Genomic DNA, 72,089 nt, shown 5'->3' on the forward strand with positions numbered 1-72,089 from the left:
AAAAATGTGCCAAAAGCGTGTATTAGCACAATATTAATATTTAAAAAAATTCAAAAAAAGACTGATAGAAGAGGAAATTTCCAATAAAAACTCCTAACTCCCGGAACTCTATCTCAATTATTTATAATTTTAATTTAACGCTGAAAATAGGTCTGCAGGTGACATTTTTAGGATGCGCGCGTGGCGTCAAAAGCGAGTACGGCACATTAATTAATTTATTTAAGGTATTGAATATTTTTTTTTAAATTTGAAAAAATTATGGTGTGTTCTGTTACTGTTACTTAAACAAAAACTAAAAAATCCAAGTAATGTTCCTCCTCTTTCAGAATCTTGCAAGAATATTGGCAACAAACGAAATGCCATTTTTTTTTCATCTTCAATTGGCTATAACTTTTGCAATTTTTTATGTGCTAATACACGCTTTTGGCACATTTTTCTAGACGTCATTCTGGATCCAATGAGCTATCGCACATAATTTTAAGAGCAGTATCTCTATTTTGTACCATTTTCAACTTGTCGACTAGACTAGTAGGTATTGTAACAATATTTTTTATAATATCGCCTATTGTTTTCAGTGGGGATAAAATGCCTTTACGTAGATCCGCCCCTGCTTGCACTAAAAACACTCTTAAAGTTCATTCTGTAGGGAATGACTGGGCCAATAAATAAAACTCTTTAGACTTCTTGTAATAAATTTATTGAAGTGAAACTTCTTTATCGGGATTGGAAAAAAATTTAGTGTAACATTTTTTCGTTACGCGTCACATGTTTCCGTTACGCGCCATCTTTTGAAGTGAAACTTCTTTATCGACGCATGGGAGAAATATTGTAGCAGGTTACGCGCCATGTTGCTTTTTGAAGTGAAACTTCTTTATCGACGTATGGGAGAAATGTTGTAGCAAATCGTCACGTTTTTCGGTTACGCGCCATGTTGCTTTTTGAAGTCAAACTTCTTTATCGACGTTGGAATGAAACTTCTTTATCGACGTATGGGAGAAATTTTGTAGCAAATCGTCACGTTTTTCGGTTACGCGCGATGTTGCTTTTTGAAGTCAAACTTCTTTATCGGCGTTGGAAAAAAAATTACCGTCATATTTTTCGGTTACGCGCCATCTTTTTCTTGTCCATACCACGGTTGATCCGAAGAGATTCGAAGCCATTAATAACAAAAATATATCTAATTTAATATTTATCTAATTTAACGAATTTCTGTAAAGTTGCATATAGTAGATCATTTTTCGAAAAATAAGATCGTAAAGAAGTTTCACTTCTTACGTGTGTATACCTAGTACACGCACAATTTTTTATTCCGTATAAAACCTTTCGCTGGTCAAGTACAATTAGGAGTTACGGCGCACTTTACAATAATAATTTAAAGCGCCTGGTATAAAACTTGCGCAATTACGCAACATATATAAATGTTACATTAGACTACTATTAGAGCATGCCTACAGCATTTGAGAACCTTATTTCATTAAGAGTATTAGTATGCTTGAAAGCGTTCAATTCTTTTTAATGTTTGTAAGGAGCTGCAACCATTACACCATGTTCCACGTGACATCTTAAGTAATCAATACTTAATTAATAAAACAAATTAAAAACAAAGATTTGTCCTCTATCAGCAGGAGGCATGGTGAAATAGGAGCACGCACTTACATTCTCGTGGGAAGAACACGCAAATACATAGTCTTAATATATGACATCACCGAAAACACGAATTCAAGTTCGACCAGTCACCACAAGTAGCACCCGTTCCCGAGTATGACGCATGGCCAGCCATCGGCCCCCTCGGAACCTAGGACCTTACATTACGAATATGTATGTATGAAGTAGGCGATTAAGAGGATATCTCATTGAAACCTATAAAATCCTAACTGGCTATTATAATGTTCCAGGAATTCAATAACTCTTTAACCGTGAGGACGCACATTTTAGGGGTAGTTCTTTAAAACTGAAGACTACTCTATCTAACTATCTCCCAAACCGAGTAGTGGTTGGCTTCTGGAAAGTGTAATTAGATAATAAGATTGGATAATTTCACCAAATATATATATAATTATATAGAAGTATAATGAACCGAGGCTTCGGTCATTAATCATATTGATCGGTCTGTCTCGCTCATCTCTTACAGGTTACAGGAGAGGTGTGAGTGAGAAATGTAGAGATTTGATTAATAGGAATAATTTTCCGCTATCCATACTAATATTATAAAGAGGACAGGTTTGATTTTTTGTTTGTTTGAAATGAATAGGCTCCGAAACTACTGGACTGATTTTAAAAATTCTTTCACCGTTGGCAAGCTACACTATTCCCGAGTGACATAGGTTATGTTTCATTTAAAAAAAAATAGGGATGCTTACTAAAACTTAAATAATCTAACCCAAGGTGTAAAAAAATATACCTTCAATCGTGTGCGCTGCGAAAACTATTAATGATAGAACAAAATGATGTATCACAATTTTTCAGGACACATCACTTTCTATAAAAAATGTCGCGACAGCATGTCTCTATCTTTTATAGTTACGTCACAATGAGCGTCCTTTTATTAATTTTTGAAGTGAAACTTCTTTAGAATCGTTGTGATTTCAAACCGGATGCAACGGAAAAAGCGACAGTAAAGAGAGACAGACACATAAATTAATAGGATTTGGCGTGGGAGAGAGTGAGAAAGCGACAGTAAAAAGAGACAGACACATAAATTAATAGAATTTGGCGTGGGAGAGAGTGAGAAAGCGACAGTAAAAAGAGACAGACACATAAATTAATAGGATTTGGCGTGGGGGAGAGTGAGATAGGAGGCATTATACAGTGTATAAACTTTAAATTAGTGTGTATTTGAATATTTTCTGAAATAAAAAAAAAACAGATTTGATGAAAATTAAATAAGTAAGTCAAGTAAGTGGTTTAATTATAAAATTGGATTATTTATCAATTTTATTTACAAATAATTAGTTATAGAAACTTTTTGAAGTGAAAACTTCGTACTACACTTAATTAAAAGTTTATACACTGTATAATGCTTCCTATCTCATTTTCTCCCACGTTGGATCTTGTGAATTTATTTCAAACTTTTATTACTTTAGTTTTTACCAAATTTAAGATTGAAAGAAAGTTATAAATAAAAACTTAACATTAAAATATATATTTTTTTAAAGAAAAGATCCTACATTTAGATAGAGAAAAAGTCTAATTTACATATTTTAATTATAAAAACTTTGTTTTTGAAGGTTTCACTTCTACCACGTGTGAATTGGACACATTATTTTTTTTTTATAAAAATACCACCGCTAGAAAAGGCTCTTTATTCGTACCTAGGTATTGATCCTTATCAAAATAACCAACGTTTCACATAAGCAACAATTTAATGGCATAACCAACAAAAAAGCATGGTGGATTGGTGTTCTCCTACCGTTTCCCTTGAATAGTTTACTACTATGAATATAACAAAAATCTTAGCCACAGCAACGCTTGGCCGAGTCTACTAGTAACTAATATATTTTTAAGCGAAGAACGTAATGTTAAGTTGCTCATAATTAAATTGATTAATGATCCATGGGAGCATCGCCGGTACGTTGGTGTAAAGCACGGGTACTTCGCTACCACATTCATAACCAGATGCAACCATTCCGCACACTGCGAAACGAGGTGGGTCGCCATCGCTCTGAAAAAAGTAAGCAAGTAATTTAATAAGATAAAAACTACTTCAAAATGACAGCAGAAATCTATGGCAGCAAAATTAAACCTAATCAAAATTTATTTACTGAAATTGGTTAACTACTAAAGGACGTCTGTCTATATTTAATACCGACGACTCATTGGTCTAGTGCTTAATACTGGACTGCGAATCCATGGGTCCCGGGTTCGATCCCCGGCTGAGACGAACATCGATGTGATTGAGCATTTGGTGTTGTGCTTAGGTCTTGGGTGTTTAAATATGTATTTATATGTCTATCTGTCTATATGTATGTATATCCGTTGCCTAGTACCCATAACACAAGCTTCACCAGCTTAGCATGGGACTAGGTCAATTGGTGTGAATTGGCTTTAAATAAAAAAAAAAAAGTGTGTGTACTAATGTACACGCGTTAAAAGTTATACTTCTTTGGCGTATGGAAAAAAATAACTAAAATGCAGTAATGATTAAAGATAAACATTAAAATTAATCCATAAAATTATTATTAGTAAATACTATCACCGTTTCGTATACGAAATTGATTTAATAAAAACACCAAAATAATATTTATTTATTCACACTGTTTAATTGTACTGTTACGAAACACGTGTTCTAAATATAAAAATAATAGAATATACAACTTGAACATAGTTCTTATCGTTTTTATGCCACCTAGAACTAACTTCATTCTGTTAATTTTGTGTCACGGTGCGCGCGCATCGTAAAATTTCACTCTCATCAATTTTTCATAACGCGCCAAAAGAAGTATAACTTCAAAAAACGAGGATCTACATTTAAAAGCAAGAAGAACTGGCAAGAAACTCTCTGCCAGTCTTTTAAACCGCCAATTTGTACAAGGAAAATGTAAGAAACTGCAACCATTACGCAATAAACTTGACATACTGATACAGCACTGATGTTGGCTATAGGGATAATAGGGATTAGGGATTCGGCTATAGGGATAATTAAAAGCTAAATTTAATTCATATAGGGAAGAAAATTTATACTGTGAACGTCAACAATTTTTTGTGTGCAGCCCTGCGATTCTGTAACTCACTTTTCGAACTCACACAGCGGTTTTTGCATCGGCGGTCGCTCTGCGGTGGTTCTAATAAACAATAAACTACAAGCTCCCACCTTTTCAGAATGCCAAATCATAAAATGACTGCTTCACGACTGATTTCAGAGCGACCGCCGATGCAAAAACCGCTGTGTGAGTTGGAAAAGTGAGTTACAGAATCGCAGGGCTGTACCGATACCCTATATGGTTATTTGTTTATTGGTCTTGATTTAATCTATTTGTTTAATAATTTTCTCAAATGCGAGAACAATACTGTAGTGGTGTAATTATTGTCTTTATAGAAATTTTTACATATTTTTGTGAGTCGCCCCGCCCTATTTTTATTTTCCCTTTTATTCTTTTGGATCACATTGAATCACGTCGGGCCGCCCGCGAATCACGTCGGGTCGCCCGCGAATCACGTCGGGGTCACCAGTTTAGTGTTTGAGGTACACCAAATGAAAACCGTAATAGAATTCACTAGCTTTATTGTCCTCTGACTTACATGGCGGTTATAGGGCGACTGATTGATCCACGTGCAAGTGGAATTACGAAATAATGATGCGTAGACAATATTACAAATACAATTGCGAAATTTCTATAAAGACAATAATTACACCACTACAATACAAATAAAAATGCAGAAAAATAATGCAATCAAACATTGTTAGTTCTTTTTTTTGTAATAGAAGGCCAAACGGGCAGGCCTCGAAAATGCGTCGCCGGCCTTTTAAATATTGGTACGTTCTTTTCTAGATGGACCGTAAGTCGAATTGAGTCGGAAACACTTCAGTCAGCCGGTTCCACATAGTGACCCTACATCTCTACGCAAATCCACGAAACTGAACGACGCCAAGTATTTCGATGCAGGCTGTGGCTTTAAGAAGAGTATTTGAAAAGAGGAGTAGCGATAAAGGGTGTTTTAGCGGAAAACGCGTAAACGAGTGTCTTTTTGGGACTAGATTTAGTGTAATCCAGTCCGAGACTCCACGTAGCAGAGTTTCTGCTTCGGATACACTTTCTTTCAGTTTATTCCGGTAGTCATCGACAACTGCCCAAGAAATACCTGCATGGCTGGTGTTAAGAGTATCCCCTGAGCTTTCATCCGCATAGCAATTAGTGCTGCTGCATATCATAGATATGCAGAAGAAACAGGATCAGGGATAGGACTCCAGCGTTCACAGGTTAAGGTCGGAACATGCTCCATTGATGAAGATCTTGATGCTCCAATCTGCCAGAAAGCTGGAGATTCAGTCGCATAATTTCTCGGGAATCCCATAGGCTTGAAGCTTAGGGATAAGCGATTTATGCTATACCAGCTTTTGCTATATCTAAATTAACCGCTAGGCGCTTCACCCTGACTTGTATAAGGATTGGGATGTATTATCCGTAAGACAAACTTTCATCCTCTACACTATTCTTACAAAGCATTCTGAGATAGAATACGATCAAAAACTTGTAGATGGAAGGCGTAGAAAGGATTCCGTATGCCGTCCTCAACTTTTCAAAACAGCTCTTTCCCATAGTTCGTATTGCTTTCTAGGTACCCATTTATACAATAAACTTAACAAAGACCTTGAAATTTATCATCTCACAAAATATAATTGTAAAAAAGTAGTAACTAAATATCTCAAATCGCTTGATTACCAAAGCACAGAAAATCTATTACGACCTCTAATTTAATTTAATAAATGGAACGTTTTTCTCGCGCACACTAGTCTCAATTTAGTACACTCACACACGCACACGCACTCACACTGACCCGTACACTAACACACACACACTCACAAATGCTTTTACTTTTTACTATTTTTTTATTTTTATTTATTTTTTTATATATATTTTTATAAATTATTTATTTTCGTTCGTTTTTAAAGACTTGTTAGCAATTAGCAATACTTTTTGCAACACTATGTTCAAGAGGGACTGGTGACTTGTAATGACAGGTTTTCCCAACCTTTTTCAAGCACCAGTCTCTCAGTATAATACATAGCTTTAAGCTTATTGTCAAGTTTATTATTATTAATTAAATTAAATTAAGTTAAAGTTAATTAAAGTAAGTTTAAGTAAGTTTATCATAAAGCAATGTATGTATAAGATAAATAAATTCTCATTCTCATTCTCATTCCCTTGGACTGCCCATCTAAGTGTATACAAGAACGACCACGACGAAAGCCGTACTGATAATTGTTAATCAGTTGGTGGCCCTCTTGACACCTTAGAAGCTGGCCATTAATTATAAATTCCTTTTTTTTGGAAAACAAGGAGGTTATAGCTTTTGGGCGATAGGTGGACGGATCAGATCGATAGCTTTTTTTAGGGATCGGATATATTGAAGCGGTCTAGAGGCAGCACAATTGGGGGGATGCCATCAGGCCCGCTCGACTTATCCAATGTCCAATAAAAATAGTGCTATGCGGACAGAACGTTGCCAGAATATCCAGCATCGAAAAATAACACCGCGAAATGGTCACCCAGGAAGCTGGACGTGAAGAGACCGCCCAAAAGGTCAGCCTTTTCGTGGTGTGTGCCAGCGAGTTATCCTCAATGTCCAGTGATGGAATGGAGGGCTGGGTTATTAGTTCTCCCACTAGGAAGGGGCTTGACTATTATTCCTGTCTTTGTGGACCCTGCGATGGTTATACTTACCGAAGTGCGACAAGCAAGTGACGAACCTCCATCACCAGAGCATGTGTTAAAGTTCTTCCTTCCTCCAGCACATATAAACGAGTTGTCCAAGCTGAACTTACTTCCAATCACACCTTGTAAGGCCAATTCACAAGTCCCTTGGTCAACTATCGGTGATGGAACCTATAATAAGGTAGAGGCCGGAACATGGTCTTTAATTGTTTTGCATATAGTTATAGAATTTTCTCATTATAAAACATATTACAACCTTATTATATATGTATATACGTAGATTGATCGCACATAATATTAATTATTATTCAGAGGGATGTGAAATGCATTATCGATTAATATTGCGACTTATTTTTGTAATCTCTGTTAACGTAGGTATTTAACAGATTAATTAAATAAAATATCTTTCAGTTATACAAATTATTTAAAAATAAATATTTTAAACGTACCTTCTTTAACGAGACGGCATAGATTTTGTCATTATTTAAGTCCTTACCCCACCCCATGCTAAAACAACTAGCATCCGTTTCAGGCTCATTGATACTCAAACAGGCAATCCCCACATGGGGATAGCTCAGATCGAATGGAGTCTATGTAATTACTAGGGCGATGTCGTATGCTAGCGTCGCTGAAAAATAAAATTGTGTATTTTTTATTATATAAACACTTCTAACCTCTTAAGTCCTAAGTCTTATGGCGATGTTCAGAGACTTAGTTTAGACGAAGTTAAAGAATCATCTGTTGCGGATGCAGATATTTATCTTTAAAGGCATGTAGATGATGTGCAAACTTGTGGGCGGTTAATGTTTATTTATAAATGTACTTACTCCAAGAGAACTGTTCATGAACAAGGACTTTACTGACATCTCTGTCTTGGTGGGGATAAATTTCGGTCGTATTCTGCCTATTCAATTCGCCAAGACGGCATTTTATCTGTAAATGTAATAATACAAACAACCCATTAAATATTGTTATTACATAATTATTAACAAGTGTTTGTTATTGATTGTAAACACAGTAAGTAAACGGGACAAACGATTACGGGTTGCTGTATCTTAGGCACTTAAGGTTTTCGCATTAAAACTATCAGTGTTGATGCGTTCAAACATCCCTGAAGCGCTGTACCGTCATGACAGTCCCAACAGCATTCTGAAGGAGATGATTTAAAGGAAATTCAAAGGTAAATCCACGCGTATATGTGATCCAAAAGATACTCATGTAGGAAGGTCAACAGAAGAGATTGAAGAGAATGTTCTTCACTTAAAGTATTACTATTATAATATGCGTCAAAGGTGAATACTGAATATTTTCCGTATAGTGTAGCACGCTAACTCAAACTCAAAATGACTTTGTTCATATAGGTAAACAAGCACACTTATGAACGTCAGAAAAGAAGTTAAATTAATTCCAAATTTACATTTACTATCAGTTCGCAAGTCAAGGGCGTAGAGCGGGCAAGAAGAACTGGCAAGAAACTCTCCGCCACTCTTTTTAATCGACAAGTTTTTAGTCATACAAATTGTTTGAACTGGAGCAAATCAATAATTTAAATAATCATCAAACTTATAAAACGCTTTGTTGATTAATTTACGTTTAACGAAAGTTTTCAATTTATTTAGTGATAATTCTCTAATTTCGGCTGAGAGTTTATTGTTAAAACAAATACAATTTCCATATAAGGAGTGGTTTATCTTCTGGAACCTGGTTGGTCGTACGCTTAGATTTGTTCTGTTTCGAGTATTATACTTGTTAAAGTCACCATATGTTTTAAAATTGTTTATATTTTTTTTTACATACAACAAGGCTTCAAGAATATATTGACCAGATAGTGACATAATAAGATAGGGTCTGTGTTGAAACAGAACCGCTGTGTGGTTTGAAGTCGCTGCAGTACCTACTAAATTACCTTTTTTGTTATGTTGACAACGCTGTTACTTTATTATAATTCGACAGTAATATTTGTACTTAATATATGTGAAGTCAGACAGTGATACATCTCATTATAGAATGTCCTGTGTTCGGAGCCTCCAGGTACGATCTCGAGCAACAAATCGATATAAAGGTAACAACCGAGCATTAACCGGATATATTAACGAACTTCAGATCGCAACTGGAAGATTTCTGCAGTAAGGTAGTGTGTCACTCGCTGCAACAAGAGCGTAGCAGAGGTGAGACGGGCCCCCACTATAGTAGTAATATATGTATAAAATAAGGTCCCGCACCACAAGAGTCGGGGATATTGGGAAATTTATAAAATAAAATAAAATATATATATATATTTGTGAATACACGAAATAGCTGGATTTTAATTATTGAAACAGTTAATTATTATCTGCACATTTACGACTCTAACAATGTCTTCCAACGACAAACCGTTGGTTTTTAAATCCGCACTGATGTTGCAAATTACATGGAAATCGCAATTAAAGTAACACGATAAGCTTGTAGCCTAATTGAATAGTCTAATTGACAGTATGATAAATAAAGTGTTATTGAGAGATCAGCCCTGCGATTCTGTAACTCACTTTTCCGCTGAGTGAGTTCGAAAAGTGAGTTACAGAATCGCAGGGCTGTATAAGATATGGCGTAAAGCGTTATGGAGTAAAATAGCTTGCAAATAAAAATTGTTATGTAATCGTATTTTATCAATAGTATAGCATATATTTAGATTATTTGAGAAAAAAGTCATGGCTGTGTAACGTTAGGGAATGGACCGGTGTTCCGACTGCAGAAGAGTTGCATTAGATACGTTTCATAAGACGGCCAACTTTCAGAACTGGAGAAGCACCGTCAGATGATGCTGAAAAGTAAAAAAAAGAGCAGAGCGTTTCTCTTGCACTTAGCACAATGTTATGGAAACTCGTTCTTACCAAAGATGGGTGGTTATTGACAGCATAGAGGTTATGGGCGGCCGTCATGACCACGGAATGATGGATCAGACTTCCACCTCCCAGGGAATCCTTTGGATCCCAAGCCTGGTTCTGACTGGCTTTCCTAGAGTAGGTATATTTTCTGTGTTAATTGTCTATGGTTATCGAGTACTATAGATTAAATACTTTTCTAATATAAACGCGAATTTATCACAGTGTCAACGCCGGTCTGACTTATGCTCTATTACCTGAGCCATAAGTGTAATCGAAATGAGTATTGAGTAGAGTGTTCAGCTTGGTGTTTTTTAAACATCGTGAGGAGACCAGACCTCAAAGTTGGTAAAAATGAATACCTCATCAAAGCAACCATCCAAGGAAACTCTCCGAGCTTGGCGTACGTCTGTGAAGAGTCGCGGGATGAGTAGCCGCCGGGGTTGCTCCATCCACAACCTGCCCTCTTTGGCGGCAGTGAAGTTGGATTCATCAATCGACTGGTTGGACAGCATGTCTTCATGTAGCTGCCACAGCTTAAATATCTGGAAATTAAATAAAAGCTGTCAAAGAGGTTCTAATATTTTTTTATTGAATGATTATACCAATTAAAAGCTGGGAAGAACCGGAAGAACCATCTACTACTGAGAGATACTGATTTTTTAATTATTTATTGAATCATTTATATCATAGAGTTGTTGGAGTTTGAATGTGTAAGTAATGGCAGGCATCACTTGTCACATGTGAAGGAATGTTTATTCAAATGTTATAACAGATGATTGTCTTCTGTAGTGAAAACTTACTTACAGTGAAATATCCTAGAGTTTTATAAGCATAAATTATTGTAAATGTCTAATAGTGTAGTGTTTTTAATATTAATGACCATGATGTCAGTCAATATACGCTTTTAAAGCACATCAAACTAAAAAGTGAAAAATAATTCCTAACTTAGGTTGCTCGATAGACGAAAAATATGGCACAGAGCGCCCCACGCTTTTTCACAACAATACAAGTATTTTTTGTTCATTACCATTTTCAGCCTAAATTAGGAATTATTTTTCACTTTTTAGTTTGATGTGCTTTAAAAGCGTGTTTTATAGTTTTTTTTTAAACTATATTTATTTTCCACTTTTTAGTCCTAGCAGCCTGTGGACTTAAAAAAAATTTCATTGTTTTGTCGAGATAAACCTATGAAGTTATTATATTGTCGCTGATTCTTTATAAGTGTACAAAGTTTGAATTAAATCTGTCCCTTTAAAGTGGGTCAAAATCGAGTCCGAAGGAGTCGGTTATATACATACATACATACATACATACATACATACATACATACATACATACATACAGGTGAAGCTAATATAAATCGTGTAAAGTAGCCCCTCACCTCCAAAGCCCAGTCCCCTCAAATTGGAACCGACCAACAGCTTGCTGCTTCAAAATATTTTGTAAATCAGATGATTTGATTTGTGACTAGAGAAGCGGACAGAGTCCAGTTCCTCTCGTCCGTTATAATATTGCCTTGACTTAGTTGGGATGTAAACTGACGTTGACGTTGCTAATTTACGAGCTCTGTGATATATAATGACAATGGCACCAGCGCCATTGCTCCGACATATATTATAGGCGTTTGAAGTCGGGTCAAATTTTCTAAATTACTTATTTAAAATACTGTATCTAAAGGCCTGTTGAATAGGCCCTAAACTTACCTATAAATAGGTTTCCTTTGCAAGTCGATTTTGTTGCTGTCCATACATTCCGACAATTTAACACATTGTCCAACTTCCTTATTGTCAGTGAAACAATACGTGGGGCTTTCAGCTGAAACGTAAATATTTCGAATGAATTGAACAACGATCATAATGAACTAGGATTTATATGCTTTTTACAAGATAAAGCGGCAAATACGCCATCAAAGGCTACCGGCTACAGGCCACAGACGACCATACGAGGGTACCCTGTTTTTTAAATACTTGGAGGTCATATCTCCTTGGGAATACCGAGCTGAGGAACTAGCTAGGATTTCACATCTCGATAGATCGCAAAAGCAAAAGGAAATGCCTCGTGAATCTTGGATGCTCTCCAGTCATCGAGATGTGGAAATTTTATAACTAAATTTATATTACTTAGATTTTTTCTTTGTTTTAATTGTTTTTAATTTTAACCATCTGCAATCAGACCTTTGGCTTCAGATCAGATTAATATTATATGATTTTGAGGCAATCAGAGAATGCAAATCCAGTAATTCGTTTCCTTCCGTAACTCGCAAACTATCAAACTGCGGCAAGCCTTGCCCAAATTGCTTTGATTTGTAGCCGCAGATACAATAACAACACAAATTATAAAAATACAAAGATATTATTATTAAGACTAACTTGTCGGAGTTAAAAGGGTTCCAATCCATTGATTTGGGCTATGGATATTGTTATTCTGTCCTTTACATCCCCACACCAGCAAACACACCGCTACAATTGACCTGCGAAACATGCAATTTTTTTGGAATTATATTATGAAAGAATTCTGGAGTATTCAGAGCGTCATCAGTACGTCCACAGTATTGCATTTGAAATACGAAAATCTGTCTCTCTCTCTCACTATTATGTCACTTTTAATAAGAGTTATGCCCAAATGTCAAATGTGATAAAAAAAATAACTAAAAAATAAAAAATAAATAATAGTTTAAAAAAAATAGAACACACGCTTTTAAAGCACATCAAACTAAAAAGTGAAAAATAATTCCTAATTTAGGCTGAAAATGGTAATGAACAAAAAATACTGGTATTATTGTGAAAAAGCGTGGGGCGCTCTGTGCCATATTTTTCTTCTATCGAGCAACCAGCGTGTGTTCTAGTTTTTTTAAACTATTATTTTTCGGATATATTTAGGTATTAACACTTCGTTGCAGAAACATAATACAATTGACATAATTAACTGAAAAGGAGGGCAACTGGCGACCTAAGCGTTCGAGCAATCTATCTAAAAAAAATAGATAAGTTAAGCAAAAAGTGTAAAAAATACATAATACATGTAGTAAACTAAAACAGGAACAAAAAACTAAACTAAAAAGGGACACATGAAAATTTTATGATGGGGGACTTCCCCGTAGTAGCCCAGAACCCTACAAATTCACGATCCACCCATGGGCGTAGCAGTTATGCGTACAAATACACAAAAACTAACATTTAAATTTTCTCATATCAAGTATCAAGGTGATTAGGTACTATCGACTAGACCCATATAATTGTTCATATAGTTGCAGACTACACATTAACTATGACTCTGACTATATCTATATTAAATTAAATAGGCTGCTTAATATCTACCCACTCAACGTCCACAATCTAAAATAAATAATACAGTCAAAACCGGTTATAACGACATTGAAGGGACCGTATAGTTGCCGACGTTATATCCGATAGTCGTTATAAGCAATGTCATATACACAAGTACAGTACATATGTATGTACATAGTTATATTATCGTAGTTATCGATCTAGAATAGGTAGGTATGGATTATAATATGGTATGTTAATATTATAATATGTAAACGAGTCAAAAAAGAAACAAAAATATTTATTACGAAATAATTAGGTACAAAGGTCATTTTGGTCTGTTTTTTTTAGCCCAGTCTCAAATATTTTTTGCATTTTACGTTTCATACTCCTCAAGGTATGAGTATCACCAGTATCAAACTGTTACACATTATACTCACTCATGCACTCAGGCGTGTTGTAAATTGTTTTAAAATAATTGAAAAAAAAAAGTTACAGAACTTAGTTAACTATTAAGTTTGTTATGGAAGAGCTGAGACACAGGTATTGTTTACTTAAAAGGGTTCCCAAATCTTACATATTATACTTAATTGTTTTTAATTAATAAACACATTTTTATTTATTTTACTAGCAATGCCCCGCAGTTTCACTCGCGTGGATACCGAACTTTTATTTTACTTAGTTTTTAATTACTTTCTTTCAGATTTATACATACAGATTTTACTTTATAATGAATATATGTATATCTAAAACATTTTTAAATTCGTCCCACATTAGTATATTTAAAAATACTCTACAGATGTTAAAGAATTCTTGATGTAATAAGTAATGAAAGATTTTTTTTAATTAGTCCACGAATTTGTATTAAATTGTTAAAAATAAAAACTAAAATTCAGAATGCAAAACTTTCTTCTATAATATTAGAGTAGAGATTTATTTGTAGAACTTCATTGTCTTAGTACTTCCCTATACACAATATTAGCCCTAGTTTCGTTTTGGCAGCAAAATAATTTCATGTGTTGGAGTTCCGACTCGGGATAGGTCAACATACAATTGCCCATGGGTAAAACATTATTTTTGTTCTATCATCAACACGATTACAAGTTTTTTTATGGATAATTTTTTCACACCTTGGGTAATTGCATTTTTTTTCGGGAAACCTATTTTTTTCAAAATGAAAAATATATTTATAAGTCAGTAAAGATGCAGCTGCCTAATGGTGAAAGAATTTTAAATCAGTCCAGTATTATTTGTGTGAAATCATGACAAACCTCTTTATAATATTAGTATAGATTAAGCTATGTTAAATTAATCTAAAAGCTTGCAACAGTACCTACTCACTTGTCATGACATAAGTTTAATATTCGAAATTGTCCCTTTTTCGTTTATTATTATAATTTAGCATTATTTATGGCGTAAAAATATATTGGTTAGCTTGGTAAGAAATTATATCAAATAGCAAGCAATATTAGCAGCCAGCTCCATAACAAATATACCAGTACTTAAATCAATTTATTAATTTCAGTGCCAAAAAATTTTAGACATCATCCAAACAGAACATGTCAAAATAAAATTAGTCTATACTTATTAAAAAGACAATTTTTCTTTTCGAACAAAATCCAAATATTACAGGGGCAATTTCAATAATTTCTCCACTCATTAGAATGCTACATAACTCTAAAAATAATTTAAAATATTGACTCAACTGAACTTATTTCAGAAGAACAGTTTGAACAACATACAATAATTGTAAAAGGTAATAGAAGTTCAAAGAAATTAAAAAATATTATGAATATTTACTTACCTCATTTTACACACTACGGCACTGTCAAGAAGTCTATTATAAACTAATTCACTATACAACATTATACAATAATGAAATATCGTTATCAGTCGATAAAAAAATTTAGCAAACAATATTTTGACCCGTTATCGTGAGCAGTGTTGGCCTAGTAGTTAAAGCTACCCTGAAGTCGTGTGTTCGAATCACAGTTAGAATCCAAAGGATTGTTTATTCTGGGTAATTTATTGCCTGGTGAAAATTCAACATCAATTATTCATATAGGTAACAAAATGAACACTTATGAACGTCAAAAAATAAATATATATGAAATGCTTCTAATTTTACATTAACTGCCAGTTCTCAAATCAAGGGCGTAGAACGGAAGAGAAGAACTGGCAATAAACTCTACGCCACTCTTTTTATCGCCAAGTTTTTGTTTTACACAAAGTTTGTAAGTAGCTGCAACCATTACACCATGTTCCACATGACATCTTAAGTAATTAATAATAATAAAATAAATAAAAAACAAAGATTTGTCCTCTTGTCATGGTAAAATAGGAGCCCGCACTTAAATTCTCGTGGGATCAACACGCATAACATCGACACTTGCAAGTATTAAGCCTCAACATGTTACGTGTACCTATAAAATATAATAATTAAGACCTATGCGACCAGCCAAGACTTTATATAAAGACTTGTATCACCACTGGATTATTCCATTAAAACATCGTTTGCACGTATTCTAAGGGTGGGTTTCAGACGCAAGACTGTCCTTTGAGACGAAATCCATTTCCTTAACTGTACTAAGAGAAGGGAGTGTAAAAAGTGATGATTCGTTTATTTATAGAAGAAGGACTATATCCTACTAAGCTACTATCAGGAAGTCAATCCTTGTACTTCCGAGTGGTCATCAATGGAAGCGTAAAACCGTTTTATTCATGCAGGTGGGCGGCAGTAAACTGGTCGTTGCTTCCTGTCCCATAAAAAACCGAATATGATCAATACTAGCCCAGAGAGAATAATACTAGACAAATAAAACCTAACGTACATTTTTTATGTTCTATCTTACTAAGGATGGCCTTGGAAAACAACAACTTTATCTTTTTGGTAAAAGCCCCAGAATTTGGATTTCTTATCTTAATATATATAAATTACGCGTCACGTTGTTTGTCCGCTATGGACTTCTAAACTACTTAACCGCTTTAAAAAACTTAAAAGATAGCATACTAGCTTACATCTTAATTTATATCCATAACATTATTTTACTGCAAATTATTTGTCTAAGTATTACAATTAAATAATATTTGACAGTCACAAGTCTAACAGATGGCGCTGTGTTGAAAGTACCAACGTTTCACATAAGCTACAATTTAATGGCATACCCACCAAAGAAGCATGGTGGTCCCCATGACTGGGGTTCTCGTACCCTTGAATAGTTTAAAAATAAAAATAAATTAAAAAATATTGTTTTATTTTTATTTTGTAGAAATTTTATTTTGTTTTTATTTTTTTATGATACAGCATACAAAAATACACACAACCCCTAATTTTCACCCCTCTACGATCAATATTTTTTAGTATAGTAGAAAGTTTTTTCTATTATATTATTATATTTAAAAAATGTTTCCTAGAAATAATATTCATGGCAAAACAAACATTTGCCGGGTCAGTCGGGTCTATGTCGCAGTAAGTAGTTAAATCAGAAAGTTAATTGAATCTCTAGACAGTTAATTAAATATCGATATCCAATGAAGTCGCTAAAGTTCCGTCCGACAACAAACGTGCAACAAGACGTATTTCATTTTTGGTAGGGTGACCAAGATATTTTATGGGAAAAAAAATCGGTTGTTTGTAAAGTCGGTTTACTGACGATAGTTGAACGTGACAACGTCATAAGAAAATATTGATGGGATGAAAAAAAAAGAAGGTGCATTTAAAAAAAAAAAAATTAAATTTTATTTGTTTGATAGGTATTTTGTATGGATATAGAGAAGGAGGTAAATGAAAATCACAATTGAATTGATCAAGTTACATTTATTTGTACGCATAAATACAATTATGTCAATTTTGAATGGAACGCCTTAGAGCGAGGTAACGCCGCATGAGTCATGTTTTTTCGTGCGTGCAGCCGGCTCCATCGAATTATAAGACGTTGTTACGTCAAAAAAATATATATTTATATATTTTTCTATATATATTGTATGTATATTGTCGTATATATTTTGCTAAATAATATTTCATTACTTATGAAAATGAATAGTCAATAAAAATACTTTTTTTGTTTTGTTTTATGTTTCGTTAATTAGAAAAAATTAAACCTGCTCTGCTGCAGATATTTAGTATTTTTTTTGGTTTGTTTTACCTTTATTAATGGCATTTTAAGCATTATTACTAACCTAACCTAACCATTTACAATAAAACAAAACACGGAATTTCCAAGCTCTCAGTTCTTCACGATCACACTGAAATAACAATAACCAATGAAATAATCATGACGCAGTCGAAAACATGTTTACAATTTCACCAAAGACCACAATTTGAAACAAAAAACCACTCACACAACATACCAACGTTGCACAACGTTTGCCAAAAGAAAGACTCTAAAAGTAATCAGCTATTGTCGAGACCACCATCTTGTTTCACATTATTAATCAAAACGCTGGCTTTCGGTCAGACAGCTAGTTAAACGTTTTCGACGCTGCTTTATTTAAATTAAAATGCTAGCGACCTGATTTAATATCGATCTTTAATAAACTGTCTAGAGATTCAATTAACTCAAATTTTAAGACCTTTAATATGGCTTGAAATTTGAAAAGATTTTCAAAACCACGTCAGATTATTAATTATTCACTGTAGATCTTATACAAACTGTTATTTTTAATTATGTTTAAAATTAAATATATAATGTAATGCTTGCAACTCCTTACAACCATTTTGTAAAAAAAATTAAAGAAAAGTTAGTCAGTTAAAGTAAAATTAGATGTTAAAAAAAGTCTAATTACATATTAAAATATGCCCTCTCATCTAGGGGTTGAACATTAAGTCAAGTCACTGGATACGGTTTTTATTATTAATTAAACTGTCGTGAATACTGGATCTCTGATATAAAAGCTTATGATAGAAGAAGGAAACGCCTTCCAACATGATCCCGTATAACGTACACGCCCCTTTTTGAATTAATTTATTAAATTTGTAATAATAAATACGATTAGAAATGAAATGAAATCTCAAGAAATATGTTTTCTAGCTTTTCATTGGTATGCCGATAAGTCAATAGTTTTTGCTTCATAAATATAAACATCTTTATCATTTGGAATGTCCAAACGTAATATTGCTACGTTTGGTTTTAAAAGGTCTGCAGAAAACTCCGCGATGGTAAATTATGTTTATCTCTCATGGATATCCCACAATAATTTTTTTTTTGTCATTTACTTTTTACGATAAATAATGGCTAATTTTCGAAGCGATTTTCACCAATACAGCATTAATCCTTATCTAATTAAATACATTGTTTATTTAATATAGATCTATATGGCCCTTTACAGCATATTATTTAAATGAATATTTTCGAAGATATTACAAATTTAAAAATTGCGGGACGTAGGGCGTCGGAGGCCGTGGTTCTCCCTATACTCTATAGCACTTTGAATTTAGTATCAGCATTGCATCCGTGAGAAGCCGGGGCCGGTCGCTAGTAATTAATAATACTTTATTCGCAAATATAATTCCTTTAAAAAATTTAAACAACTCCAAAATACTATATTTTTATTTAAACACGACATAATATAATAGGTTCTAATAATAAGTGGACAAAAATGATTACAGAATGGCAAACACACGCAAAAGGAAGACAGAGCAAGAGATGGGCAAACGGTAAACGATAAAGAGAATAGGAGGAACAACTTGGTCAAGAAGAGCAAACATCGGAAAAGAATGGAAGCGGCTGAAAGAGGCCTATGTGTTACAGGACACGCTGATTACCAAAAACGGGTCATATGTTGTATTAGATTAAGTTAGGTTATGTAACTTAGATAAGTATTAATATATTATACTGGGTCTCAGCGATATAATAGTAGTAGCTTACGCTACGTCACCAATCACGCCAGACCGATGTGAGACGCAGTATGCGTTCTGTCCCGCTCTAACGCGTATTTGCCGCACCTATATTACGTCATCGCGCGTTAGGTTTTTATTTTCGTTACGGAATTTCCTGATTCGGTGGCCGCGCTCAAAGCCCGCAATAAAATCTATGCAGTAGCTTAATAAAATATTATATGACTAATTCAATGGAACATCATAATACTTGCGCTTGGACTTAAAACACAAAACATAAAAAATATCCATAGCATAGTAAAAACCTCTTGTGAACTCGGCTACGGTACAACCAAATAGGTCCACCTCCATAGTATGGACATTAGATATAATGAATCTCTGCATAGGAAGATTCTATTTCCAAGTTTAAGATATTGTGATCATTTCAACACCGTCTTAGGATGAGAATCAGAAGCAAGACAACACTTACGACTGTCTTTTGTTAAAATCCTATACGTTTTAGTTTTAGACTCGAGTTAAGTTCGGCGGCGGTTTTTGCATGGGGATGTTTCAATAAAACTCTTTGATTGAAGCTGGGTAAAAACTAAGTTTAATGGTTTATAACATAAGCTTATAACTAACACAAAAAGAAGGGGTTAACAAAAACGAATTTGGCTTATCTAAGGATTCATAAATCTAAATGACACTTATGTTATTGGACATTATCGGAAACGAGAATGTTAAAATACAATTTATGAGTGTTTTAAAAACTAAAGGGCTCATATCAAGTGTGATTATTGTTTACATTATGTTTACGCTTTCAATTAGTTACTAAAATATTTATATGTAACTTAACTAATGTTGGGTTACATAAGTCTCGCTTCGTTCTATCCAAGTTAGTATTAATGGCGCACACGGCCTGTAACTCGGGAATTCTACTTTCATAAGTATTTTTTTCGGTATATTTTAACTTTGACATTTAATAAGCGCAGATTGTTTCTTATAATTAATGTCTCTTATCGCTTACTGATTCTAGGGATATTTCTTAGTTCTTCAAAAATCCTCATCAGTCGAAGTCAGAGAGCTAAAGAAGGGAAGTATCGATAACGGGTTGCATTGCGTGCGCATTCATAATGTAAGTGACATTTATTGGCCGACGACCTAGTTTAAAATGCATGGACTATAGTGTGTTTATCTACATAATAATAATAGCGCATAGACCGTGGCTCATTGAAAATATTTAACTTATACATTTTTAAGCGAAGAACGTAAGGTCAAGTTTCTCGTCATAAAATTTATCAGTGATCCATGGAAGCATCACCGGTACGTTGACGTATAGGGCGGGTAGTTCTAAACAACAGTCGACGCCTTTTCGCTGCCACACAATTGCAGACATACCGTACACTGTGTAACGAGGTGGGGCGCCATCGCTCTGAAAAAATAAAATCGGTTGTCTGTAAAGTCGGTTTACTGACGATAGTTGAACGTGACAACGTCACGAATCGCTCACTCAAGAGAAGAGCGCGGAGTCCGATTGTGCCTCTCTGTCGCTTCGCGCTCTCGCTTGCACTTCAAGCCTCAAATGGAACGCCTCAGAGCGAGGTAACGCCGCATGAGTCATGTTTTTTCGTGCGTGCAGCCGGCTCCATCGATTTATAAGACGTTGTCACGTCAAAAGTAATCAAATTATTGAATAAGTTAAAAACAGCTTCAATATGACAGCAAAATTCTATGGCAGCAAAATCAAACCTAATAAAATTTATTTACTCATATCGGTTGATATGTACACTTATGGACGTCTATATTTAATAAAAAACGAAGAACTACATTTACAAGCGAGAAGAACTGGCAAGAAACTCTCCGCCACTCTTTTAAACTGCCAATTTGTACAAAGAAAGTGTAAGGAACTGCATGCATAACATTTTTTTGAGTCTAGTGGCGCTACTCTATATGGTTATTTGAGTATTTGCCTTGATTTAATCTGTTTGTTTAACGGTCAGGAGGCCATCATTTGATGTTAAGTGATACCGGCAATAATAATGTAAACTCACAATGTCGAGAAGGCTGGCAAGTGTGTTGCCGGCCTTTTAAATATTGTTATGCTCTTTCCTTGGACCCTTATACACTTACTAGTGGTGGCCTGGAGTGAAGTACCGTCTTGCCTTGATGAGCATACCAAGCTCAATGGGCTCTCCCACTAGGAAGGGGCTTGACTATTATTCCTGTCTTTACGGACCCTGCATTCTACTTACCGAAGTGCGACAAGCAAGTGATGAGCCTTCATCACCAGTGCGTGTGGCAAAGTTATTCCTTCCTCCAGCACATATAAATGAGGTTTTTAACCAGAACATATCAACCACACCTCGTAAAACCCATGAACAAGTACATTGGTCAACTATTGGTAATGGTACCTATAATAAAATAGAGGCCGAATCATGGTCTTAAATTGTTTTGTATATAATTATAGAATTTTCTCGTTATAAAACATAAAAACCTTTGTTCCTTATTATATAGATTGATCGCACATAATATTAAATATGATTTAATATTATGTGCCATGTGAAATGCATTATCGATTAATATTCCTAGTTATTTTTGTAATCTCTGTTAACGTAGTTATGTAACAGATTAATTAAATATTATATGTTTTAGTTATACAAATTATTTAAAAATGAATATTTTAAACGTACCTTCTTTAACGAGATGGCATATTTATTGCCATGATTTAAGTCCTTACCCCACCCCATGCTAAAACAACTAGCGTCCGGTTCAGGCTCATTGAGACCTAAACAGGCAATCCCCACATGGGGATAGCTCAGATCGAATGGAGACGATGTAAAAACTAGGGCAAGGTCGTATGTTAGCGGGTCTGAAAATTGAAATTGTGTATTTTTACTATATATAAGCGCTTCTAACCTTTCTTCTGGTGATGTTCAGAGACTTAGTTTAGATGAAGTTTAAGAATCTTACACGGATTGCATCTGTTGCGGATGCGGATATTTATCTTTAAAGGCATGTAGATGTTGTGTAAACTTGTGGGCGGTTAATGTTTATTTATATATAAACGTACTTACATAAAGAGAACTGTTCATGAACAAGGACTTTCCTGACATCTCTGTCCTGGTGGGGATAAATTTCGTTCGTATTCAGCCTATTCAATTCGCCAAGACGGCATTTTATCTGTAATTGTAACAATACAAACAACCCATTAAATATTGTTATTACATAATTATTAACAAGTGTTTGTTATTGATTGTTAACAAAGTAAGTAAACGGAACAAACGACAGCACCTTTATCCTAGTGTTGCTATATCTTAGGCGCTTAAGGTTTTTGAATTAAAACTATCAGTGTTGGTGCGTTCAAACGTCCCTGAAGCGCTGCACCGTCATGACAGTCCCAACAGCATTCTCAAGGAGACTATTTAGAGGACATTCAAGGATAAATCCGCGCGTGATCCAAAAGATACCTATGTAGGGAGGTCGACAGAAGAGTTTGAAGAGAATGATCTTCACTTAAATCACGACGAATCTTATATCACAATTATAATATGCGTGAAAGGTCAAAATAACTTTGTTCATATAGGTAAACAAGTACACTTATGAAGTCAGAAAAGAAGTTAAATTGATTCCAAATTTACATTTACTAACAGTTCGCAAGTCAAGAGCGTAGAACGGGCAAGAAACTTTACGCTCTTTAAACTTTACTGTGGGGTGCTGCTGCAGAGGTTCAATCCATATTTGTGCTGCAGAAGCGGGCTGTTCGGGGTATTTGTTGTGTTTCTCCGAGGGAGTCAGTACGGAATAAGTTTAAGGAATTAAATATTATGACACTATCTGGTCAATATATTCTTGAAGCCCTGTTGTATGTCCAAAAAAATAAATAGCTCTCTGGTGCTAGTCGGAAACAGACGTGTTACGTGCTGTGATTAAAAAGTTCGAAATTTTAACTAAATTTCTACACTCAAAAGTGAACCTTACCAATCAGTCTTAAAGTCGTATCAGTTAAAAAGTGATTAATCAGTTAAAGACCTTGTGTAGCTGTGAGACTTACGTGCCTGCGAGTGCGCAGCACCGCGCACCCCCGCGAGTAAAAAGAACCGCTGCTATTTTTCGTCGCACTCTCGCATCGAAACACACCTCGCTACGGCGACACAATGAACCGGCAGAAAACGTCGCCTCGTACCATGCTGATAAGCGGTAGCGAGAGCGCTGGCGGATCAGTACCAAACTTATCCACTTTGGGTGATAATGAATTTCAAGAAAACATCACTCAGAGAAAACGCAAGGAGCGACCTGAAGTAACCGATTACAAAGAGGATTTCTCAAGCTTCCGTAACGAGATGATGACGTTCTTGCAAGAATTCGGCAAAACCCAAAATGAAAATATAAACCATATACGAGAAGAAATGTCAGAGATTAAAAAAGAAATAAAAACCATAAAATCAGCCACAGAAAACTTTTCGAAACAATTTGAACAAATGAAAAATGAAATTGAAAACATTAAATCCAACAACAACAAAACTCAAGATAAAATTAATATAATAGAAAAGGAAATATCTCATATTAATGGTCAAAGGTCAAAGGTCAAATGGTTAAACGGTAAAACACAGATGAAAGTTCAACAACTAAATCGCCACTCTTATGTAATGAGAACCTTATACTTGAGCTCAAAGACCGATGTGACCGTGAGAAAAATGTAATTATCGTGGGTATATCGGAAACAAACGACAAAAACCCCGACACAAGACGGAGCTACGATAAAGAAGAAGTTATGAAATTGATGAGGTCATTGTATGACGACTGTCCAACACCAATTAAAACTATTAGACTAGGAAAATATGTACCTAACAAGAACCGGCCGATAAAATGTTACTTTAATACTACAAATACCGCAAGACACCTTTTACGGAATAAGAAAAAAATGCCTGAGAATATGCATATTTACGCAGATCAGACCCCAACACAAATTATGTATTTACAACAAGTAAAGGAAGAGTTAAATCCACGATTAGAAAAAGGCGAAAAATATCTTGTTATCAAATATATAAAAGGATTGCCCACAATCATTGCAAACAAAACAAACCAAAAAAACCTATAAACGTCTCGATACAAAAGGCAAAATATACGAGTAGATTATGTCACCAAATTGTACAAAAATACGAAGACATTCCAGTGCACCCATCCTCACTAAGATTCTTTTATGCGAACTTGCGAAGTATCCGGAAACCCGGCAAATTCGACGAAATAAAATGCATATTAAAATCGATTCCGGCAACTACCCACGTAATTGTATTTACTGAGACATGGATTAGATCGGAGAGTGACGCTAAATTGTACCAATTGCCAGGTTACAAACATATCTATAACTATAGATCGACGCGTAAAGGCGGTGGCGTTTCGATTTACGTACTCGATAGCATACAATACGATTTGACGGAAGAATTATACGAAGATGAAAACCATTATTTATGGATACACATAGATAAACTATCTTTAAACATCGGCGCGATATATAAACCTGGAGCAACTAATGTAGACAACTTTTTAGAGATCTATTCCTCACAATTAGAGCGAAGAAGTCGAACCATCGTCTTCGGAGATATTAATCTCGACCTACTTAAAACGGACAACGATGCGACTCACTACATAAATGAAGTTAAAGAAAATGGATACGAAATATTGAATAAAATAGATAGTTTATACGGCACTCGCCAAACCAGTTCGACAAATACTACACTGGATCATATAAGCACAAACATAAGTAATCACACATTTAGTATATCATTAATTGAATCGAGTATGTCCGATCATAAACATATGTTCCTGGAAATAGGCAAACTGGCACCACAAATGAATAAAAAAATACAATATAAAGCTCCGGATTACGACAAATTATATAATAGTGCCGTTATAGCTAGCTACATAAATGACCACAATGACTATTACTACTTAGATAAATTTATTTTGGAACAGATCAATGCGAATAAACAAGAGAAAACAAAAGTTTTGAACAAGCCTCAGGAAGACTGGATAAACAGAGACATCATAAATTCAATAAATTTACGTAACAGTTTGTGGCAACAAACTAAACATCACCCGGACGACATTAATCTACGCAAAAAATTCTATGAAGAACGAAACAGAGTGAAAGCCCTTATCAATAAACATAAGAAAAAATATTATTACAACCTATTTCATAACAACTTCAATCAGCCTAAAAAAATGTGGGAGATTATTAATAGCTTAGCATTGAACAGAGTAAAGGACAAAAGTGCCCCTCCAAAATTAATGTCGAACTCGGGCCCCATCACCTAATTTGGCTAACAAAATACCTAACAAGTATCACGTAAACACTGGTAATATTCTGATGTACGAACCTAGCTATACATACGACATAACGTTAGATAAACTCTCGCCGTGCGATACGCGCGAAATCTCAAAAATTATCGACGATCTCGACAGCAACACCAGCACCGGTTTGGATGGTATTAGCACCAAATCTATAAAATGCCTAAAAAGTGTTATTGTTGAGAGGTTAACTAATTGTATAAATGTTTGTTTACAGAAAGGTATCTTCCCCGACACACTAAAGGTTGCTAAGATCAGTCCTATACACAAATCAGGATGTAGAACTGATCCTAGCAATTATAGGCCTGTGTCGGTCCTATCTGTTTTATCAAAAAATTTTGAACGGGTTTTATATACCCGCCTGAACAATTATCTAAGCGAAAAACATTTTTTGATCGAACAACAATATGGTGAAAGCTTGATCTTTGATAATAACTATTTGATTCCGTTGAACTTCTTTTTCACTTTTCACTTTTAAAACTTTTGGCTGTTGATTCCTTGTGCGCAGCTTGTTTTATATTATTTTCCCCACTTCGACACGATCCCTCTCCTGTTTGGTTTTGACGTCAGTTCCGTAAAACCACAGAGTAAGTAAACTAAGCAACTGTGCCATAGCATGTTTATATTTCTTTAACTAAAATTGAACAGGATATAAATAAAAAGCTAACAGTCGGCCTTTCCTGACTATGTTTGGGTCCCGCAAACTTTACTTGATTAACTAAATCCATTTTGACCTCTACATTTTTGCAATAGTTAGTTCATATCCATCTATTTTTCATGACTACAAGTCTATTGTGACCTCTACACATTCACAATAGTAAATTTTTCAAATCAAAACTACTTTAGATGACTAAGTCTATTGTGACCTCTACATATTCACAATAGTAAATTTTAAATAAAAACTACTTTAGATGACTAAGTCTATTGTGACCTCTACATATTCACAATAGTAAATTTTAAATAAAAACTACTTTAGATGACTAATTCTATTGTGACCTCTACATATTCACAATAGTAAATTTTAAATAAAATAAAAAAAAAACTACTTTAGATGACTAAGTCTATTGTGACCTCTACATATTCACAATAGTAAATTTTCAAGTCCAACTACATGATTAAGTCTATTATGACCACTACATATTTACAATAAAACTACTTTACACGATTTAGTCTATTGTGACTACTATTTATTCACTATAATAAATTTTAAATTACTGTTTTACATTACCAAGCCCATTGTGATCACTATATATTCACAATAGTAATTATTCCAAAAAAAACTACTTTACACGATTTAGTCTATTGTGACTACTATTTATTCACTATAATAAATTTTAAATTACTGTTTTACATTACCAAGCCCATTGTGATCACTATATATTCACAATAGTAATTATTCCAAAAAAAACTACTTTACACGATTTAGTCTATTGTGACTACTATTTATTCATTTTAATAAATTTTTAAATTACTGCTTTACATTACTAAGCCCATTGTGACCTCTACACATTCACAATACCTAGTAAATTTTTCAAATCAAAATTACTTTAAATGACTAAGTCTATTGCGATCACTAAATATTCACAATAGTAAATTATCAAATCAAAATTAAGTACAATAATAATAATAAGTACATCTTTTTTTGACCTTATTTTTAGTGATATATTTACTTATTATAATTTAAATAATTGTCTACCTATATTTTATAAATATTACTTTGAATGCAATTTAATCAGATACTAGTTACTTGGGTACAATTTCATGTTCATCAGATGTAACTTCATTACTTTTTCGAGTTTCATGCGCGTTAAGTTGTGTATCATCACTTTCATCCGTATCACTATCAGAGTCATCCTTAGATCTGTTAAAAACTAGCCAAGGATGGATTTTGTCAACAGGAAATACACCGGTAAAAGGTCGATTACCTTTTCGAGATAAAGGGGTGTCTTCAATGATATATCTGTCGTTACCTAACACTTTGTTAATGCGGTAAGGACCACGAAGTTTGGGAACTAATTTTCTACTTTTGCCGGTTGCAGGAATTTCTCTCTCTACTCGTACTAAGTCGCCAACATTAAACACAACACTCTTTCTAGATTTATCATAACGTTCTTTTTGTTTTAGCTGATTTTTTTGTATATGATCTAATATTTCTTTTCTAATATTTTCAACGTCTTCATGGACAAACTCGTTTGTGATATTCAAACGCAAAAACGCGTCAGAAGTTCCTGCTAAAGTTACGCCAAATAAAGCTTGTGCTGGGGTTTTTCCAGTTCCTTTATTTAAGGTATTATTGAGTCCCCACTGAATTTCGCCAACATATTCATCCCAGGTACTTTCTGGTTTACCATAGTTGCTAGCAGTAAGAGCAGCTAACAGCGTCCTATTATATCGTTCCACCTGGCCATTAGCACGGGGTGTAGCTACTGCATTCTTGATGTGTTTAATACCAAGAGATCGTAAATATTCTTCGAATTTTTTTGAAGTAAACGAAGTACCTCTGTCAGTGATTAAGCGTTTTGGTACACCAAATAAACAAAAATAACTTTTCATGGCTCTTATAGAATGAACAGTTTTTGTGCTTTTAACTGGTACTAATATTATAAATTTTGTAAAGGCATCTATTATCAAGAGCAAGTATGAATTTTTACCATTGCTGCGTACGAATGGACCTAAATGATCGATATGTAATGTGTGAAAAGGACAATCGATTTTTTCTATTGGATGAAGTTCTCCTGCTTTTTTTCCAGCTGGAACTTTTACATGTGCACATTCCAAACAAGATTTTACATACTTTTGAATAAAACGTTTCATTTTAGGAAACCAATAGCTCTCTTTAATTTTTGCGAATGTTTTATCAAAACTGAAATGCCCTATGTCATCGTGATTTGCTTTCAATAACTGAAATCGAACGCCTTTTGGAACCACCCAACGTTCCCCATCATCAGTCTTTCTATACAATAAACCTCTTTTGATAATAAAGTTATTTCGAATGTCTACTATATCACCATTAGTTGAATCATTTAGTATGTCGACTATCCGCTTCAATTCCGAGTCATCTTTCTGTACTGTAGCTATCCATTTGGTATCGATTGTTCTTACTAGCAGGGAACCAAAATCTGTTTCAACTGGATTGCGACTTAATGCGTCGACATGTGACATTGAAGTTCCAGGTTTGTAAATTATACTAAGATCGTATTCCTGTATTATGCTCCACCAACGCGCAACTCTAGGCAACATATCCCGTTTTTCAAATGTTGCTCGAAGTGAATTACAATCAGTTACGACCGTAAACGAAATGCCAAGAAGATAAACTCTAAAACGTTGTAGTGAATTAACCACCGCTAGAGTCTCCAATTCATATGAGCTAAATCGGGATTCTTCTGGTGACGTTTGTCTACTATAATATGCTACGGCCGTAAAAGGAGATTCCTTATTGGGTCTTTGAACTAAAATTCCAGCAATACCGACCTTTGACGCATCCGTGTGGAGCTGAGTTTCATACAATGGGTTATAAAATGAGAGAATAGGCCGTTTTATTAATTCGTCCTTCAGAGTAGTAAACGCTTTCTCTTCTCTCTCACTCCATTTCCATGTATTATGCTTTTTTAAAAGTTGTGTAAGAGGCCTCGCTATTGTAGAAAATCCTCTTATAAATCTCCGGAAAAAACTAGCGAGACCAATAAATTGCCGCACCTTATGCGGGTCAGTTGGTGTAGGAAATTTTTCCACAGCATTAATCTTTTTCTTACCGGGTCTGACCCCTTGCTCACTTACTTCAAATCCCAAATAATCGATCGACTTCATCAAGAAATGGCACTTTGAAATTTTTAATGTTATTCCGGATGAACGAAATAAATTCAATATATCCTTAAGTTTCCTAAGACCTTCTTCTGCAGTTTTAGAAGGAATAATAACGTCATCCATATACGCCGAAGCTTCTTTAAACCGAGCATTTCCCAAAATATTGTTTATGGTTTTTTGAAATATTGACGGTGCATTAACAAGTCCGAATGGCATGCGATTAAACTCATAGTGACCATCAGGTGTTACAAAAGCAGTCAAATGTTTAGAAGCGTTACCCATAGGTATCTGATAGTACCCTGACGCGAGATCCAGTGTTGTATAATATCCATGACCAGATAAATTATCCAATTGATCGTCAATTCGCGGTAGAGGATAGTGTTCTTTTATAGTTTTCTTGTTAAGAGCTCGAAAATCGACACATAGGCGGTAGTCACCGGTTTTCTTTTTTACAAGCAAAATGGGTGATGCATAATCTGATGATGACTGACTTACAATACCAGCCTCTTCTAGTTCTTGAATCATACCTCGTACAATATCTCGTTCTGAATGAGACATTCTGTAAGGCCGATATACTACAGGGGTAGTATCACTTAGTTTTATATTCATTTCAGTGCCCTTTATACAACCTAATTCTTTAGTGGCAAGGGCAAAGCAATCTCTATATTCGTTCAATAAACATAATAAGGAATTAGTATGATTTTGTTCCATATCTTCGTTGATATTGACCATCTCTTTATCTATAATACATTTTGATTCATCTTCAAGTTTTTCTATTTTATTGACGTGAAGAAATTGAAGTTTCATTAAAGGAAGGGCACGAACTAATAATGCTTCAGGTTCAATTTCAAAACCAGATGGGTTCAATCCCCTAACAACAATTTGTCCATACCCATCCGTTATCCTTACTGCACTTTGAACAATTTCATACTCCTTTTGAGGTTTATGACATATGCTTTGCTCTATATATACATCGCCATTATAATTCGGCATGGATGCTTTCATTTTTACTTCCGAGAGTCCGTTGATGGTGACTAGTTCAGAATTACAAAGAAAAATGTGGTCTTTAGCCAAAGTAGTAGTTATTTTTAAGTTATCGTTAGTCTTATAAACCAAAATATGGTTTTGTTCGGTGAAACTTTGTCCTAACAATAATGGGACCTTTAATAGATAATCAGGAACGATAAGGACATCTACATTAGCCTTAGCTGAATCTACCTCAATTTGAACGTTACATTTTCCCAAACTGTTAACCAAAGAATCACCAAAACCCCTCAACACAGGCAGGTCCTGTGTTGACCAACTAATAGCTAGTTCTTTCGCCACAGACTCCGTTAATATAGTGCATTGACTACCAAAGTCAACAAAACAATCTAGTTCACGGCCATTAACATTGGCCTTTTTAAAATATTTTAGATCTGTATCTCGTTCCTGGGATATCCGTAAAACAGTCTTATCATCGCTAGATTCCTTCTTAACAGGACAATTTGCTTCAAGATGTCCAATTTTATGGCATTGACTGCATCGCTTAATGGGTTGCTTACACTTGTAATATGGATGACCAATTTCACTACAGTTATAACATTTTGAATTGTTTGTAGATTCTGATCTCATTTGAATGAACTTATTTGTTCTCTGTCGCTTATTGTCAGTAGCACCTGATTTCAAGGCGTTATTATTCTTCTCAGTTCTTTTTACAATTTTAACATTTCTTAGATAAACTAATAATTTATCTGGTTCAGAAAATTGTGCCGCTTCAGCACTGGTTCTAATGGATCGATCCTCTATCCCAAACAAAATACAATCAATTGCATTTTTGTTAGTTATTTTGCATCTATTTAAAAGAACAGTTTTTTCAAAAAAATATTCCTCTAAAGGTTCGCCAAAACGCGCTCTGCAAGCGAGCATTTCCGTCAGTAGTTGTGCATAATTGTCTTCACTAGGAAAAGCTAATCTTAACTTATCTTGCCATTCAGGCCATGAAAACATGAGACTTGGCAACCCCTGATACCACTTTTGAGCCAATCCAGATAATTTGGGCAACGCATAATGTATAACTTGTCGCTCAGACCAGTTATAAATCGTCGCACATTCATTGACTTTTAAAAGCCACATTTCAATGGTTTGATTGCGTTTGACCGGATCGAATTCTGGTACAACGTTCATACTTGGAAATTGTTCACTCACTCGCGCTGTGTGCTTCATGGTTTGCATAAACTCTTTAAATATAGTAGCTAATTCAGTAGGTTTTGACAGGGCCTGATGGTCAGTTTGTGATGTATATGACTCATGGACATGTTGCTGTGGTTCACCATTACGTGTTCGTTGTTCTTGTTGCATCTCGTCACGTCGCGAGTGTAGACTGGGGCTGCGTTGAGGCGTATTCCTGCTGCGTCTGCGCCGTGACACATCGCCTTGGCCACGGCAGTTTGATCTGCCGCGAGAATAATATCTTGAGCTTGACTTACGGCTGTAACACGAGTCTCGACTGCTACATCGCCTTGGAGACCGGCTGTAATATCGCCTTGGAGACCGGCTGTAATATCGCCTTGGAGACCGGCTGTAATATCGCCTTGGAGACCGGCTGCAATATCGCCTTGGAGTCCGGCTACGGCTTCGCCACACCGCTTTACTCCTACTACTCCGTGGAGTTCTCGTATGATCTCGCTGTGGGGTGTGGTCACGAAAACGCTGTGGGATTCGGCTACGGCCTCGTCGAATCTCGTTGTTTTGTCGATTCATACTGAAAAGAGAAACGTAATAGACAAAATATGCTATATACCTTACTTGATTCACGGTTAACTACTAATCGAAATATGGGGCACTGCAGTGCCTACAAATCGTTAAAAAAAAATGCAAATTATGCACAGACATTATTCTATTACAATTCATTGACTAACTGAACTATACAGAGGCACCAAATTTATGAATATAAACCAGACATACGTTTACCATACCTCAATTTTTATGTACAAAATTATTAACAAATTAAATCTATCCTTTACACAAAAATCAGATACAAAATAGTCATTAAGAAATATTGATAAATTATGTTTATTACAACCAAGGACTAATTACGGTAAACTTAATATTATGTATTCACACGACATTAAAAGGCATAGCATTTTTAATTATGTCTGTGAACGAGCGTCTAAGAAATTATTAGTCACATAATGCCTGTTGCAACATCGATGCGACCCACTTGCACTTTGTAATAAATGTTTGACGACTCATTGGTCTAGTGGTTAGTACCCCTGACTGCGAATTCATGGGTCCCGGGTTCGATCCCCGGCCGAGGCGAACATCGATGTGATGAGCATTTGGTGTTGTTCTTAGGTCTTGGGTGTTTAAATATGTATTTATATGTATATCTATCTATAATATGCATGTATATCCGTTGCCTAGTACCCATAACACAAGCTTCACCAGCCCAGCATGGGACTAGGTCAATTGGTGTGAATTGTCTTTAAAAAAATAATAATAATAATAATAATAATAAAAATTAAAATTAAAAATTAAAAAAATATGTTGTTAGAAAGTTAAAAAGAAAAGATAGTTTATTTTCAAATTATTTCATAACATGATGTACATAACTAACTTACTCTAAATTTTCTCGCCAAATGAACGTAATTCTTTGAGAAACAAAGGCATCTTTGAACCGAACCCTTTATATTATTATACTAGCCACCCATCCAAATTTTACATGAATTCGCATGGATACACATAGTAACAGATGTGTATGTATGAGCATTGAGCATAAGAAAAGACTATACAGGAAATATTATAGCAGTGAACATTTAACGGTTTTAATAAAGATAGAAAACAAATTTGTAGGTACATAAAAAAAAAAATTAATACCTTCAAAAATATTTAGATACGAGAAAGGAAACAAAACTGCTTAGATTAAAATCAACCAATATTGATTGTCACTAATGAAAAGAAAATACTTTAAACAACACAACAAACAGTGTATCGAATTACTGCATTGACGTTAAATTATAACGAGAGAAAAAAAAATACTTATTCAGCCTTCTTACAATAGCAAAATTTAAATTAAATCTCATACCTTGTGAGCGCTTAATCCTTTACACCAGGGATATGATATAATACCTTATCAGTTTCCCCTGAAGCTATCCCACTTCTGATCTGAAAGCTTGATCTTTGATAATAACTATTTGATTCCGTTGAACTTCTTTTTCACTTTTCACTTTTAAAACTTTTGGCTGTTGATTCCTTGTGCGCAGCTTGTTTTATATTATTTTCCCCACTTCGACACGATCCCTCTCCTGTTTGGTTTTGACGTCAGTTCCGTAAAACCACAGAGTAAGTAAACTAAGCAACTGTGCCATAGCATGTTTATATTTCTTTAACTAAAATTGAACAGGATATAAATAAAAAGCTAACAATGGCTTTCGTGCTAAATCATGTACTCTTACGGCAGCGACTGATTTAATCACAAAAATCAAAACAAATATTGACCAAAAAAATATTGTACTAGGTATTTTTATTGATATGAAAAAAGCATTTGACACTGTAAGTCATCAAAAGCTTTTACAAAAATTAAACAATTCTGGTGTCACAGGCACAGCATTGGATATGTTTACATCCTATTTACTAAATAGGTGTCAGGTTGTAAAACTAGGAAATTTCAAGTCTTCAATCCAAAACGTGCCATATGGTTGCCCTCAAGGCTCCATAATAAGTCCCTTGCTATTTTTAATTTATATTAATAACATTAACAAAATAGGGCTCACAGGTCATCTAACATTGTACGCAGACGATACTTGCCTATTTTATTTCGGCGAATCGATTAGTGATTTAATAAATAATGCTCAGAAGGACTTACAGCTACTCAGTGAATGGTTAAAATATAACTTATTAACTATTAACACATCTAAAACATCTCATATGATTTTCGCCGCAAGAAATAAACAGATTTCAGACTACCCACCACTAATAATAAATAATGATGCAATAAAACGCTCAACTCAAGAAAAGTATCTCGGACTAATATTAGATGACCAGCTCTCCTGGAAGTCGCATATCGATCATGTCAAAACAAAACTAATGTCATTGTTAGTTGCACTACGTAAGGTTGCACACTGCATCCCAAAAAAAATACGAACTATTATATACAACTCTTTAGTAAAATCAAATCTTGAATATTTAATTGAAATATGGGGATCAGCCGCGAAAACTAATCTAAATAAATTACAAAGGACCCAAAACAAAATTATAAAAGTTTTATTCCATTATAACCACCTAACTCCAACTAAAATATTATATGAAAAAACAAAAATACTAAATATTAGACAACTATATATATATACTACACATGCATCCTAGTAAAGAAAATTATAACAAATTCCATCCAATCAAATATAAAATTACATAAAAAAACAAATACAAACCACTTGAGGAAAAAAAATAAACTTCAACTTATAACACCGCGGACTAATTACGGAAAAACAACAATATTATTCGAAGGAGCACAGTTGTTCAACAACTTACCAGAAGAATTGAAACTGTGCGAAAATATAAATGTTTTCAAAGGAGGTCTAAAAGATTATTTGCAATCAGTAATGTTTCCAACGCCCTAGAGAGACTAATATTATATAACTAGCTGACCTGCCTAACTTCGTTCCGCCCTACAACCTTATAATATCGTTGTTACTTTAATTTAACTTATTTTAGGATTTCATTAATGTTAAGTATTACATTAATACAACTTTTTTTGCAAATAAAGAAATGTTTTATTGCTTGCCATTGCGAAAGAAGAATGGCAGTTTTACACATTAGGCATCTTCTCTCTAGCGACAATATGGCGATACTGCATGTTAAGCACTTTCTGATATCCAACATCTTTTGATCAGGATCAAAGCATGGTTATGCATCTCCTCATTCACCTCAAGATCGGAATTTCTTGAACTGACACGAATTCGACGTAAAATGATGCGTAGTTTTGTCAACAGATGGCACCATATGGTTTTTGCATTCGTAAAATTAATTAATTTATTTATTGTTATTCGATAACTTATCCGATATTTTATTGCTTATTCTGCTATTCGGGACGGAAACAAATTCAACAAATCAAAAACCATGGCCATCGGTCCAGCCGTTCTCGAGTTATAAGTGTTGTAACAAACACGACTTTCTTTTATATATATAGATTTTAGAATTAAGTACCTACTGTATCTCATTTTAAGCGAACTAATTAAGTTCTTATGAGTAATAAAGTTCTTTAAACCTAAAAAATATAAACGATTTTAAAACAAATGGTGACTTTCACCAGTAGGTATAATACGCGAAATAAAACTAATTTGAGTGTACGACCAACCAGCCCTGCGATTCTGTAACTCACTTCACGAACTCACAGGAAAAGGTGGGAGCTTGTACTTTATTGTTTATCAGAATGCCAAATCATAAAATGACTGCTTCACGACTGATTTGAGAGCGACCGCCGATGCGAAAACCGCTGTGTGAGTTGTGAAGTGAGTTACAGAATCGCAGGGCTGGCTCCAATAGATAAACCACTCCTTATATTAAAATTGTATTCGTTTTTACAACAAACTCCCAAGCGAAATTAGAGTATTATCACTAAATAAATTCAAAGCCCTCGTTAAACGAAAACTTATCAACAAAGATTTTTATAAATTTGGGGACTACTTAAATGATCCTAATCCTTAGGATTGAATTGCTCCAGTTCAAACAATTTGTATGACAATACCTGGCGATTAAAAAGAGTGGCGGAAAGTTTCTTGCCAGTTCTTCTTACCCGCTCTACGCCCTTGACTTCTACTACCAGTTCGCAGTAAATGTAAATTTACGATTAATTTAACTTGACGATTCAAAAGTGTACTTACCCTTACCCTTGGTTACCCACTTGAATAAAGATATTTTGAGTTTGAGTTTGAGTTTAATATCATAATTCTCTAATTTCGCTTGGGAGTTTGTTGTAAAAACGAATACAATTTCCATATAAGGAGTGGTTTATCTTCTGGATTTGTTCTGTTTTAAGTATTATACTGGTGAAAGTCACCATATTATGTTTTAAAATCGTTTATATTTGTTTCTACATAGAACAAGGCTTCAAGAATATATTGACCAGATAGTGACATAATAAGATAGAGTCTGTGATGAAACAGATCGGTTTGAAGATCCTACTGAATTACCTTTTTTTGTTATGTTGACAACGCTGTTACATTAATATTTGTACTTAATGTGAGTAAGTATATGATATTTGTGAATACATGAAGTAATTGGATATTAATTATTGAAATAGTTAATAATAATTAATCATAAATGTCCAACTAATAAGCTGGACATTTATGATTTAGGACTCTAACAACGTGTTCCAACGATTGGAAACTCGTACTTACCAAAGATGGGTCGTTATTGATAGCATTGAGATTATGGGCGACCGTCATGACCACGGAATGATGGATCAGACTTCCACCTCCCAGGGCATCCTTTGGATTCCAATCTTGGTCCTGGTTGTTCCTAGAGTAGGTAAATTTTCTGTTTTAATTGTCTATGGTTATCGGGTATACATTAAATAGTTTTCTAATATAAATGCGAATTGATTTCAATATTCTTTTCTCGTCTCCAAATCGCGTCACAGTGTCTACGCCGGTCTGACGTATACCCTATTACCAGAGCCATAAGTGTAATCGAAATGAGTTAAATGTTGTAAGCAGCTTGGTGTAGTAGCGTTTAGATTATTCAAACATCGTGAGGAGACCAGACTTTGGTCTGGTCTGCCTCAAAGTTGGTTCAAATTAATACCTCATCAAAGCAACCATCCAAGGAAACTCCCCGAGCTCGGCGTATGTCTTTGAAGAGTCGCGGAATACGTAGCTGCCGGGGTTGCTCCATCCACAACCTGCCCTCTTTGGCGGCAGTGAAGTTGGAGTCATCAATTGCATAGTTGGACAGCATATCTTCAAGTAGTCGCAGCTGAAGTTTCTGGAAATTTAATTAAAGCTGTCGAAGAGGTTGTAATGGTTGATTATTGAATGATCATACAAATTTAAAGCTTGGTAACTGGAAGAACCATCTACTGCTGAGAGAGACTGATTATTTTATTATTAATTGAATCATTGAATTTGCCTCAAAATGTCATAAGGATTTGTTGGAGTTTTAAATCAAATCAAATCAAAAATCATTTATTCATGTAGGTAACACAATGTACACTTATGAACGTCAAAAAAAAGAAATATACATAAAATGTTTGAATGTGTAAAAATGGCAGGCATCACTTGTCACATTTGAAGGAATGTTTATTCAAATATTATTATTTATTACAGATGATTGTCTTCTGTTGTGTCAACTAACTTCTCTTCTAGAAACATAAATTATTGTAATAAATGTGCAATAGTGTAGCTCTTAGAATATATATTAACCATGAAGTCAGTGTTTGTAAATAGCCCCTCGACTCCAGAGCCCAGTCCCTTCAAATTGGAATCGTCCAACAGCTTGCTCTTTCGAAATATTTTGTAAATCAGATGATTTGATTTGTGACTAGAGAGGCGAACAGTTTCCAGTTCCTCTCGTCCGTTATAATATTGCCTTGCCATTGCTCAGACATATACTATAAGCGTTTGAGGTCGGGTACATTTTTCTAAATTACTGTATCTGAAGGCATGTTAAATGGGCCCTAAACTTACCTATAAATAGGTTTCCTTTGCAAGTCGAATTTGTTGCTGTCCTTACATTCCGACAATTTAACACATTGTCCAACTTCCTTATTGTCAGTGAAACAATACGTGGGGCTTTCAGCTGAAACGTAAATATTTCGAATGAATTGAACAACGATCTTAATGAACCAGGGTTAATATGCTTTTTATAAGATAAAGCGGCAAATGCGCCCATCCGTTAGCCATCAAAGGCTACCGGCTACAGGCCACGGACGACCATACGAGGGTACCCCGTATTTTAAATACTTGGAGGTCATATCTCCTTGGGAATACCGAGCTGAGAAAACTAGCTAGGATTTCACATCTCGATAGATCGCAAAAGCAAAAGGAAATGCCTCGTGAATCTTGGACGCTTTCCAGCCATCGAAATGTGGAAATTTTATAACTAAATTTATATTATTTCGCTTGATTATTTCTTTTTTTTATTTTTTTTTCAAATTTTATTCATCTGTAATCAGGCACTTGGCTTTTATCAGATTAATATTATATGATTTTGAGGCAATCAGAGAATGCAAATCCAGTAATTCGTTTTCCCCCCGTAACTCGCAAACTATCAAACTGCGGCAAGCCTTGCCCAAATCGCTTTGATTTGTAGCCGCAGATACAATAACAACACAAATTACAAAAATACAAAGATATTATTATTAAGACTAACTTAAATATGTTTCAAGCCATGGAGTTGTGCTCTGGATATTGTTATTCTGCCAATATAATTGTCTCACAGTTAAAAGTTTTGTTTCATTGTACAATTTTGAAGTTGAGTAGCGGAAAGGTTTCTTATATGAGATCTTAAGAATGGCACGTTGGGTGCGCTCAATTTTCAGCATTGAAGACAATGCCGCTCCACCCCAAACCGATATGCAGTAAGATAATATCGACTGGCATAATGCAGTGTACACTATCTTGATTGTATGTGGATCAGCAGGCTTTCTAAGGCGTTTGAAAACATTTATAAGTTTGCGAACTCGAGAACATAGGTAGTTTATTTGAGGGCCCCAACAAAGCCTTGAGTCAATAATTAATCCCAGGTATTTGGTTGTTTTAGTGGGTTCCAGGAGAGGACAGTTGCAGTTGCTGTGAAGGTTCAAACATGAGTGTAATTTAATAGGCGGAACAGGGTTTGGTTTGCTGGATTTCGATATGTGAAAACATATGTATTTGGTCTTAGACGTATTTAAGGATAGGAGATTATCTAAAAGCCATTGAGAGATTTGGCGAAAACCTAAATGAGCTAACCGTGTGGCTTGTTCCCAAGAGTGTGAGTAGAAGACTATAGCTGTGTCATCAGCGAATGAAAAGAGCTTAGCATTAGTGAGTGCGAGTGAACATAAATCGTTAATGTACACTAAAAAAAGCGTTGGACTAAGAACACTTCCCTGGGGCAAACCACATGAAACGTTTTCCAGTTGACTGCTATACCCATCAACTCGAACCCTCTGCTTTCTATTGAGTAGATAGGACTTAAACCAACAGAGGATATTTCCACGAATTCCTTGTCTTTCTAATTTTTCGATTAGCAGTGGTCTGGAAACAGTGTCAAAAGCTTTGGCTAGATCAAGAAAAACACCAATACACCTTTGTCCTTCATCTAATTTGGAACTTATGGTCTCGACCAATCCAGCGGTTGCATCCTCTGTAGATCTATTATGTCTGAATCCGAATTGATTGTTCGCAAGGATAGATTCTTTTTCCAAATAATTCAGTAATCTGACGTTGATGATTTTTTCTGTAATTTTAGCGAGTGTTGGGAGTAGAGAAATGGGACGGTAGTTTGAAATTTCCATTTTATTGCCTGATTTATGGATGGGTGTGATATTGGCTATTTTCCATGATTCAGGGAAGATACCTTGTTCAATACTGAGATTGCAGATATAAGAAATTGGTTCTGCAATAATGTTTTTTAGTGAAATTACCACTCGGTTACTAATATTATCATCACCTGGGGCAGAATTAGGCTTAAGAGAGCTAATAATTTTTGTAACTTCTCGCTCGTCACAAGGAAGGAATAGAAAAGAATTCGAGTTAGCGGTAATCGAAACTTTATGGCAAAGGTCTCGTTCAGTCTGATTTGTCTTAGACAATATATCGGAAGCCAGTTTATTACCCACCGAACTGAAATATCCGTTAACAATATCGAGAGATTTTTCAGGGTTCTCTTGTAGATCAAGAAGTTTATTAGAATTGGATTTAGTTGGGTTTAAGTGGCATATATTTTTGATAGATTTCCATAATTTTTTACTATTATCTTTATTCTTAAGGATGGTGTCAGTCTCATGTAAATTTTTAAGGTTTTTAAGGATGTTATTACAGAAGTTTCGATATTGCGTGTATTCCTTTAGGAGTGGTTCGTTGTTAGGCTGTTTTCTTGATAAGATATGCAGATAATCTCTTCGTCTAACACAACGTAGCAACCCAGGAGTTATCCATGGCTTTCTAATACTTTTAGAATTTATTTTATGTATGATTTTTGTGTTGGTATTAATTGCACTTGAGATTGCGCTTGTAAAAGCATCAACTGTTTCATTTATATTTTTGATGTTATATAGAAAGCTCCAATCGACCCCTGCTAAATCTTTATATAGTTGGTCGTAGTCTATAACTTTACTCATCATAGGGGAGGCTTTAACTAAATTATTGAGGTGTTTGGTCTGATCGATTCCTATAATAACAGACATATGATCACTCACTTGGGATGGGCAGACAGCCACGCGTGATTGCAAATGTGATCTTATGAGTGCATGATCTAGACAATTACCACCACGGGTTGGTAAGAAATGACCTTGTATAAGACCGTAGAAGTTCACTAACTCAAGAAACTTATGAGCTCTGTGATCGTCGGTCGTCTCCTTAATGTCGATATTAAGATCCCCAACTATATAAATAGGGTGTCCATTGTACGATAAAATGAGGTTTTCGAGAGAGTCGAGAAAATTATCAACATTGTAAAAAGAAGGTGATCTGTAAATTGATATGATAACAGCATTATTATTTAAATGAGTAACTAAACAGTTTGCATCTGTAAAGGCTGGTTCTGTTATATTGAGGTTAATGTTATTTTTATAAAAAATTACGATTCCGTCGCATTTGTTAATAAATTTATGGGAGAATGTACATAAATACCCATCTATGTGAATACCAGTAAAATTGTCATCAATCCAACACTCAGTCAAAACAATTAAATCAGGATTAAATTGCAGCCTACTAAGAAACACTAGAAAACTATCAAAGTTTTTATTAATGCTGCGGATGTTTTGAGTTACAATAGTGAGGTTTGAGGATTCGAAAAACACTTTGCAGTCTTCCGGATAATTCAAATATTGGTTCGTAATGAAATTTGTATTATCAATATCTCGAATTAAACTTAAATTATCGAATTTTAGAATATATAGAATAGAAGACATGAAAAACATTAAAATTGTACGTAAATATGTGAAAGATTGCGTAACGGATTGGGTGATATTGGTCTTGTGGTTTGGTTATTGTACTGTCGTATCTGTGGAGTGGTTCAGTATAGGATATTTGTTTGTAGAACGTGTTAAACTTTGTGTAGAATTTTAAAAAAGTGAGGAATTTAAATATAAACAAGAACATTAAAAAACATAAAACTACAATTAACACTAGTCATGCTTTGTTTAGCGAGTTAAGGTGATCTTCATTTTTTATTAGAATGTAAGGAAAGCCGTTCTTCTTCCTAAGATATACGTAACCATTAACAGACCAGCAGTACTCGTACTGTTCTGACTTCGCAATTTCCCTTGCAAGAAAATAGAGGCGCTTTGCTTTAGGTGTTAAATATTCTGATACATATATAGGTGTGTTACCTCCTAGTCCCAAATGGCTGGCGTTCAGCTTGTTAGATCTATTCTCAATGTTATACTTGCGTGTCGCACTTAAAATGTTGTTCTTTAGGAGGGTGTTCGACAGTTCAACGGTGAGGTTCCAACTCATGTTATCTTTCCTGTTGGTAACACGGCTAACATCTCTTATATCACCGGAGTGTAACTCAATACTAAGCCCAGAACAAAGTTTCAATATGAGATCGAAAAGCTCCGACTTCGTTGGGGTCGGTGATTGTTTGGGAACATTTCGGATTTCGATGCATGTCTTGTTCATAGCTCGAGCTAAGGTTTCGTGTTTGTCCTCCAGGTCACTTATTTGAGATGACAATGCCGTCCAATCCTTTTTAAAACTGACAATTTTTTCTTGTAGCTCAAAGATCTTTTCGGAAACAAAATCTACTGACTTTCCGATGTCCTGGCTAGTGTTATTGGCTGTTGTCAATTTTGCGGAAAGTTCGGCAATACGACCTTCCATGGCATCCAGCCGGCTGTTCTGTTGTTCTTGCAATTTGTCGAGCCTGGCATTTTGGTCACGTTGGAACGACCGCAGCCACTCGTTTTTTAGAACGAGGAACTCGTCCTTCTCGTCGCGCGCAGCTCTTCGCTTTTGCCGCGATTTAGTATTGACGTAATCGCTCTCCTGTGTTGAGCTATCACCTGCATCGCGTTCCAACTGAACATTTCCTTGTGTCGGAGAAGATTTTTTCATTTTGTACTGCGGTTCTCAAAGCTAAGGTTCAATATCCGTTGAAACAGATAGAAGTCTTAGCAACAGGTGTCCTTGTCCTGATTGGCGACCGCCCTTCCAGTATTGCATAAGATGATTTGCGTATGCGCACAATGGGAGGAGCCAGCGCACCGGTGGAGGGGCCTACGGTTGTCTGATAGAGGCACGGTACCAGGATCACAGCATTTAATGGAGACACACAGAGAATCTATCTAGAAAAGGATTCCCAAACCTTACATATTTTTTTTTAATAAACACATTTTTATTTATTTTACTAGCAATGCCCGCGGTTTCACTCGCGTGGTATTTTACTTAGTTTTTAATTACTTTCTTTCAGATTTATACATACAGATTTTACTTTATAATGAATATATGTATATCTAAAACATTTTTAAATTTGTAACATAATTTACGTAAAAAGACCGACATTAGTATATTTAAAAATACTCTACAGATGTTAAAGAATTCTTGATGTAATATGTAATGAAAGAATTTTTTTAATTAGTCCACGAATTTGTAATAAATTGTTAAAAATAAAAACTAAAATTCAAAATGCAAAACTTTCTTCTATAATATTAGAGTAGAGATTTATTTGTAGAACTTCATTGTCTTAGTACTTCACTATACACAACATTAGCCCTAGTTTCGTTTTGGCAGCAAAATAATTTCATGTTTTGCAGTTCCAACTCGGGATAGGCCAACATACAATTGCCCATGGGTAAAGCATTATTTTTGTAGATATTGATACGTTCTATAATACTGTATTGTTTTTTGTTCTATCATCAACAGTTTACACAGCGCACGCGATTAAAAATTTTATTATGGATAATTTTTTCACACCTTGGGTTATATTATTGCATCTTTTTAGGGAACCCTATTTTTTTCAAAATGAAAAATATATTTATAAGTCAGTAAAGATGCAGCTGCCTAATGGTGAAAGAATTTTTAAATCAGTCCAGTAGTATTTGTGTGAAATCATTACAAACATTCATACAAAGACACAAATGTTTCCTCTTCATAATATTAGTATAAATTAAGCTATGTTAAATTAATCTAAAAGCCTGCAACAGTACCTACTCACTTGACATGACATAAGTTTTATATTCGAAATTGTCCCTTTTTCGTTTATTATTATAATTTAGCATTATTATTGACGTAAAAATATAATGGTTAGCTTGGTAAGAAATTATATCAAATAGCAAGCAATATTAGCAGCCAGCTCCATGACAAATATACCAGTACTTAAATCAATTTATTAATTTCAGTGCAAAAAAAATTTAGACAACATCATCCGAACAGAACATGTCAAAATAAAATTAGTCTATACTTATTAAAAAGACAATTTTTCTTTATCGAACAAAATCCAAATATTACAGGAGCAATTTCAATAATTTCTCCACTCATTAGAATGCTACATAACTCTAAAAATAATTTAAAATATTGACTCAACTGAACTTATTTCAGAAGAACAGTTTGAACAACATATAATAATTGTAAAAGTTTATAAAATTTCAAAGAAATTAAAAATATTATGAATATTTACTCACTTCATTTTACACACTGCTGCACTGTCCAGAAGTCTATTATAAACTAATTCACTATATAACATTATACAATAATGAAATATCGTTATCAGTCGATAAAAAAATTTAGCAAACAATATTTTTACCCATTATCGTGAGCAGTGTTGGCCTAGTAGTTTAAGCTATCCTGAAGTCGTGTGTTCGAATCACAGTTCAAATCCAAAGGATTGTTTATTCTGCGCAATTTATTACCGGGTGAAAATTCAAAATAATTTATTCAACAAAACAAAATGAACACTTATGAACGTCAAAAAATAAATATATATGAAATGCTTCTAATTTTACATTAACTGCCAGTTCTCAATTCAAGGGCGTAGAACGGAAGAGAAGAACTGACAATAAACTGTACGCCACTCTTTTTATCGCCAAGATTTTGTTTTACACAATGTTGGTAAGTAGCTGCAACCATTACACCATGTTCCACATGACATCTTAAGTAATTAATAATAATAAAATAAATAAAAAACAAAGATTTGTCCTCTTGGCATGGTGAAATAGGAGCCCGCACTTAAATTCTCGTGGGATCAACACGCAAAACATCGCGAGGACACTTGCAAGTATTAAACCTCAACATGTGACATGTACCTATAAAATATAATAATTAAGACCTATGGCGACCAGCCAAGACGTCATATAAAGACTTGTATCGCCACTGGTTTGTTCTACTATTACAATTAAATAATATTTGACAGTCACAAGTCTAACAGATGGCGCTGTGTTGAAAGTACCAACGTTTCACATACCTATGCTACAATTTGATGGCATAACCACCAAAGAAGCATGGTGGTCCCCATGACTGGTGTTCTCGTACAGTTTCCCTTTAATATTTTAAAAATAAAATTAAAAAAGATTGTTTTATTTTTATTTTGTAGAAATTTTATTTTGTTTTTATTTTTTTATAATACAGCATACAAAAATACACACAACCCCTAATTTTCACCCCTTTACGATCAATATTTTTTAGTATAGTAGAAAGTTATTTGTATTACATATATTAAATAATGTTTCCTAGAAATAATATTCATGGCAAAACAAACATTTGCCGGGTAAGTAGGGGGTAACAGTTTTGAATACCATCGCACTTTTTTGACGATACTAATTATTTAGGAGTCTCGGAGGACCTTCATTGGAACACCTCCAAGTGAGTTTTGCTCCGGAAAATGTGATCACTTCCTCACTATTTAAGTCACGATTCACAACGGACCCATCGTCCTCAAAATCATTTTCACGAGTAAAACTTGTAGACGCCATCACTATAAATCTGAAAATGATCGCGAGAAATCAGTGTTGATTATGTATGTAAAGCCAAGTTTCAAAAAATGCAAATAAAATAACGCACTTTCACGTGAAAATAAAAAAGAAACGGATTTATAAAGTAAACTTTGCACTGTAAAACTAATTACCGCTAGTCTAGCATAAACCACATTCAAAATGGCCGATTAAGTTTATAAAATTAATAGGGATGTGAAAAATAATCGATTTTTTTTAAAGTGAAAATCGATTTTTGTATTCGATTTTAATATTAAAAATAATTGAAAATTAGGCGACCAAATATTCATATACTAACTCTAACCTAACCAATCTAAATAATATTTGTTTTTGTGGACAGCTCCGATCTAAATAGTAATTGTTTATTCAAGCCTCGGCTTCTCGGCGTCCTGGTCGCCTTCGGCGACCAAATATTCATATACTAACTCTAACCTAACCAATCTAAATAATATTTGTTTTTGTGGACAGCTCCGGCGCTACGGGAAATGCAGCCCCTCCACCCTTGCGTACCAAAGCACAGGCATTATGAAAGCTGTAGCGGCTGAGGCTGGTCGCCGAAGGCGACCAAAAAGCCGAGGTTGCGGAGGCTTGAATAATATGGCTCTTCCTCCGCGCCTCCGATTATTTATATACACTCTAGGGGTAAGACAGACAAGACCACGTGGATAGTGGGGTGCTCTGATTCGGTTTTGGGTACTTTTTGGATATTAAAGTAAACACTTTATTCTAGTAAAAATTAAATAATATAGAAAGTTGCAAACAATGAAATACAAGTACTAATTAGAAAATACAGACGAGTAGGTATCGATCATTTCAAAAAATTTCGGAACCCTATAATCTATCAACACGAAATTAGGTTAATTTCAATGTTGATTATTCTATAACTTTAAATTTCAAAAATGAGGAAATAATCGATAAATAAATAAAACGATTATTAACAATCGATAAATTAAAAACACGATTTTTTTAAGTGAACGTCACATCACTTATAACCAATAGAAAAGTAGAAAATGGCGGATTGTTTACAAATTTTAATACATTACACAAAACTTTAAATTTTTTATAAAAATATTAAGACGCGTTTCCGGAGCAAAACTCACTTGGAGGTGTTCCAATGAAGGTCCCCCGGACACTCCTAGATAATTAGTATCGTCAAAAACGTGAGGTGGTATTTAACACCCAACCCATTTTCCTATTTATATATTGTATATTCTTTCGTATATATTTTTTTAAATAATATTTCATTATTTAGGAAAATGAATAGTCAATTAAAATACTTTTTGTTTTATGTTTCTTTAATTAGAAAAAATAAAACCTGCTCTGCTGCAGATATTTGGTAATTTTTTTGGTTTGTTTTACCTTTATTAATGGCATTTTAAGCATTATTACTAACCTAACCTAGCCATTTACAATAAAACAAAACACGGAATTTCCAAGCTCTCAGTTCTTCACGATCACACTGAAATAACAATAACAAATGAAATAATCATGGCGCAGTCGAAAACATGTTTACAATTTCACCAAAGACCATAATTTGAAACAAAAAACCACTCACACAACATACCAACGTTGCACAACGTTTGCCAACAGAAAGACTCTAAAAGTAATCAGCTGTTGTCGTGACCGCCATCTTGTTTTACATTATTAATCAAAACGCTGGCTTTCGGTCAGACAGATAGTTAAACGTTTTCGACGCTGCTTTATTTAAATTAAAATGCTAACGACCTGATTAAATATCGATCTTTAATAAACTGTCTAGATTTTCAATTAACTTTCTGCGATTTAACTACTTTACTGCGACATTTATATCTTTAGTCTCCGCCATTTCGGAATATCTAACGCGAGATAAGCGTCAGTTAAATCATTGTTTATTACAACGTTATCTTTTTGGTAAAAGCCCAGAATTTGGATTTCTTAGATATATCAAATTTGATTCAATGTGTGAATTTTTAATATATTAATTTTAAATTTTAACCTTTAATATGGCTTGAAATTTGAAAAGATTTTCAAAACCACGTCAGATTATAAATTTTTCACTATAGATCTTATACAAACTGTTATTTTTAATTATGTTTAAAATTAATTTTATAATGTAATGCTTGCAACTCCTTACAAACATTTTGTAAAATAATTTAAAGAAAAGTTAGTCAGTTAAAGTAAAAATGATGTCGACAAGTTAGGACATCACGGCCTTTCATGCCAAAAAAGTGCAGGGCGCTTCTCGAGACATGCCGCACTTAACGATATCATACGCCGTTCCCTTGCCACCGTCAACGTGCCAAGTCTACTTGAGCCGAGTGGTATTGCAAGAGACGATGGCAAAAGACCGGACGGTATATGTTTGATTCCATGGAAGATGGGTCGGGTACTGGTATGGGATGCAACCTGTTCAGACACGCTGGTCCTTTCCCATCTACATGGAACCAACTACAGAGCTGGTGCGGCTTGTGAAGCGGCGGAAAAAAAATAAAGCATGCAAATAGAGGGGTCTAGGCTCAGAATATGATTTTGTCCCATACGGTGTCGAGACCCTTGGTCCGTGGGGTCCTAGCGCTTTAAGGCTTTTTAAAGAAATTTCAAAAAGGTTAGTCGACATCACAGGAGACCGAAGATCTGGCAGCTACCTCGGACAAAGAATTAGTCTAGCAATTCCAAGGGGGAACGCTGCCAGTATCTTCGGAACCTTGCCTAAAGGGACTCCTTTTAATGATATATTTTAGTTTATGTTAAGTGTAGTTATTTATTTTAATGTTTATTATTTTATTATTATAAGTATTTAGTTATATCTGTCTTTATGTATTTCATAATACTATTGCTTGTACCGTGAAGACATCGTGAGGCATATCACGTAAACTAATGATATATTGAATTTCGTTTTATAAATGTGTAAATAAAATTAATAAATTTCATCTAATTTTATAATAGTATTAAATTAATCTCTTATTTAATTCTCTTGCACATCTATGTTTTTTTAATTCAGAAAATGATCAAATACAAATTAATTTAGAGTTTCAACACTGTATAATGTTTCCTGATGTAATCTCACTGTCTCCTACGTAAAATCCTATGAACCGTTGATAGAGTATAGAACTAGATGAGCTTCTAAAATAACAATAATAACTAAAGAGAGAAGGCATTAACGTGAAATACTTAAGTGCGAGCGAAACAGAGTATCCGTTTTTCTGTCTCTATTTGCGTATCGGGTTTTATTTGTTTACCACCGAGTCCTTGGTGGTAAACAAGTTTTCACCGCTTGCTGATAAATCTGTGAAAACCAAGTCATACCCATATTTTAAGACTTTATCCTTATAAGAGGTGTATTTAAAGTGTCATGGTGAATTGTTGCATAATTGTAAATTGGCTGTAAAAGCTATAGTGAACGTAAAGAACCAAACATAACCTTTCATCGGTAAGTAGCTTATTTTGTCACGACTCAGTAACTTTGTTCAAGAATTATTAATTCGAATGTGTATTTTGGGCAATAATAAGCAATCTTCAATGAATTAAAACTGTAAATACGACATATGTCGATCATTCGCTATCTCACACGCTGTACGCTGATGCCTGGTCTATACCATAGTCCGTCTACGCTATGAACTTATGTATCTGTCCCTATTTACTGTCGCTTTTTCATTTTATCAACTTTCAAATCACAATGATGCTAAAGAAGTTTTCACTTCAAAAACTTGGTGCTTTATAGAATGACATTGGACTTTTGCATTATTGGACACTATTAGCCAGTTCTACTCGTCCGTTCTTCGGCATTAATTTAAAGCATTTTCCATAATTTTCTTATATACGTGTATTTACCTATATGAATTGATGACGTAATAAAAGCGTTCTATATAAGGTTTCTATTTCATATCAATATGAAAATACCATCCACAGCTTCAACGTTCTAAATAATACTAAAAAAAGTGTGGCACACACAAAAAACTTGGCGATTAAAAAGAGTGGCGGAGAGTTTGCCAGTTCTTCTCTTCCGTTCTACGCCCTTGATTTGAGAACTGGCAATGTGAAATTAGAAGCATTTAATGTATATTTTTTTTTACGTTCATAAGTGTACATTGTGTTACCTGCATGAATAAATGATTTTTGACTTTTGACTTACAAACTATAAATATGTGATCTTAAATGGGAGGGATATAAATGGCAACTCAGTCGATTGTGAGGAAATAGCATGGATCTGTTTAGCGCTGTGCCTAATGATGTTCTCATGTCATATCCTTTTTCTAACATATTTTCTTAAGTATCTGATTGTCCTTATTCTAACATGTTAGAGATAATATATAAAATAAAAAAATTAATATAGCAGATCTCACTTTCAAAAAGCCTCTTATTAAAAACGTTGTAACCTCCTTTAAGTCTCTTTTGTGGAGGCTCCGGGGCTGTGGTTGCCCTTCGGCCTCCGCCTAAATCCGGCCGTCATTCCTAGAACTATAACCATAGATATGATATCAGCACTGGATGATGACACGGTCAATTGACAGCGGGATTCGAAATACGAGATAAGTGTCTTGGATTTTTAATTGTTTATTAAAACCTTATCTTTTGCGATTCCCCAGAAATTCTAATCTCTAATGTACATATTATTATACTGTTCGTATGTTATTTTACTTAAACTTTTAAATTGATATCAAAATATTATAGATTATTCTGTTGTATGCAATATGCTGTAATTTTTTATCGAATTATTGTCGTCAAATCTACTATATAAAAATAAGTCGGGTTTTCCTTCCTAACGCTATACTCCAGAACGCACGAACCGATTTCCACGGTTTTGCATTCGTTGGAAAGGTCTCGGGCTCCGTGAGGTTTATAGCAAAGAAAATTCAGCAGAATTTCAACAGAAAAGCGGGATCACCAAACGAAATGTTACATAAAACGAAGCCATCTGGTGGCGAAACGGAGTTCGCCGAGTTTGCTAGTTATGTATAAAACATAAGGACGGATGTAGAATTTGTGCCTTTGGGGACGGTGTGGGAGGGATTACAGAGGCAAAGCTTGACTTAACTTGACTTAATGTCCTATAACCCCTAGATGGGGCAGAGGGCTTTGACGACTCATTGGACTAGTGGTTAGTACCCCTGACTGCGATCCCCGGCTGAGGCGAACATCGATGTGATGAGCATTTGGTGTTGTTCTTAGGTCTTGGGTGTTTAAATATGTATTTATATGTATATCTATCTATAATATGTATGTATATCCGTTGCCTAGTCGCCGTTACCCATAACACAAGCTTCACCAGCTTAGCATGGGAATAGGTCAATTGGTGTGAATTGTCTTTAAAAAAAAAAAAAAAAGGGCGTACACAGTGAGTCACCATCGCGTTCGGTCTTGAGCCTCGTATTTCAAACCAAATTTCAATTGGGGTGGGAAGTTGGGGATGGTGTTGGTGGGAATCGCTGATGGAGTGAGTCAGCCTAGAAAAAGCCCAATATAACCATCTGCTGTGTTCACTACACACTAGTGTAAGCAGAACCCCGGCCAATCCGAGTCATCCACGTCCTAGTCGTCCAACCTGGGACCTGCTGCAGCCACGCTTTCGCGTGCCCACTACATACAGCTGCAGCTGAGGATGCAGGGCAAAAGGCGAACATTCTGCGCCTTAAATCAGAATCCACCCACTAGGGAGGTAACCCGCATAAAACCGAAAGAAAAAAAAGCTTAGTATGTGTGTAAAATGTACTAGTCTGCCCTGCGATTCTGTAACTCACTTTTCGAACTCACACAGCGGTTTTCGCATCGGCGGTCGCTCTCCAATCAGTCGTGAAGCAGTCATTTTATGATTTGGCATTCTGATAAACAATAAACTACTAGCTCCCACCTTTTCAGAATGCCAAATCATAAAATGACTGCTTCACTACTGATTGGAGAGCGACCGCCGATGCGAAAATGAGTGTGAGTTTGAAAAGTGAGTTACAGAATCGCAGGGCTGGTCTGGATCGATTTTAAACAGAATCTTTAAATTTAAAAAGCAAGTTTGTGAGGTCAATTAAGAATTTGTGATACCACACCCTAAGACTCATGACCATTGGTCCCCATAAATCGGCCTTTATTAAGCTATACTATGAAGAATATAAGATAGCTTTAATTGCATGTATGACATACAGTGGTACCTCGACATACAAGTTTAATTCGTTTCGTATCTTTCCAAGTTCCAGCACCCAAAACACCAACTCAGTTGTTTGTGAATAAGAAAATGAATTCACGCTTTAATTCAATAGACATCTGCGGACTATGGAGAGTGTTCAGAGGAGTTGTTCGGATTATTACCTACAGCTGAGTTTCATAATCGGACGTCGAGACAGAATACGAAATTCCACCCGTATCACCTCGACGTCCGCCGTTCCACAACTGAGCGTTTTTCAAGGCAGTTTTTGCCGCGCACCACCACTATGTGGAACCAGCTGCCCACTGAAGTATTTCCGAACCAATTCGACTTAGGGTCCTTTGCGTACCATCAAGAAAAGAGCGTACCAATTCTTAAAAGGCCGGCAACGCACTCGCGAGCCCTCTGGCATTGAGAGTGTCCTTGGGCGGCGGTATCACTTAACATCAGGTGAGCCTCCTGCCCGTTTGCCCCCCGTTCTATATAAAAAAAAAATGTGATACTGTTTTGTAAAAGTAAAAAAAGCACAAAACGCGAACCTAACTTACTCACAATGCTTCGAAAGCAAACAAATTGATGTCCAGTCTGAGGTGGGAGATACTGTTAGTGTGATTCCTCGTATCACAAATCTTGCTCTCAAATCAAAATATCTCAAAACACTCGTATATCGAGGTATTATTGTTATTAATATTTAAACCCAGGAGCCGAAGCTAGTATGTATTTTTATATATATTATATGACAACGTTTGGATATCAAATATTTAAATAGTTTGCGTTTGTATCTTGATTGAAGTGGACTTGTGCGTGATTTAATTAATATGAAGTGAGTATTTTTTTTATTTTAACAGTAGATTATCAGTTTTAGTCTTTACTAAAGTGATTTGCAATAGATTTGTCTATGTTCTCGTAATGTGAAGGAAATCGTCGTGAAACATGTTTAGGGTTAAAAAATATTTTTGAATACGAGTGAAGCCACCCAAGTCACTAGGGTTCTTTTTAAAAGAAATAACAATGATCTAGTTATGGAGAACCCTGATACCTCTCATAAAGATAAACAACTCCGAGCAATGACACCCTGGAATGAAACAATAAGTCATTAAGAACAAAGGCTCATTAATAAACAATAAGTCATTAAGTCTGCATTCCTAAGACGACACCAGTGACCACCGGCATCCTACCCCGCGGACGCCGCATCTTTTGTATATAAGCAGAAGACTCGTGACAACTGATTATTCACATCACCACCTAGCACTAGGCTCTAGATAATCTTAAGTAATTTGTATATCTTTAAAGTGTAATCTTTTATATCTTAAATAATTTGTGTATTTCTAAAATAAAAAGTGTAATCTTTTAAATAAAGTTTTTTTTAAATATCTCACACGTTGAGATATTTTGACTGGCGCCCAACGTGGGGCCCAGCAACGTAATTTCTCGTCGCATAACAAATAAATAATTTAACAACACGATCATCGATCCAGTTGATTTCAACGACCAAGGAATTACGAAGTTTTCTTAAAAACAAAACGCTGGGTAACACAAGAAATAAATAAGTCAAAATATCAAGAGGAAAAGTGAAGAAGGACATGTTCCGGGAACTACTACAAGGTCTTCTGTAAGTACCTTTGCATTTTAAATCCCGCCAAAATTCCTTTCTTTCTCAAACCTCCGACTTTTGTATATAATAGAGTAAGTGTTAGTGATTGTGGTGTGAATCACCCTCCTTCTAGTAGTGAGGGCAATACCAACTTGCTCCATAGTGTGTCAAGTTCATTAGATAGTAATACTAACTTGCTCCATAGTGTTCCAAGTTCATTAGATTTTTTAAGTATACAAACAAAAGAAGGTTCAGAAATAATGGATCCTAAAACTTTATTAGCATACGTCCCATCTTATAATGGTGACCCAAACAGATTATATAACTATTTAAACAGAGCAAAACAATGGTTAATGCGCGTGGGAGGTGAGTCCCCAGATACTACTATGTTACTTATAAGTAAGTTAGAAGGCAAAGCAGCCGCAGCCGTGAGTATGATGGACCATGAATTAAAATGGGCAAACATAGAGGAAATATTAAAAAGCGAATGTGGTGATAATCGTGAACTTAATACATTATTAATAGAAATAGTAAATTTAAAACGAAAAAATACATATAGTGAATTAATTTTTGAGTTAAAACAAAAATTATTTTATATGAAAAGTAAGTTAATGGATACTTATAGAGATAGGAATAGGGTAGAAGATATGATGATACCATATGTTAATGTAGCACAAAATACTTTGCGTAATAATCTTCCATATCATGATCAAAACTTTATTTCAAATTGTAGTTTTACAGAATCTGTAAATCGGGTATTAAATTTTGAAGCAGAGGGAAGATTTGATAATATAAAACAAAAATTTTCGCAAATTTTACCTCCACCAAAGATTATACAAAATTATATTAAACCACACTATCCGATGTATAATGTAGCGGGACCTAGTTACCAGTATCCGCGATCGTATAACATACCGCAACAACATTCGAGACATGTTTATCCACCAACACAAAGGTCAATTAATCAAAGAATGCATTCAAACAAACCAAATAACGCTTGGATACCGAATCCAAATAATGTATTTACAAAACCTAAACATGACTACTTTAGGGGTCAACAACAACATTATCCTAATCAAAAGTTTCAACAAAATCGGTTACCAAATGAGACGACTGATGTGTCAATGCGAACGGCTCCTCACCTTAGACCGGGGCAAATAAATTTAGGGAAAGGTATGGTAGCGGAAGAAGTTTTCTTCCATGAGGAAAATATGGGGGAGGATGAATATTATGGATACCCTCATGAATACGAGGAATATAGTCAGGAAGCAATTATTGATGAATCCTCAGAGGTTATTAATGAAGAAAATTTTCAATCGGAAGAAAAAGTAATAAAAAAATCATAGAATTTAATCATGTTAAATCATATTTACCATATTTTGAAACTAATAACCCAAAGTTAAAAATTTTGATAGATACCGGTAGTCAACGTTCTTTTATTACAAAAAAGGCTTCGGAAAACTTTAGTGAATATTATAAACCAGAGAAATTCACGGTGCGAACTTCTCATGGTGTAACACATCACGATGGTTTAATTGAAACACCATTTTGGACAAAATATTTTGGCGATGTAGATAAGGGTAATATGAAATTTTACGTATTTAATTTTAGTGACAAATATGATATTTTAATGGGTACCGACATGATAGAGCAGATAGAAGCATTAATTGATTTAAGGGAAAGAAAATTAATTTTACCAGAAAATGAATTATTGATTTTTCATATGTCTGATGACAACTTATTAAATATTAAAGATTTATGTAAAACGTATAGTGATTTGTTTACCGAAGACGTAACAAATAGCGCAACAACTTCAATACGTCATAAAATTACGTTAATAAATGAGGAACCTATTTATCAACGACCATTTAGGTTACCACAAACTCAACAACAAGAAGTGGATAGTCAAATTCGTAAATTATTAGACGAAAACATAATAAGACCGTCCGAATCTCCATGGTCATCTCCGGTTCATTTAGTTCCTAAAAAAATGGATCAATCAGGTGTTAGGAAATGGAGAATGGTAATAGATTATAGGCGATTAAATGAAGGAACTAAATCCGATAAATTTCCTTTGCCAAATATAGAAGAATTATTTTCAAAATTACAAGGTAATAATTATTTTACAACATTAGATTTAACTTCAGGATACCACCAAATATTAATGGAAAATAACTCTATTGAGAAGACAGCGTTTAGTACACCTAACGGTCATTATGAGTTTCTTAGAATGCCATTTGGTTTAAAAAATGCACCAGCAACTTTTCAAAGAATGATGAATAATGTATTAAGAAATGAGATCTCACATAATATCTGTTTAGTTTATTTAGACGACATTATAGTCTATTCAAAAAATGAACAGGATCATATAAATAAACTACAACAAGTTTTTGAAGCGTTACGAAAAGTTAATTTAAAGTTAAACCAAAACAAATGCGTTTTTATGAAAGAAGAAATTGAATTCTTAGGACATATTTTAAATAAAGATGGCTTAAAACCAAATCAGTCTAAAATCGAGGTCATTCAAAAATTCCCTATACCAAAAACATTAAAACAAGTTAGAGGATTTTTAGGATTGATAGGATATTATAGAAAATTTGTTCCTAATTTAAGTAAAATTATAAAACCACTTACGGAAGTTACTAAGAAAAACGCTATTATAGATATTACAGATAAGAAATATATAGAAGCATTTGAAAAATGTAAACATTTATTGAGTAATACTCCTATTCTAGCTTTTCCCGACTTTGATAAAACCTTTGTTATAACTACAGACGCTTCTGATATTGCATTAGGTGCTTTATTAAGTCAGGATAATCATCCAATAGCTTATGCATCGCGAACACTGAGTGAAACTGAACAAAAATATAATACAACAGAAAAAGAATTATTAGGTATTTTATGGGCTGTAACACACTTTAGACCTTACATTTATGGAAGGAAATTTATATTAAAAACAGATCATAAAGCCTTAATATGGTTATCAAAATTAAAAGAACCAAATCAAAGGTTAACTCGTTGGAAGTTAAAATTGCAAGACTATGATTATAAAATAGAGCACGTTAAAGGTAAAGAAAATTATGTAGCAGATGCCTTAAGTAGAATACAATTACACCACACAAGTGAAGACTCATTAGCTGTACAACATGACGATGACAATAGATCATTAAATACTACACCAGTGAATACAGACACTAATTCTTGGATATCAGATAAAGACAATAGGTCATTGAATAACACAATACACTCTTGTCAAGAGAATAGCGATGGAGGCATACCAATTATTAATAGTTATCCACCCAAACGGTTAAGACGTGTAGTGTTTGAAGTTGCTCCGTACAAAAAAGCAAATTATGAAAGAGGTATGTGGTATTTTTATATTCCACCTAATAATGAAGAACAAATCATAAAAGAATTTATGTTAGAATATTTAAGTAAAGATAAATATGCTTTTATCATACCTAATGAAGAATTATATTATAAAGTTACAGAAGTTTATAGGAAGTATTTTGATCATAATAAATTTAAGCCAGTTAGGTATACAAGAAATTTAATTGAAATAGATGACAAGGAAGAACAATTAACATTAATTAGAGAATATCATTTGTTTGAACATAGACATGCTGGTATAGAAAGTGTGTATAAACAGTTACGAGACAAATATTATTGGGAAAATATGCGTAAACAAATAAAGAAATATATTTTAAATTGTGAAACATGTAAAAAGGAAAAATATAACAGACATCCTAATGTATCTTTATCTTTAGAAACAGAGACTCCTTATGAGCCTATGGATATATGGCACATTGACTTCATGTCTTTAGAAGGACAATGGTATCTTACAGTTATAGATAAATTTTCAAAGTACGCTATAGTCAAACCATCCGAAAAAAGTAGAGTATACGACACTATAGCAGAAATTTTTGCGTTAATAGGTACACCTAATAAAATTATTCATGATGGTGAACAATCATTGTGTAGTATTATCATGCAAGAACTTTTTAAAACTTATAACATTAAAGATTATACAACTACACCTCAACATCATAAATCTAACTCAGATGTAGAAAGACTGCATAATACTATTCAAGAACTTTATCGTTTACAAAGAGATTCTGATCTAGAAAAAAATCAAAAAATTAATTTAATAACACATTCCTACAATAACACGGTGCATAGCTCCATAAATATGACACCATTTGAAGTTCATTTTGGAAGGAAAGCAAAATTGCGTAGCTTTGATAATCTCAAAGTAGTTATACAAAATTATACAGCTCAACAGCGGGAATTTTCAAAAAATTTAAATAAAAATGTTCATGAATTATTAAAACGAGGAAAAGAAGTTAGAAATGAACGAATTAATAAGAAAATTAAAACCCCTAAAATTTATAAAGTAGGTAATGTCGCTTATTTAAAAAATAGCATGGCAGATCGGCATAAAACTAAACCTAGATTTTTAGGTCCATTCACTATAGTCAGTGTAGAGCCACATAATAAGTATAAATTGAGTAATGGTCGATCATATCATGTTGAAGAACTAAATATTGTTCCAGACTCATCTTCTTCGTCACAGCATTCAAGTTCAGAAAATTAACTCCATCAGAAAATGTAATTTTAATAGAATCTAAACCAACCCGATTACTAGAAGGACGGTGGGCGATTATTCATAAATTAGATATTAAACCTATAAAGAATAACCTAGATAGTATTGAAAATTCTATGAAAAATGCTCTCACTAGATTTAAGTCTGATGAAGTTAAGCATGTATATCAGAGAATCGATATTATTTTAGAACACATCAGGGAAATTTGTAAACATTTGAATATACAAAGTAATAGTCGTGTAAAGCGTGGATTAATTAATGGATTAGGATCTGTAATCAAATCTATTACTGGTAATTTAGACCAAGACGATTTAGATAGTATTCAAAAAGATTTAGAAACTCTACGAGTAGCATATAATAAACAAATATCTGTAACGGACGATACATTAGAAGAATATAATAAGCAAATTGCTAATATAACCTTAATTCAAGAGCAAATTAATCAACAATTTCAAGGAGTATTTAATTCTAAAATACAACAAAAAGTAGCGATTTCCTTATTATTACAGGCTCAAACTTTACAAGATGTATCTGAGAGACTTAGTACTGCGATCACTTTTGCAGAACATAATATGTTTCATTATAGCATTTTACAATCTCATATTTTACAGGATACTATAAGTAGTATACCCAAAGAAGTAATGTTATCTAATAATATAAATGATATAGAATCTTTTATAACAGTAAATAGTCGAATTATAAATCAGATAATATACTTTGTTATTAATATACCATTAGTTAAGATTCAAGTTTATAAGTCAAGGAAAATTGTTCCCATTATCCAAAATAATCCCACCTGTACCTATCCTATAATGCAAAAGGTTACTTTAGCATACAACGATGAAGAAATCTATGAAGTAGAGGACTGCCGAAATTTGGATTTTCAGATATGTAAAGGAAATTTAATTAAAATCAATACTTGTGAGTCAGAAATACTAAACAAGAAAGAAAGTGACAAATGTCAAGCTGTTCCAATAAAATGCCCAGTTCAAGAAGTATTTCAAATTTCACCAAAAGCTATATACATGTTTTTTAATAAAACTACAGAAGTAAGTGCAAATTGTAATAATCACCAAGAAACTTTATGGACAAAAGGATCAAACATTTTGTACGGTGAAAACTGTGAATTAAATATTTCTGGTATAAAAATGTTCAAAACCACAGAGTCAAAAGACAAAATGATAATTGCTAATATTGATATTCCAATGATAGAAACTGCATCAGAAATAGACATTGTATATGACACTACAAAAATCAAGTCTAAGCTGAAGCAACTAAAAACTATAGATTCTTTTAGTGAACACAGACAACATGAAATTATTCAATATAGTTGGATCAGTGTTATAACTATAATAATTGTCATTATAATTTTTGTTAAAATTCTCAGATCCAAGGTTTGGAAACCTAGGACTTCGAATTTGGAAGGGGAGAGTGAAGCCACCCAAGTCACTAGGGTTCTTTTTAAAAGAAATAACAATGATCTAGTTATGGAGAACCCTGATACCTCTCATAAAGATAAACAACTCCGAGCAATGACACCCTGGAATGAAACAATAAGTCATTAAGAACAAAGGCTCATTAATAAACAATAAGTCATTAAGTCTGCATTCCTAAGACGACACCAGTGACCACCGGCATCCTACCCCGCGGACGCCGCATCTTTTGTATATAAGCAGAAGACTCGTGACAACTGATTATTCACATCACCACCTAGCACTAGGCTCTAGATAATCTTAAGTAATTTGTATATCTTTAAAGTGTAATCTTTTATATCTTAAATAATTTGTGTATTTCTAAAATAAAAAGTGTAATCTTTTAAATAAAGTTTTTTTTAAATATCTCACACGTTGAGATATTTTGACTTACGGGTCAATACTAAGCATTATACCATTGTGAATAATTTCGTGTAAAAAAATTCTCAAAAAGGCGTATTTATAACTTAGGGGTAAAAAATAGTTTGAAATTCAGCCCTACCGAACGTACATAAAAATCGACCAAGCAGTTTCGGGAGAGTTACAACGTGAATTTTATATATAGATATACAAGTATGTTTGTCTGTGTTGCACTATGTTGTTCATTAATCACAAAAAAATATTGGTTGTTTGTAAAGTAGGTTTACGATCGAGATGTTTACGTGATAACGTCTTATTGGTGATATAAGTTTTTGGGAAGTAAGGAATTAATAAAGACAACAATTTTTTCAAATTTTAAATTACATCTATCGTTTTATTCACACTTTTGATGATAAATTTCGGGTGTAAAATGACAAGTTTACTTATTCGACTATGATATACATTTTTCTTCATACATTCACGGAATGACTGGCAGCGCTCGAGATGAGACGGGATATCGGTCCGTCTCTCTCTCGTTATACCTGCGATCGCGCTCGTGAGGTTTTGGTGTGACACAAGTTTCTGAACATGTCACCAGACTAAAACGATTTTAAAGACGTTATCACGTCAAAAAAACGTGAATCCTTTTGAGCCCAAGATCTCTCGAAGACCGAGACTATAAAATGGGCAATTTTAAATATGTGTGAGTTGGCCAGTTGCGTCAAGATTGAAATAGCCGCCCATTTTCACCTTACAAAACGGCGAAATATGTATGTGTATGTATAATATGATGCTCAAGAAAATTTATATATGTTTTTCGTTTCAGACTACATCTGTTACTGGCTCTCCTGATTGGGACCTGTTACGCTGACAATGGCGGTAATTTTTTTAATTAGACATCTCAAAACCCATTTCACTTTATATATTTGCAAACATCACCTGGGAAGAATTATTTTTTACATTATAACTTATACCTTTACGCTTCGATAATGATTCGATTTAATCCACAATAGAATATATTTTAGAATGGATCTGAAATACGATAACGAATGTTCCTATCACAGTTTTTCTGCTGGACTTATAGTAAATAAAATAAATAATCTAATATATAAAATTCTCGTGTCACAGTTTTCGTTGCCATACTCCTCCGAAACGGCTTGACCGATTTTGATGAAATTTTTTGTGCTTATCCGGTATCTATGAGAATCGGCCAACATCTATTTTTCATCCCTCTAAATGTTAGGGGTAGTCCACCCCTAATTTTTTATATTTATTTTTTAGACAAAATTTTTAATTTCTATTTTTTTATGATACAACATACAAAAATACATACAATCCTCAATTTTCACCCCTCTACGATCAACCCCTATTTTTTATTATAAATGATATACATGGCAAAACGACGTTTGCCCGGTCAGCTAGTTGGATATATATTTTGACTGAATATCTTTCTGGCTGCTAGTTAAACGGCACTGTTTTGTTAAAAGACTAGGCCGTTATTAAAACAGCTTATTAAGGTAGTTGGCTGCGACATCTAATAGCAAATCTTAATAAATATAAATTAGGCGTCACGTTGTTTGTCCGCTATGGGCTCCTAAACTACTGAACCGATTTCAAGTAAATTTGCACACCGTGTGTAGTTTGATCTAACTTAAAAGATAGGATAGCTTACATCTCAATTTATACCCGCAATATTATTTTATTTCAAAATATTTGTTTATTATTAGATAGATGGCGCTGTGGTGAAAGTACCAACGTTTCACATAAGCTACAATTTAATGGCATAACCACCAATAAAAGCATGGTGGTCGCCATGACTGGTGTTCTCCTACCGTTTCCCTTGAATAGTTTACTACAACGTATGTAATATAATAGAAACCTTAGCCACAGCAACGCTTGGCGGGTCTGCTAGTCTATATCTATATCATCTATATATATAAAAATGAAACCCGTTTTCCGTTGTCACGACATAACATGAAAACGGCTTGACCGATTTGTCTGATTCTTTTTTTATAATATTCCTTGAAGTACGAGGATGGTTCTTACGGAAAAATTAAAAAATTGAGTGAAAAAGTCTAAAAACAACACTTTTCTATATTCCCATACAAAATATTCGTAATAATATTTAAAGGCAATTTGAACTTTAATACCATATCATAAAGTTCAAGTGTTAGTGGAGGGGTTCCGGGAAGGTAAATTTTTATTTTTTGACATAATGTATTTGTTGTCTTATCAACTTTCTTTTTTTTATATTACTAGCTAGACCGGTGTCCCGAATAGCAGAATAAGTATTAAAAAAAATAAAGAATCGACTGTTAGGCGGTACGATGTTCGCCAGGCCAGCTAGTAATCTATAAATATAAATCTCTTTAGATATTTCTTTTTCCAGAGTGCGACATGTCAAATGGTTCAAAAGGGATCTGTGTAAAACCAGGACAATGTAAGGCACCGGACCTTGCTGATTCGGATGTTTACAGGTACGTATATTTAATTTGTTATACTAAGATCAGTTTTCACTGCAATTAAAAAGCCCACTTAGGGAAAGATCGAGTCAAGACTTATAATCATGCAACGCATAGATATTTTTTCCAAGAACTTAAGTCACGTTGGTTAAGGCTATGATGTCCCAGATTTCATAATCTAATATATAAAATTCTTGTGTCGTGGTGTTTGTGGTTAAACTCCTCCGAAACGGCCTGACCGATTCTCATGAAATTTTCTGTGCATATTGGGTATGTCTGAGAATCGGACAACATCAATTTTTATTCCCCCTTAATGTTAACGGTAGTCCACACCTAATTTTTTTTATTTGAATTTTTAGATAAATTTTATTTTTTTATGATACAGCATTAAAAAATCATACAACCCCTAATTCTCACCCCTCTACAATCAACCCCTATTTTGTATTATAAATGATATACATGCCGATCGATAGTCGATCTCTAAGTCTCTTGGATCTGTTTTAAAAATTAAACAGATATGCATAAATGTTTCAAAATATTTGCTTATGGGCAAACAAAGTTTTCAAAAATACTCCTCTTGCCATTGATTTACAAAAAACCCAAGATGCACACTCAACGTCTAAAAAACTTCCTCAAAAAATGAGCGCAACATTCTAAATTGTGCGCTCATTTCAAATAGTCTCGCGTCTTATAAGTGGAGTCGATGTTATTTATTTGTGTTTTTTTTTATAAATAAATTTATGTACTTTTGACCTTTTTTGTGTGTAGTTTTTGACAAATATATTTACGCTATATAAAGTGTAGGTCAGGAGGTAACCAATTTAACATTTTTTTAATTTAAAGAAAAAATTTAAAATTACGTTAAATAGTTGTAAATAAAAATTTCATGTTCGACTCCACTCAATACCTTGTCCTACCGACCACGGTCGGTCGTAAAATTTTATTGCTTTAAGTACGTATACACTGCGTTGTAATAACAACTTTAAGCAATTCGCGTAAGGTTGATTTTGCAATACTATATGCTTGTAACATATACTGTTATAGACATACTGTTATAGAAAGGGACAGAAATAGTGTTTCGGGAAACTTTCGAGCGTTACTTTTATTCGAGACTGTGCATCTTGGGTTTTTTGTGTATCAATAAAATATTCCTTGATAGTTAAACCACCTGAACCGCTCTCAAATATGTTAAATAAAAAAATCCTGACCCATAAAAGAGTCTCATACATAACATATATCCATCACATTTTAAATCACGTTAAATTAAACTTATTGTAAAAAAAAATACACAGCTGATCATAAACCGCCATCTTGTCTGTGAATACGCTACGACTGATGACACAAGATGGCTGTCGCTATTTGTAATGGCGTTTTCTATGAAACCAATAGTGAACACTATAATTGTCAAAATACAATATTAATTGTTATAATTCCTCTCAAAGCTTTATTTGGTTTTTTGTTGAAAATAATATTTATTTATTGTAAATTATTTTTGTAATTTGTCAGTTTCTAATAGTGACGCATAATAAGCTGTTTTTAACGTTTCATTTCGACTTTCAGGACATTACAAATGGTGTGCCCAACGGGAGATGAATGCTGTGCTTTTACCGATGTAATCCAATCTTCTTATTCACACAGTAGCCAAACTTATTATACATATTCTAACATGTCATGTTTAGATTATATTTATTCCATTTTGGAAAAAATTTATTCAACAATATTTTCTTGTTGAATTTTTTTTATTATACACGTAAATATTTTATTTTTAGTTAGGTACCAAATGAACTCGCGTACTTAACTAACTTATAACTAACGTAACTTCGTATCACCTTCATATTTTTGTGTGATAAACATTTTGTGATAAACATTTTTAAAACAGACCAAATACAACCTCAAACTACAGCCATGATACACACATTTCTGTAGGCACCTATAAATATATGACAACCAGGTGATACCTCTTTATTTCTAAAAATACGTAGGAACACACAATAGGAACAGATTTTATTGGAAAATTCAATTGTATTTTTTAGTATTTTAATTTACTTATTATTTATGTTTACGCAACCTCCACAAATAATTCAAGACCAAAATTAGCCAAATCGGTCCAGCCGTTCTCGAGTTTAAGCGAGACTAACGAACAGCAATTCATTTTTTATATATAGATTATTGTGATCCATAAGTATAAATCGTGTTTAATTTTTCAGTTAGTGAATATTATTTTTATTTATTTTCCTCCAATTTCCAAGTGTTTATCGTGTAACCAAAGTTGACATAATAAATTATTGAATTTACTGATGTGTTTTATTTTACATGGATGATTATATTTGCACACATTGCTGGGCAGAATGAAATTACTGAACAGATATTTTTATCAATGGACTAGGTAGGTTATTTAAATAAAAGCAATTAAGAATAAATAATAGTTTAAAAAAACTAGAAAACACGCTTTATATAGAAAACTAAACTAAAAAACAGAAAATAAATTTTAATAAATATTAATTAAGAATAATGTAAATAATTCCTAATTTAGGCTGAAAATGGTAATGAACAAAAAATACTGGTATTATTGTGAAAAAGCGTGGGACGCTCTGTGCCTATAATATTTTTCGTCTATCGAGCAAATTTTTTTTATTTTTTTCATTCTTTTTTTCGGATTATTGCATTGTCATCGATCTTTGATAGGTGCGCAAAGTTTGAATTAAATCTGTCCGTGAAAAGTGGGTCAAAATCGAGTCCGAAGGAGTCGGTTACATACATACATACATACCTACATACATACATACAGGTGAAGCTATTATAAAGCGTATAAAAATAAACCAAATCGGTTTACAAAACCTAGATACACAAGTCCCCTTCCTGCATGCGTGAATATCCAATATCAAACGGCTGCACCTATTTTGATAAAATTTGTACCGTTTGTTACCTGATTTAAATAAAAACGGATTATGTCGATACATTGGTTCCGAAGTTTGTGAAAACATACATAATATTATACTTAAGGAATAATAATAGCTTGAAAGACCCAAATACCACATAGCAAATTACCTACTTTTTGACGTGATAACGTCTTTAAAATCGTTTTAGTCGGGTGACATGTTCAGAAACTTGTGTCACACCAAAACCTCACGAGCGCGATCGCAGGTATAACGAGAGAGAGACGGACCGATCTCCCGTCTCATCTCGAGCGCTGCCAGTCATTCCGTGAATGTATGAAGAAAAATGTATATCATAGTCGAATAAGTAAACTTGTCATTTTACACCCGAAATTTATCATCAAAAGTGTGAATAAAACGATAGATAGTAATTTAAAATTTGAAAAAATTGTTATCTTCATTAATTCCTTACTTCCCAAAAACTTATATCACCAATAAGACGTTATCACGTAAACATCTCGATCGTAAACCTACTTTACAAACAATCAATATTTTTTTATCACAGTACTTTTGTTAGAACGGTGAAATGTGATAAATTATTTTTTATGAATACACAACACCCCGTGAACTTGTGGTGTGGTGTAGATGTTAACGTGTGTTCTTAACTGTCTAATATGTACGAGTAGATAATTAAACAAATAAATAGTTTTAAAACACAATCTAAAATATAAAATTCTCGTGTCGCGGTGTTTGTGGTTAAACTCCTCCGAAACTGCTTGACCGATTCTCATGAGATTTTGTGTGCATATTGGGTATAACTGAAATCGGACAACATCTATTTTTCATCCCCCTAAATGTTAATTTTTTAGACAAAACTTGTTTTTATTTTTTTATGATACAGCATACAAAAATACATATAACCCTTAATTGTCACCCCACAACGATCAACCCCTATTTTTTATTATAGTAGATAGTTACTTTTATTGAAGTAAAAAAATGTTTCCTAGAACTAATATACGAGTACATGGCAAAATGACGTTTGTCGGGTCAGCTAGTAATAATCTAATAGTATTTAAAATACATAATGTTAGTTACGAACGTAAAAATACGAAATGAAGATATACGCAGGACACATTAAATTTAAGGGGGAGGAATTTAAACTTTTCATAGAAAATAATGGTGTTAATAAAAAGTAATTCAATAAATAGTATTTATTAAAAACTATAGAACTCAATCGGAACGAAGAAAGTACCTAATTGATATGTATTCGCATTTATGATTTTGTTAATAAAAATAACCACGAATGTATATAATACCATGAGACACGTTAGATTTTATTTAAATAAAAAAATCTGTATTTATTACAATATTTAATAATGTAATAATGTAATAATATGCTCGTTAAAATATATATTTTAATGGTATGCAAAAACCATAGATAAAAGATATGATTAATTTTATATCTTATTTCCATTATGCATTAAAAGTTAAATGTTATCAATCTGACGTTGTTGTTTTGTTTAAATTAATCAACTATTTACTTATGGTTAAGTTTTGTCATTGGATATTACAGCTGAATCTTTTGACATAAGTATAGACCGTACTTTTTTATTTTTTTTATTTATGGCTTTGGCACGGTTTGTGCATTAGCCAGCGTCAAGTATGAGATTTTTATCATTCGTGGTTTTTGCCTTAGAAATTCGATCATGTCCTCCATATACGGTTTAAGCACCCGCCCGGTACCGCACAACCCTCCCAAAGGCCGAGAACAAATTTAAATTAAAACTAGCCCTCGAACCGGGAATCGAACCCGGTACCCCTCACCTACCTGTCACTTAATAAGACCGCTAGGCTATGAGACGTTTTGACATTGGATATTACAGCTGAATCTTTTGAGATAAGTATAAACCGTACTTAGAGTCGTTATTTAAGAACTAACGGTTGCTTAAGCCATATGTTAAAACAAAATTGTCCACCATAGATATTATTGTGAGCTGCAAATCTTTTCTATGCATTCTACAAATATTTTAGGTGGTTGGTTCTGCGCGTCTATGTATTTAGGAGTTCATCGAAACTTAAAATAATCTTCAGCCAAAGGAAAGTTTAAAGAAAACACTTTTTTACCGGATTGAAGTTATGTATTATTATAAATTTACAATTATTTTACATAATTTTAAATTTAACCGACGTTTCGCGTGCTTTACATCGTGCTTGGTCACGGTGACTGAAGACAAAAGGTGTTAAATGTCAAAAAGTATCACAGCTGTAGATAAAGTTGTATTATCTGTATTTATTTCCCCGGAGTTGGTATCGACTAAAAGGTGGAGGGTTTTGGCAGAAATGGCTCACGGTGTCCTGAGGACATAGGTGTAAAGCACGCGAAACGTCGGTTAAATTTAAAATTATGTAAAATAATTATAAATTTATAATACATAACTTTAATCCGGTAAAAAGTGTTTTCTTTAAATGTGTAAAAGTTATATCAATAAAAGACAATAAAAAGGAAAGTTATTGTTGCATTTAATGTTTTAGTTTAGTTATAGTATCTATAACGCTGAAATCCAATCCACGATAGAAGGTCGGTGACCAGTTCCTACAGAACTTCTATTGTAGTACGACCCAACCACTCGCAAAGATAGCCAATGGCTACTAACTCTGTACGATGACACGGTTAATTGACAGCCATTGCGGGATTTGAGATACGAGTTACAGTGAAATTAGTCTCGAGAAATTTTTGCATATGTAGTGGTGTGTATATTACTCAGATCTTAGAGCGCGTTTCCACTATATCGTTCTGGCCTATACAAAAATGTTTCGATATCCTAACATTACTATTTAATATTATACTTATCCCTAGCAACACTCTGATTTTTGTTATCAATAAAAACAAGTTTTTATTTAAAAAAAAAGGTTTTGACTTTATAAAAAAAAGGTGTGTGCGCGATTCACACACGATAGAAGTGAAACTTCAAAGAGGAGAGACCGATATATATTTTTTTTTCCTTTCATCTAGGTTTTTAAAACTCCGGGGGGTCTACGGGGGGGTCAAAATTTATTTTTGGCCTAGGACGCACCGTTTCCGAGATATTTCAATCTAAAGCAAAAAATCGTCACTTGATAGTGGAAAGTGGAAACACGCACAAAACCAGAATAAACCAGTTTACGCTGTCCGCAGGTGCCACGTGCAGTCCGGCGTCAGTCGCTTGGTACTGTTAGAACATAAAGCACACATTTCATTCAAAAATTATAATTATTACGTTAATTGTTAAATTTTGTATTTGTTGATTGTTGTTATTGTTTGTTATTATTGTTATAATATTTGTTGAAGTGTTTAATTTGTGTGTAAGTGTTGCAACTTTATATTGTTAATTAAAAATGGCTCCAGTGTTAAAACATGGTCGAGGCAAGCCTTTGACTTCTCAAACTAAAGAAGTTTTGTACTGTTTGTACAAATATTTCGAAAATGAGTGTAATAACAACCCGAGCAGTATTATGACTCCCACTCAATTAGTTGCTAAATCAACGGGAATTTCAATAGCATCCGTCAGAAAGGTAGTATCAGAAAGCAAATGTCGACCTTCAGATCAGGAAGTAACATTTAAATCTCCTAAAAAGAAACCGAATCGTAAACCTACAATAGTAATCGATAACTTTGATCAGCAAGTTATCAGAAGAACAATTCATGACTTCCACATCACAAATAAAGAAATTCCCACTTTGAAAACTTTGCACGCAAAATTAAAAGAAGATATCGATTATAAAGGTTGTATCAGCACGTTACGAAAACACGTCATGTCATTAGGTTTTAATTGGAAGCAAACAGAAGATAACCGGAAACTTCTTATGGAAAAACACGAAATTAGATACTTGCGAATTAATTATTTGATGAAAATTGCTGAATATCGTGAACAACGCCGACCAATTGCTTACACCGACGAAACATATATACATACATCACATACCCTCTCGAAATCTTGGTCAGATGGAAGCACTTCAGGTTTGAAGCAACATATATCGAAAGGCAACCGCTTAATCATTGTTCATGCCGGTGGTATGGATGGCTTTATACCAAATGCATTGCTTATGTTTAAAGCCAACCAAAAAAGTGGAGATTACCACGACAATATGAACTATGACAACTATTCAAGGTGGATTCAAACTCAATTAATACCCAACTTACAACCAAATAGTGTTGTTGTTGTTGACAACGCACCATATCATAACTCAATACAAAATCCTGCACCGAATAGTAATTCTAGAAAACAGCAAATGATTGACTGGCTGACATTGCGAAACATTGAGCATTCATCCACGTTGCTTAAGCCTCAATTATATGAACTGATTCTGCAAAACAAGGCGAGATTTGTAGAGTACAAGATAGACGAAATATTACGACAGCACGGTCATACTGTGCTGCGTTTACCACCATACCATCCGGAGTTTAATCCTATAGAAAATATATGGGGGATAGTGAAAACATATGTCGCAAAAAAGAATGTCGCAATGAATATGAAGGTTATAATGTCATTAGCTGAAGAAAAAATGAACGCCATAACTGTAGAGGAATGGAGAAAAGTTTGTCTGCATGCTATTGAGGAGGAAAACAAATATCAGGGTAGAGACGCAGCTTTAGACACAATATCAGAACGAATCATAATTAATTTAAATAATTCATCTGATGAAAGCGAGGATGGGGATGATTGTGATATGCCTGGGGTTGATGAATTATTAGAATAAAACATTTATGGCCGGAGAACACCTAATTCATACACGTCTTCACTGAAGTGAAAACCGGCATTCACTGCTTGTAATATTTGGAACTGGCTTATCTGCCTCATACAGTTCCATAGATTACAATGCAGTGGATACACATTTTCACGTCCGTATTAGTACGTAGTGCGTATGCGTAGACGTGTACGCATTTGGTGTGCTCCAGCCACAAACGTATATTACCTTTAAAAAAATAAAAACTAAAAATAAAATGTTGTTTTTTTTTTTATTTGCTGACCATACACTACTACAAACGCAAAAATTTCTCCAAGCTAATTTACCTGTAAGTGTCTTGGATCTTTTAATTGTTTATTAAAACCTTATCTTTTGCAATACTGTTTGCAGTAATGTTTAGGATGCTCTTGGGACTGCCTCGTTTCTTTAGTGCTTCGGAGATGTTCGCCCGAGCCCATACAAATGACTTCTGGGCTATTATTAGAATAAAAAAAAAATAAAAAAAATCTGTTGAGCCGGGCATGAGGCTGTCGGAACAGCATCTTGAAGACTGTGGCAGAAAACCTGTCTTCGCCTATCATGAAGCATTTTGTGCGTACACTTGTCGGTTACGATCGACGAGTGTATGCATAGAATGTTTCATGGGTTTTATGTTTAGCTTTTTGATGTGAAACATCTATAGCCGCACGTAAAACCGAATTCTGGCGTGGCGACGCGTCGCCACGCTATATGATGGTATATTTATACAGTCTATATGCAGTAGTGTGTATGGTGTGTGTATTTCGAAGTCACTGATTAACGAATTAAGTAGTCACGATTTGAAATAAATTCGTAAATTTTTGTATTTAATGAAAATAAATGTTTATTCAATAAATAGTCATCGTTATCTGGAAAAAAAGTCGTAATATTTTATTTTATCATTATGACATATTTAGTTTCTCTGTTATTTTCTGCATATTACTTTTACAAAATAATGTCGATGTTTCACATCTGCCAGGCGTCCCGTGACGGCTCACATTTTTAATAATACATAATATACTATAGCCCGGTCATTTTAGACATAAAAATAGTGATCAAATAAAGAAAATTCCGACAAAGCCAAATTTTTGTAGAGACCTTAGGATTACCACAAGGAATAAAGTGTCAAAAGTCCCCATCAGTCCCATGTGAGCTTAGGGACTTATTCGGGGTCAAAGGTCAAAATTTTAGGTTTTTTGAATTTTTCTCGAAAACGGTAAGTTTTATCGAAAAGTACCTCAGAGCAAAGATCTTAAAATTTTCTATAAAAATGATCCCCATGATTTTTTCTCTAAGACTCACTATTTCCCAGATATTGCGCTTGTAAGAATCATGTTCTACATAGTATGCACACATATGCCACGTATATACATATTTAGGTACTCAAGCAACCAAAAATGCCTACTCGTGTCTCTTTTATGTATACATTATTAGTATAACCTGGGAAGGCGCAGCAACGGACAGAAATATATTCTTCTAAAAGTTTATCAGCTTATCCAAAATGCCAAAACTTTATTTTATTTTTACATGCGATGACCGGATGCGATACCACGTCAGAAATGTTTAGAAGGGGCAAAAATTCAGTATTGAAATTATTTGAAAAAAAAAATGATTTGATTGACTGCGCAAAAGTATTTACAGAAATTAATTCTTCACCTCAAATACTAATTACTAAAGGAATTCGGTTTCTTCTTGCGGTTTATGGAGCTCCAAAAAAAATTGATTGCCTAGATACGTACAGATATTTAACATTTGTAAAAAATACACGAAACAAAAAGCAAGTACAGCTATCTTGTCTTCCTCCAACATCGGCATCTGCTAGTCAACATTTGTTTCGAGTATACTATCAAGTTCAGACATGGCAAGGCAATGAACTGAACCCTGAAGTCTGGGGTTGGAAATTGATAAATAATACTTTGGAACCGATTCGAACTTTACTGCCCCCTGCTCCAGAAAAACTTCTTAACACTATTTTTTGCAATTGCAAGAAAGGTTGTAGTGCCAAATGTGGCTGTAAAAAAGTAGGGTTGCAGTGTTCTCCAGCGTGTACCAATTGCCAAGGTGTCTCTTGCTCAAATGTTCAATTAAATAAAAGAGAGGAAGATTCATGTGATTTTGATGAAGAGACAACTGATTCATCTTCATTTGAACAATTTCTAAGCACTTATCAACAGGAAGGAGAAGAATAAGAACAAAAAGAAATTGAAGAAAACATGATTGTTGAAGTTGAATAATATGAAGAGTATGAGTCAGATTAAAGTAATAAAAAAAAGTTTGAGCGAC

General features: G+C 34.1%; 3 protein-coding genes and 2 long non-coding RNA genes across 5 annotated transcripts; all 5 read right to left on the reverse strand.

Annotated features, from left to right (window-relative positions):
* Window positions 1-3,435: 3,435 nt before the first annotated feature.
* Window positions 3,436-7,958, reverse strand: LOC125058478 (phenoloxidase-activating factor 2-like). The gene is made up of 3 exons (XM_047662574.1): window positions 7,823-7,958; window positions 7,383-7,544; window positions 3,436-3,661 (listed from the first exon to the last, which is right to left on the reverse strand). The coding sequence occupies exons 1-3, from the start codon at window positions 7,877-7,879 to the stop codon at window positions 3,500-3,502; spliced, it is 381 nt and encodes a 126-aa protein (XP_047518530.1). The 5' UTR covers window positions 7,880-7,958; the 3' UTR covers window positions 3,436-3,499.
* LOC125058476 (phenoloxidase-activating factor 2-like) lies at window positions 7,870-15,438 on the reverse strand. Its single transcript, XM_047662570.1, has 7 exons — window positions 15,308-15,438; window positions 12,607-12,707; window positions 11,941-12,052; window positions 10,597-10,779; window positions 10,244-10,367; window positions 8,201-8,306; window positions 7,870-8,001 (listed from the first exon to the last, which is right to left on the reverse strand). The coding sequence occupies exons 1-7, from the start codon at window positions 15,367-15,369 to the stop codon at window positions 7,964-7,966; spliced, it is 726 nt and encodes a 241-aa protein (XP_047518526.1). The 5' UTR covers window positions 15,370-15,438; the 3' UTR covers window positions 7,870-7,963.
* Window positions 15,439-19,905: 4,467 nt separating this feature from the next.
* Window positions 19,906-38,868, reverse strand: LOC125058472 (phenoloxidase-activating factor 2-like). The gene is made up of 8 exons (XM_047662562.1): window positions 38,822-38,868; window positions 38,137-38,248; window positions 37,256-37,435; window positions 36,850-36,970; window positions 22,393-22,498; window positions 22,009-22,187; window positions 21,571-21,729; window positions 19,906-20,750 (listed from the first exon to the last, which is right to left on the reverse strand). Exons 3-8 carry the CDS (start codon window positions 37,393-37,395, stop codon window positions 20,574-20,576), a joined length of 882 nt encoding a protein of 293 aa, XP_047518518.1. The 5' UTR covers window positions 37,396-37,435; window positions 38,137-38,248; window positions 38,822-38,868; the 3' UTR covers window positions 19,906-20,573.
* A 6,503-nt stretch (window positions 38,869-45,371) lies between these two features.
* On the reverse strand, window positions 45,372-45,850 carry LOC125058484. The gene is made up of 2 exons (XR_007118412.1): window positions 45,655-45,850; window positions 45,372-45,576 (listed from the first exon to the last, which is right to left on the reverse strand). It is a non-coding gene; the product is annotated as an uncharacterized LOC125058484 (long non-coding RNA).
* A 1,012-nt stretch (window positions 45,851-46,862) lies between these two features.
* On the reverse strand, window positions 46,863-47,481 carry LOC125058494. The gene is made up of 2 exons (XR_007118423.1): window positions 47,140-47,481; window positions 46,863-47,043 (listed from the first exon to the last, which is right to left on the reverse strand). It is a non-coding gene; the product is annotated as an uncharacterized LOC125058494 (long non-coding RNA).
* Window positions 47,482-72,089: the final 24,608 nt, after the last annotated feature.

The sequence above is a fragment of the Pieris napi genome, chromosome 18 (assembly GCF_905475465.1).
Source record: "Pieris napi chromosome 18, ilPieNapi1.2, whole genome shotgun sequence".
Classification (NCBI taxonomy): Eukaryota; Metazoa; Arthropoda; class Insecta; order Lepidoptera; family Pieridae; genus Pieris; species Pieris napi.

What these genes read in the sequence shown, in the direction of transcription:
- LOC125058478 (XM_047662574.1), bottom strand. Translation starts at nt 7,879, where the DNA reads ATGGGGTGGGGTAAGGACTTAAATAATGACAAAATCTATGCCGTCTCG. An exon ending in ATGCCGTCTCGTTAAAGAAG is followed by an intron (nt 7,545 to 7,822) that starts GTACGTTTAAAA and finishes ACCTTATTATAG; the next exon opens with GTTCCATCACCGATAGTTGA. An exon ending in CACTTGCTTGTCGCACTTCG is followed by an intron (nt 3,662 to 7,382) that starts GTAAGTATAACC and finishes TACTTTTTTCAG; the next exon opens with AGCGATGGCGACCCACCTCG.
- LOC125058476 (XM_047662570.1), bottom strand. Translation starts at nt 15,369, where the DNA reads ATGTTGTATAGTGAATTAGTTTATAATAGACTTCTTGACAGTGCCGTA. An exon ending in GCCGTAGTGTGTAAAATGAG is followed by an intron (nt 12,708 to 15,307) that starts GTAAGTAAATAT and finishes CATGTTTCGCAG; the next exon opens with GTCAATTGTAGCGGTGTGTT. An exon ending in TCATGAACAGTTCTCTTGGA is followed by an intron (nt 8,002 to 8,200) that starts GTAAGTACATTT and finishes TTTATTTTTCAG; the next exon opens with CGACGCTAGCATACGACATC.
- LOC125058472 (XM_047662562.1), bottom strand. Translation starts at nt 37,395, where the DNA reads ATGCAATTGATGACTCCAACTTCACTGCCGCCAAAGAGGGCAGGTTGT. An exon ending in TGGATGGTTGCTTTGATGAG is followed by an intron (nt 36,971 to 37,255) that starts GTATTAATTTGA and finishes TACCTACTCTAG; the next exon opens with GAACAACCAGGACCAAGATT. An exon ending in CACTTGCTTGTCGCACTTCG is followed by an intron (nt 20,751 to 21,570) that starts GTAAGTAGAATG and finishes TTATTTTTTCAG; the next exon opens with AGCGATGGCGCCCCACCTCG.